This window comes from Lissotriton vulgaris, chromosome 12 (genome assembly GCF_964263255.1).
Source record: "Lissotriton vulgaris chromosome 12, aLisVul1.2, whole genome shotgun sequence".
Taxonomy (NCBI): Eukaryota; Metazoa; Chordata; class Amphibia; order Caudata; family Salamandridae; genus Lissotriton; species Lissotriton vulgaris.
In genome coordinates this window covers 307,574,901-307,646,989 of record NC_141700.1, presented here as the reverse complement: position 1 = coordinate 307,646,989, position 72,089 = coordinate 307,574,901, and positions in this window count along the sequence as shown.

The following is a 72,089-nucleotide window of genomic DNA, read 5'->3' as shown; positions in this document are numbered from 1 at the left end:
ACCGTAAGATCGGTTCCTGGATCTGCAGGATGTTGTACTCGTATCCAAGCAGTTGTATATCTCTTTGTATCCATTGGACGCATTGGATGGCAACCATGCCAGTGGGCGGACCAACAGGGGTTGAGAAGTCTTGAGGCCTTAGGACACTTTGTCTACAACTCGTGTCGGCTAGGGCGAAGACGGGTTGGCCATCAATGTTCACTGGACAACAAAACGGGGGAGGTGTGGCCCCGGAAGTGACGCATACATAGTTCTGGACGAGGCCAACCGCCATAGGTTCTTCCTTCTGTGGGCACGCACGGGCAATGTGGCCAAAACCCCCGCAATTGTAGCACTGAGGTCCTAGGTTGGGTGGTCGGTATAGTATAGGTGCAGGTAGGAGGGGAGGTGGGTCTGGTCTCCTTGGTAGGGGTGGTCGATGGGGTCGGACACCAACCGGGTTATGCTGTCGGCTTGGGTGTTCCTGCTTGGTTCTCTGGAGCGTTTGTGCTCGACTGTAGCAACTTGCTATTTCGACGGCCGTATCTAGCGTGAGGCGAGTGTGTTGCCTTACCCACCTCTGGGTGGCTAGATGTAGGGAAGCCAGGAACTGTTCCAGGTAGATCTTTCCGAGAATATTCTGTTTCGTGGAGGTATCCGGTCGAAGCCACCGATTGGTTAAGTCCTTAATCCGGAATGACAGGGCTCGGGCGTTTCTTGGGACCCTTCTTTGGCTTGCCGTAGTTTGACCCTGTAGGTTTCGTCATCGATACCCAAGCGTTCCAGGATACACTTCTTAATGTCCTCATAGGGTGTGTTACCCTGGATATTGGCTTGTTGATAAGCCGCCTGTAGATCCACGGTCAATAGAGGTCCCAGATATTGGTGCAAGCGATCCACTGGCCATGTGGCGGCCTGGGTTAGTCTCTAAAAATTCGTGAAGAAGTAGTCTGGGTCCTCCCCCGGTACATACTTCTGTAGGGCAACCGAAGGAAGGGAGGTCAGCGGTCTTGGTTGTCCCAAGGTGTCTCTTAGTTTACCCATCGCCTGGTCATGCGCGTCTCCCTGACCCTTGAGGACGTCAGGTAGTTGTCCCCTGTCGTCCTCCGCAGTCTTCAGGAATCGTTCTATCATCTTTCCTAATTGTTCTTAGGTTTCGGCCATTTTCTTAACTGCGGCCTCCACGCTTCCAGCGGAGCCCACTTCTGACACCACCTGTCCTCGTGGGTTGATAGCAGGCCAGAAAATCAGGCAAGGAGGCCGAATATAGTGGGCAATGACCGATACTTTATTCCAATACCAGTAGTTGCCAAATCAAATGTCACTGGGGAAACACCAAAATAACAAGGCTCCAGAGGGTGGCGGCTCGGCTTCTTCCTGGGTCGCTCTGAGGTTGCTGGGTCTTCAGGGAGGTCCGGAGCTGGGGCGGTCCTCGGAGGTATAGGGGCGAGAGAAAACAAGGGAGCCGTTAGTCCGACCGGACTACAATATACGCGAACTGCAACCGATACCCGGGTCAGGTGAGGGGATTAAGAGCGACCGTGAGGGAGGGGAAGGTAGCGCAGGAGGTAGGGAAGGAAGGGACAGGGTATAGAGAGAGAAAGGGTGTCTTGTGACGGGTCCGTGAGGGAATGGGCTATCGCTAAGGTGCTATACAAGTGGAGAAGTGCTATACAGAATGAATACAGTTTTGGGCCAGGCCTGGTGATACTAAAGAGTTCTATATATATATACAGAGCACCTAGTGTGCTATGGAGGTTGTTCTGGGGTACTCACACGCTCCGCCGCACCTCTCTGCAAAGTTGCGGCCGCTCTCCAGCTTCCTCCTGTGGACTCCACCAGTCCTCACTCCACACGTCTAAGGCTTCTTTGGTCTCCTGTTCCGCTTCCAATCCGTTCTGAGTCTCCTGCCACGAGATCGCTGCTCCGATGCTGCTTCGGTCTGTGCTTCCGATTTTTCCAGTGTCCGGGGCTGGAGTGGAGGAGGGACTTCCGGGGTCACGAGGGTGTGTTTCCTGAGGGAGGTTGTTCCTGATTGGATCCGGTAAGAAAGAACAGAGGGGTGGGGTGTAGGTTGTCATGTCCGTATCTAGAAACGCCTCGGGCCGGATTTATGATAAGGAGAACATCCGAGCGGAGGAGGCTCGGTCGGGGCATGTGACGATGCCGCATCACATCTTGCCATTAGCGGAACGACTGCCTTTGATGCTCTTGTTGATTGTTGCACCTATTATAATGTGGAACGTTACATGATTTCTGTTGCATATGGCTTGGTGATGACTCCCTGGGTGCGACCAGGGTAGGTTGATGTTAAATAAGCACATGATTGCCTTTTCATTCTGCACATGATGGAATGTTTTTGTTTTGGAAACAATAAAATATATATTTTTTTAAATGAGCGGCATGTTTACAAAAACATGTTATATTATGATGAATAAACACACACAGCACGTTCATCATTCTTAATACGTGTCTGCTTGGCGACGTGTCACACCACATCTCAATAGATTTTAACCGATATTGCAAGGCATAGCTTGTTAGACGTGGATAAACTCAGATTAAGGATCAGCAAACAAAGTCAAGTTTTCCTCTTCTTCTTTCAATGGGACATTCTACTTTTACACCATTGCCTTGGTTTCTTACTCTCCACGAGCTACCTTCCCACGGCCCAAGAGCATACAAAAAGTACAATATTTATTTGAAGTGGCACTACCATTAAAACAACATTAGGTTGGTTATCAGGAATCTGTCTGCTGCAAACAGAGGTCTCGGGTCCATTTTGTAAAAATAGAAGAATGTGCATGTATGTGTAACACAACACTGGCATATGCGCTGGGTGCTACACAATGTGATGTGAAGTGTCTTGTACCTTTGTCTCATGTGAACGTTTGGGTCTCACACATCATAAATATGCAAGGGGTCATTGACCCTGCACTTCACTACGGGAAGAGGTGTGGCGCTGTGGCCAGGGCGACTGACACTGGTCGCTGGGGCCCCCGGCACCGGTGGCAGGTCATGAGCATGGGAGGGGTTAATCTTCTCAAGAGCCCCCAGCGCCAGGATGCCTCTGGGTAGCTGTGCGCATTACAAATACTGTATTTATTTATGCGGTCATGAAAATTAAACTTAGCAGAGACAATGTATTCAAATACTTCTCTACCTTGTGAAAAAAAATTAAGAGTCCAAATAATTCCACTTTATACCTCTATAGCAGATTGTCCAGCCGTTTCTATAGTGAGAGCGACTTATGATAACTGGAAATAGTCTTGCGCTACTAATGACTTTGATCATTGTTACAGTAGTGACCATATCGGATACAGCCAAAATAGTGACCACACATTTCAGGTTCTTAGTAGCAACCAGTCAGATGTATATCACAAATTAAACCATACTTACATATATATACTTTCCTTCATAATGTTGTGTTGTCAGTATTCTGGATACTATTTTTGACACTCTAGGTTATGATAGAATATTGACCACCCAACGAATAAAACAAGATTACCAACTTCAATTTTAGGAAAAACGTTATCAATATTAAAAGCCTTCAGATGACTAATGAAATAACAACCACAGCAACAAGGGCCCACTGGCACGACGGAAAAACTAACAACTATAAATCTTCCTTACACACATGAATTTTCATTCAAAGAGCAGCTTTAAGTATGTTTTGGATTATATTCTAAGTTCCACAGGTTGTCACAGTGTGCAGCCTGGAGATGAATACTGCTGCCTTCCTTAATGTGGCTCAACCTTCTGAATGACATACTGTTCTGGGATGAACATCCGGGAGCTACTTATAGGATACTGGCGAGTTACCAGTAGCTCCTGAGCTACCGGTTGGAGACCCCCTGCTCTATACCACCCTTCCATAAGCCCCAAAATGACATATCTCAATCCTGCTCTCTCCATAACTCAACACACCTCTAACCATTATGCTCTGTTACTTTCAATTTTGGTCCTCTAGATCCTGCCGTTGAGGCCCTGACAAAGTCTGACAGGCAAATGGATCACCAGCTTCCCTGTAGCGTCGCTGCTTGGACTTATTTTGAAGGGCTGATGGGCTGTACAGCAGAACATACCTGGTCCCATATTACTGATAGAGTGCACTGCCCTGGCCTGCACAACGGCCCACCTTTAACTGGCTGCACCAGTCTCAGGCTGTATAACTTTGAATGTGGAGCGGCTCTTTAAAGCAGCCTGATCACCTTTCAATGTGCAGGCAGCAACCGCCTTGCCCTTCAAAGAGGCCCAGAGATTCCCCTGCATGCGGGTGTAGTGAGTGTCTGGATGTTCCATCCAACCATACCCCACATATCTGTTTCTGGTTGTGCTAGAGTATGACATGACCCTAAATCTCACAGATACTGCTCTTAATGATTGATAAAAGCTCTTGTTTACACATCAGCCTCGCCTACCTCCAGGTCCTGTATTATCTCATCACAAAGGATGAAGTTCCTTTCAGAGTTGGGAAATGGGAGAATTTCAGATTCATCCAAAGCTTGCAAGTTACACAGTGCCTCAGGAGTTAGTAGATGTCCTTCCTGGGTTATGGCTTCTTTTAACACAAGTGAAGATATACATTGTTTTTTCAGTCAAGTAGTTAATTAATTTTCGCTGACTTCCATGTGTAAGTTAACACAGCAGCCATTTCACTTTATTAGTTCTTCCTTCGTGATTGCAAATTCAGTATCATTAATTATGTAATCGGAAATAATCCACTGTCCGTATGTGGAGGTCAGAAATTATTGATTACCATGTTGATCGAAAAGTACAATGATCTGATTAATACACTAATATGTATTTTGTGCTGTTCACCATTTGTTGAAAGTAGGTGGAGCAATGGAAAAAAACGACTATGCGTTTGTGCACAGCAGATCACAACGATGGCTCAGCATCAACACATTTGCATATTCTCCTTTGCTAGTCTAATGACCTTTATTTCCTTTCTATGGGCTACAGAAGTATTCCAACGCTGAGTTTGATGGAGATATTCGTCATCGAAACTCTGAGTGCACCAACTTTATGTTCTGGAAAAGCACCGGAAGACACCTTAACATTTATAATGTTAACAATCTACAGCATATAGAAAATGCCTTTATTCTTTGCAATGAGCGGCTCTTTGTCTGTGTGGCACTGCTGTGAGCTCATATAATCAAGGAGAAACAAATGTGTGGCTGGCACAGGCCACAGCAGCTCCCTGGGATGAAAGTTTTTGTCATTATGTCTTTGTATGAGAGAGTGTACATAATACATTGTTAGCCAATCACCTACGTGAAATAACCTATGTTAAATGAAACTTTGACAGATCCAAGAAAGTATGGCTGACAAGGCTCAACAAAACAACTCTACGCCTCTGTCAAAATCCCTTCATGTGTATTGCTTATTTGACTTTAGTCTGTTGATGACATAAGCTTGAACCTAAAAAGCAACTCATCAAGCCTGAAATGGCATGTCAATTAAGTGATCTAGGAAGTGGTGCATCTTTTGATAAGAGTTTATGATACAATGAGTAGTGACTTTGGGTCTGATTTATATCTTGGCGAATGCTGACAGACTGTCGAATATCCATGGTCCACCCGTCTGCTGCCGGGATCTATATGTTGCTAGTTTGACAGACCAAAGTTCGTCAGGGCCCTGCCATCTATGTCACATGCAGACTCCTCAACTGATGGAGTAAAGTCCCAAAAAGTGACAGAAAGTGGCATAACAGTCACAACTCTGCCCTTACAATCAAGATATTGCTTTCCGTCTGTATTACCATGGCGGACAATTCTCCACACCTCAGCTGACGGTGTCCCTCCAATAAAAGGGGATAAGCAGCCCCTACAAACCTTTTACATTGTTCAAAGCACAATGAACCTTCTATTGGGAGGTGCAGCATGCCGATGACTACCCACAATCATAGGAGGCATCTACACATAAATGTATGTATTAAGACCAGTCCACATTACTGTGGTCATGAAGATACGTGTTTTTTCAGTTACTATTCACCAGAACATGCAAAAAAAGCTCTCTATTGTTCTGTGCATGTCCTGAAAAATCGGTAAACTCCAAAGAACTTTCAATCGAAATGTAGTGTGGGTATTTGCCTATACACTCTGGCACATCAAGTTCAATTGAAGCAATGTTTTTGTGTCATTATTGGTTATCAGGAAATTACTGCATGGTGGGATGCTAGTGTAGCTGGCAACATTACCTTCCCATAATAATAGGAACAAATCTTGAGTGAAACCTAAATATGATAGACTCCCACAATTGCAAATGTATGTCATATACACCTGACCTTACATTTGTTCTAGCAATAGCTCCCATGAAATAAAAAAGTTAAATACCTCTCAACACTTATATATGGATGCAGTTCAGTGTAAGATAGATATTGTCTATATTCCAAATTCATATCCTCTTCTGAAGGCTAAGCAAAATAAATGCTCGTCATCACCTCTCCTGGCATCTCAACATGCCTGTCATTTGTCAGAAGTATTGATCCTTTACCAATGTAATTCTAGGACAAAAATGTATGTTACAGTATTTGTGCTAACACCTATCACAAATATCAGAATTACACTTAAATGTCCTTTATATAATTGGAAAATAGCCCTCTTTGAAGTGTCACCCCAAACTTTTTGTCTTCCTCCTCCTCTTTTTCTGACCTAGAGTTTTATATAGCGCAGACTTGATCCAAATCGAATATCAGATCACTTTACATAGCACCATTGCATTACATGAGGACACATACATTTTTGTTAGGCATGGGGAGTTTAAGGACTTCATTTATGAGAAATGACGCATCGCTGCATGAAAGCAGCAATGCGTCACTTCTCAGTGTGCACTCCTTGCGACATACCGGATGTGTCATATTTACTGTATGACACATCATGTCGCAAGGAGTTACAGATACGTCAGTATTTCTGACGTATCTGTATGGGGCAAAAGTGACGCATTGCTGGAGTGTGTCAAAAAAGTGACGCAACTCCAGCAATGCGTCCTTTCACATGGGGCAAGCCCCATGTGAGAGGGCCTGTGTCAGTCTTACGCCTGCTGTGAGGCGGGCGTAAGATTTTGACGCAACAGCGTCCTAGAAGTGACGCAGTGAAATCTCATCGATTTCACTGCATCACTTCTACGAGGCTTTTTGCGGGGGGAACGCCCCCCTGCATACATTCTACCTGACGCAGGTATAATGTAGCGCAGGGGTTTACAAAGTGACGCATCTGCTTAGATGCGTCACTTTGTAAATAGTGCGCAACCGGAGGCATGTTTTATGCCGCCGATGCCTCACAAAAAGTGATGCATCGGAAAGTGCAAAACTGAAGCAAGGCCTCATAAATGAGGCCCTAAGGGATTTTCCCAGAATCGCAAGATGTTCAGCGTCATTGCAGAGACTCGAACCCAATTCCCCAGAGTCAAGACCAACCGCCCTAGCTGTTAGGCCAACTCCTCTCCCCAGTTTATGTTGGCTTTAGGACTCTGAGCACTCTTCCACTACTAACCAGTGCTAAAGCGCATGTGCTCTCTTCTCTAAACATAGTATAATTGGCTTACACCTGTTTGGCATATTTAATTTACTTGTACATTCCTTGTAAAGTGGTATACCATGTACCCAGGGCCTGTAAATAAATGCTACTAGTGGGCCTGCAGAACTGATTTTGCCACCCACCCAAGTAGCCTTTTAAACCTGTCTCAGGCCTGCCATTGCAAGGTCTGTGGGTTCGACGTAGCATTTAGAACCACTATCCAGGCCTTAAACTCTTCTTTTATTACTGATAAGTCGCCCCTAAGGTAGACCCTATGTATCCCCAAGGACAGGGTGCTGTGAAGGTAAAAAGTAGGACATTCTATTTTATGTTTTGCATGATCCTAGTGGTGACAAAAATCCGAATTTATTTTCACTACTCCGAGGCCTACCTCTCAATTTGGATAGCATTGGGAATTCCTTAATACCCTTTAAACTGAAATTCCTGAATAGAAAGGAGTAGATGCAGTCCTTGCCAGCTTAAGAACCCTTTTGTAGATCTTGGTCACATGTTGGTTTATATTACTTTATTGTTTGATTAATTAAATAATTACAATCCATGTGAAAGAGAAAAGGTTAAAACATTATTCAAACAGTTTTCATTGTACTGAACCCAGGTGCTCTGAAAAATAAGCAATAATCAAAAATAGAATGGACACTGGTATCTACAAAACCTTTGGTTTGTATTCGAAAACCCTCATAGACATCCTGGTTTGATCGTTGCGGTGTATCTTTTTTCTGCCCCCTCAGGAGTCATGGCATATTCATAGGGTAGTCGATTAATGTGCTGAATGCCTGCCTCACCCAAGGCTACCTCCGGTACAGGTAGAAGTGTCCAGGAATAATGGAAAAGGATAAAAAGTGGGATACAAACAGTGTCTCACCTAAGAGTTTATTTATTTAAAAAAGGGGTGTAGGCACTATTAATAAAAAGAATTGCGATATGATGGTAATCGTGTTACTGGATTACCGCATGTCTTGAAAAATGTGTCCTCTTCCCTCCACTTTGATATAAAGCTCTGAAAAATAAGACAGTACAATTATTAGGTAAAAGCTCTAATCAAGAGCAGGATGACCTTCGCTTGGGTGCAAGCACGAGGTGGCATTATGTTAATGAGTATATTCAATAAAAGTAAGGATCCCTTAAAAAAAAACAATTAAACCACAGAACTGGAAAAAGCGTGACCTAGCACAGCGGGGAGAACATTTTTGTGGACCAGTGAGAAGTCAAGGGGACTAGAACAGCTTGCGGACTCAGTACTGTTCCGTCCAACAGGACAACCATTGTATGCTAAATGTGTTCCCTACGTCGAGTTTGACTTGATCTTTATTAAGCCACCCCAAGTTTAATGTGGAATCTAAAAGTGCAAGGAACAATAGCAGGGCGTTGGGGTTACATCTTTTACTCGGCTACACAGCTTATAGTTTCGTAGTCCCTATGGCAAGGCTCTGCTATTATCAGTGGGTGCAAACTTCTAATGTAAAAGATGCATTCAAGTTCAATTTTTTAAAGCTGATCCAGTGGGCACCGATTTATGTGTAAAGTTCTGAGTTATGGTGAACAGTCAAAAAACATTGGTGGTGCACAGCTAAGGCTCGAGTTTGGCCTACAGAAGCAGCAAATCGCACGCAAAGGTGCATATGTAAAATGCTGGCACAAAGTAAAGAATGTGGAAACAGACTCTCTGAATGCCCACCTTTGGAAAGAACTGGAAACAAATAAAGACTCCCTTGCAATGGACTACCTCCAAGCTGCCATAAATTCCCTTGTGCTAAGAGATCTTTGGAACGCGAGTTGTACACACAACTGTTTTAAGCGTCTTGTTAATAAATCTGTGAAAATAATTTCCTTGGAAGAGGATAAAACAGCGCTAACCAAGAGGTCTCACGGGTGGTTTGTGATTCAAGGCTACATCAGCCCCTCACCACAGCCATACCTTAGCACCGGCTTCTCAAGGAAGGCGAAGGAAGACTTTTTGAGGTTGAGGATGGGGGTAATACCATCTCAACCACATCTCCCCCCCTGGATGCGCCTGGGCTGCAATCCCAAGTGTAGGCTTTGTGAAAACGATAAGGACGAAGCTCTAGATAGTATCCGAAAGAGCTTACTAATAAAGTTTTGGAATCAGAGACGTGTGCGAACTCGCAGACAAGCTCTGTTGATGTGCTTTAAGGGAGAAGACATCCAACTAGCTTGCAGGCTAGTGCGCTTTATGAAATTAGTCAACACGGCCCTGCGGTTAATAATTAAATTTGATTTACTGCGAATGGCTTTTGCACTTCAAGTCTATTCTCCTCTGATAACCAAAGTCACAATTGATCGTAAAATACCTTCTTTTCTAAATGCATAGTACTGTACCACCCGCACGGTTCTTCTTTTACCTTTTTAAATTTTGCCAAATGTTTAATATGTTTTTCTAAAGGTTTATTCATGTACTTTTCTCCTTCTTCTTTTTATTGCCTAATTGTAAAGATTTTAATTCATCATGCAATAAAGATTATTATTATTATTATCCATTGGTGGTGCATCTTTTTCTCAGCCACACAACTTAAAATGCCATGGTCCCTTTGGCAAGGTCAAACTGTTTTCACAGGAGCACAGACTTCTAATTTAAAAGATGAGTTCAAATTCTATTTTGAGAAGCTGAGCCAGGGGATACCAAATTACTGGTAAGTTGCTTCAAGGGTCTGCTGTTGACATGTCCACCAGTGATCATTTCCTCGTTTTGACACAGGACCTGAGATTTCAGGTTGAACTTGCGGTATGCAAGATATAGAAAGGTTATGAAACTGATGTTTAGGGCCATATTTTCCAGATTCTGATCCACAATAGTGCCCTGCCTACAACACCGGACTCCCAATCTGTTCCACTCGTGCCTCAGTTTTGATCTGATCAGGGTCATCAGTGCTGGGCAAAGGCATACAACATGACATACAACATGCTCCAGGGACTCGACTGATTCCCCACAGCCTGTGCACACAAGCTCCTATCCCAGTCTAAGTGCCAGGAATCTATGTTTTAAGGAAAAAGGGTATGTACAGGCTTTTATGATGGAAGAGAGGCCACCTGGTAGGAGTTGATTGCTGCCCATGCATGCTTACGTTAGGCAAGGAATACCTTGTAGGAACTGTGTGCCTTAAATTGTGAAACAATTTTTAGAAAGCACCTGCGCTTAACGGTTCGCAGTTTAAGAGGCCTAGCTATAATTGGATCTGTGCTGCAGATGCAGTTCTTGCCAGCTGAAGAACCTTTTTGTAGATCTTGGTCACATATTGGTTTAGTGTGGAGTTGAGCTTACCTAGGAAGATTTCAAGACCATACAACAAGGTGGGGCCAATTTTAGGTTGCACAACTATTGAAGCTAAATTGAAGAGCCAGGGCTTTCATAGCGGACATTACGATGCTTGACAAAAGTGCCCCTAGAATTAATGGTAATCCCCAGGTATTTATATGATTTTCCTCCTTTGAGTTCAGAGTTGCTGTATGACCAGCCGCCACCTCTGTAGCATTTCCTGCCAAATATGACTGCTTGGATTTTCTTTCAATTTACCTCCAGGTTGTTCATGGTGGTGTAACAGTGTAATTTATTTAGCAGTCGTTGCAACCTGACTCGTGAGGCTGAAGAGGGCAAGGTCATCGGCATACAAGAGGTTGCTGAAGTGGACGCCACCAATCTTGTGGGAGTGGCTATTTATTGCATCACATTCTGCTGAGAGGTCACCATGAACCGGTTGAAAAGCAGTGGGGCTAGCACACATCTCTGTTTGACTCCCCTCGACGTCGGTATTTTTCCAAATAGTTGTGAGCCGATGCCGAGTTTAACTTGGATCCAGGTGTCAGTGTGTAGTTGAACTATTGCATCTAGAAGTGCAGCTGTGATTCCCCATTTCGCTAGCTTGACCCAAAGGGCTCCCTGGAACCCGGTCGAAAGCTTCTTTGAAATCTACGAAACAGCAGGAAAGCTCATTGGAGGAGACAATTGCATTGTCAATGAGTGTTGATAGAGCTAGTAAATTCGACGTAGTACCTGAATTTGCTGCAAACCCTGTTTATTTTTTTGGAATCCACCCTTACGAGTCAGCTCTTCAAGTAAAAGGCTCGCAAAGTGCTTCCCCTCATTATCCAATAAGCTTATCAGCCTGTGGTTGTTTGGGGATGAAAGGGAGCAAGACTTATAGATTAGATGGATGATTGCCCCATGTCAAGAGTCAGGTATGATTGAGCTCTGAATGGTCTGTTTTGACCAAAAGGGGTATTTAATTTAAACAGGGACTGTGGCAGGCCGTTTGGGCCTGGTGCTCCATATGATCTTGCTTTGTTTAGTATTTTGTCCAGACTTGTTTGAGTGATAGATATTTTGTCCCTTTGCTTATGGTGCATTTCTTGCAGGTAATCCAGGCACTCCTTGGGGGCGGCTTTAGTTTGTGTGAAGTTGTTGATCAATGTGTGTTCATCTCTGGCGTCAGCCTGAAAATAGCCAAACAAGAATGTTGCACATTTGTGCTCTGCGATGTTAGTGCCCCCCTGGTAGGAATTTCTGTTGATTTGCCTTTTTACTAGCGCCCTTTAGGCCCGATTCACAGAACTAACTTAAGACAAAATCCAAAACTTACTTACTACCATTTTGGTATTTACAGAACGCACTTACTCATTTTGATATTCACGGAAGGGACTTACTCATTTTGGTATTCACAGAAGGCAATTTCTCATCAATGAGTAAGTGCCTTCTATGAATACCAAAATGAGTAAGTGCCTTCGGTGAATACTAAAATAAGTAAGTGTCTTCTGTGAATACCAAAATGGTAGTAGGCTCCGGATTTTGTCTTAACTTAGTTCTGTGAATCTGGCCCAGAATTTTCTTGAGTTCTGGCTTATGCTTCTCAGGTAGAAATCACCCCTACTTCAAATGCACCCCTGGCTAAAAGTACTGGGTCTCTGATCCTACCAAGACAATATACTACTAGACCGTTGTGCTATAAGGATTGCCACATTGCCTGTCTGCTGCCGTGATGGAACTGCTTTCTGCTTTGCTGAGCTGCCCTGCTGAGGACAAGGTCTCGACCCATCTCACTTGAACCCAGAGTAAGGCAAGGGCTGGCTGGCTTGCCCCCTGTTCTGAAGTCTCAAGGCCATCACAGGCTTCCTTCAACTCTTCAGCAGCGCTGGGACTATGCCAACTGTGAGTCCTGGCCTGCCAAGTGGTGCCAGTCCACACCTTGGCCCTTGAAAGTTGATTTTGGTGGTCAAGAACCATTAAAATCGACCCAGTGATGGTTTTGCATCAATCAGAACTAACACATTGACTTTCGACGCCAACTCATAAGTCGATAGACAACTTTGTCTTGATGGACTGCGAGGCTCACAATGAGGGACAGCATGGTTCGATGATGATGCAGCACTTGCATCGTACAGAGTTTCAATGCGAAGCCTTAATCGACTGCCCAGATCAGTGCTAATGCTTTGTCTCCATCCACAGGATCGATGATGACGTGGCACCTCCTTGACTCCTTCTATTGAGACTTTAACGTTGACGCTTGCTCCATCCAAGGTGCTTTGTCAGCGTCATCCAAGGTGCTTTGTCAGCGTCAGCTGCCTGAGACCTGTAGTCATTATGCCCTCCACCTTGGCCGGCCTAACTTTGGATTTACCCCGGTCTAGCAAAACCTCAAGTAACCTTATAAAGTTCTAAGCACTATTTTTGGTTTCTTCTTTAAAAATTCATAACCCCAGCTCTACTTATTAGATGTTTGTTGCATTGGTCTTGATTTTCTCATAAGAATCTTCTCAATGTTTCTAAACCTGTGTGGAGTATTTTTGTGGCGTTTTCATTGTGTTAATGTGAGTGCATGTTGCACAAATACTTTACACATTGCCTCTAAAGATAAGCCTGGCTGCTCTGTAACAAGCGCCCAGAGGGGTGAGAACAGATTATCTTTTAGTTTTCTATCTAGTTTACCCTGACTTAGATTGTGGTCCCTACTTGGATTGCCACTTCTGTTAGCAGGACTTAACGAAAATGAGATGCAAGGTAAGTGTTCCCGTGCAAAAACTGCTGCTAACCCCAGTTTGCGATATTTACAAGGAATTTCTTGTATGGTACAAAACCAAAAGAACTGCCTCTAACTCCAGTTAGAGGCAGTTTTTTAAGACCAGAAAATATCTGGTCTTCAAAATGGTGCAAACACTTGGGGCTTCATCGCAGAAGGTTTTGGTGCTGGACAGCGCTGCAAGAAATGTTGCTGTGCTGCTCTACGACAAAACTACAGGGCAGGAATGTGCACCACCAATAAGATAGGGCACATTCATGGGCCTCATTCATGAAAAGTGTTGCATTGCTGTGACAAAACAGCGTTACAACAATTTTCACTACGCCCTACTTGCAACACCATGGATGGCTGTATTCACTGTACAGCGCTCCATGTTGCAATTAATGACAGATTTGTATGGAATCCTGACTAATCTGTCAGCGCTAAAGTCACACATTGCTGCAGTTGTGTCACAAGCATGTCCAACTCCAGCAATGCATGAGGCCAGCCTATCCCTGTGGCACTGCGTCACCCTTACGCCTGCCCCAAGGCAGGTTTAAGGTACTGATGCAGTGGCGTCCTACAATTGTTGCTATGAAATCTGATGGATTTCAATGTGCCACTCCTATGATGCCTTGTTGTGTGGGAGTGCCCACCCTGCATACATCATACCTGATGCAGGTATAATGTGGCACAGGGCTTCACAAGCTCACTCATAAGCCAAAAAGAGTCACTCTGCAAATATGGCACAACAAGGTGCAAGAATCATGCTATAAGAATGTCAAGAAAATGACGCACTGGCGGGGTAAAACTGTCAGAAGGGGCTCATGAACAAGCCTCCTTGTCTTTTTCCCCCACGTTGGCGAACAATTGCTGCTTGAGTCCGATGTTGGCGAGGTTTCCCAGGGGGGGACTGGTGTTCTGGTCACTGGAGTTGTCCAGGTGGAACTTGATGTCTCTGAGTAGGATGTAGTTGGTGGATGAGAGAACCTGGGGTGCAATGAGGTCTACAATGGCATCAGTGAGGGAGGTTCATGGCCTGGTGGGCCTGTAGTTGAGGGTGCCGCGGAGGGTGGCATTGGTCCGGATCTGGAAGTGGAGGTGTTCCATGGTCACCGTTAGACCGTTGGAGTGCATGGTAAGTCAGAGTGTCCTTTTGTATATGATGGCAATGCCTCCTCCTGGACGGTCAGGTGGTCCTTGCGGTTGATTGTGTAGCTGTCATGGATGGCGATGGGGATGTCTGGTCTGGAGAAGAGGTTGGTTCAGTTTTCCGTGAAGAAGACGATGTCTGAAGAGGTGGCGTTGAGGAGGTCCCAGTTGTTTGTGGCATATTTGTGGAGAGACCGCTTGTTAAGGAGCATGCAGTTGAGCCGGTGGGGTGCGCTGTTAGTTGGCTAGGTGGCAGGAGACGCTGCTGTGCTAATGTGGCTGGAGGAAAACATCCATTACAATGCAGTCATTACAATGCACTACCATTACAAAGCAGTCATTACAATGCAACTGCATTAACATTGCATGCCATTACAACGCATGTCACAACGCTTGTCACTACAACAAATGTCATTACAACGCATACCATTACAATGCATGCCATTACAATGAATTATAAGGTAAGTAATGGAGAATGTTTTAGTTTTAGGGTGGGTATGGGTTTTGGGGTACATGACAATAGTAATTTTTACCCCTAACCTATCCAACACTTACCCTACTGTTGCAATCACTGGAGCGGGAATAGTATTTTTTACCCCTACACTATCCAACACTTATCCTACTTTTTTCCTAAAAGTATTATGCGTTGTAATGGTATGTGTTGTAATGGTATGCATTATAATGGAATGCGTTGTAATGGTAGTTTTATAAAATGCTTTGTAATGGCATGTGTTGTGAAATCATGCGATGTAATGGTAGTGTGATGTAAAAACGTGTTGTAAAAGCATGCGTTGTAATTGTTTGCGTTGTAACCTCATATATTCGTGGCAGGAGGTGCATTTGCACTTTTGACAGGCACAGGGTACAAGTGTATTCTTTGCTAATGCTAGATGGCAGGTGGTGTCCAGGCTTGAGGGTGCTGGCATTGTAGCAGTGGAGTGTCCAATAGGCAGGGTCCCTGTTGCTTGGCAGAGTCCAGGGGCAGACGGATGCAGACATGCTTGCCTGTGGCTTCCCTTTGGCACACCAGTAGCACGCCTGCTGAGCACGGCCACACAGCGTCTGCCATTAAGTAGTGCTGCAGGGGGGCTGGACAGCTCAGAGGCGGGAAAGATGGGAAAGGACACTGGAGGGGCAGGAACGCGAGGGATTGCCGTGGCAATGAGGGAGAGGATAGGGAGAAAGGAACTGCAGAAAAGCACAGGAAAAACAAAGCCAAACAAAGCAAAGATAAAAACAAAATAGAAAAAGGTAGGGAAGCAACGGAGAAGAGAACTAAGATGAACAGGAACAGCAGAAAAGAGGAACAAGAGGGCAGTCATGCTGCAGAGCAGTGACACTCTACCACTAGACCACCAGAGATGAGGAGCAGGCAGGAGCCTGTGGGTGGAGGAGGAACTCACAAACAAGATCTCTGGGTCAGAGGAACCAGCACTCCTCACAGTCTGGCTTCCGAGCAAAACACAGCACTGAGACCGCCCTCATCGCAGCAACAGACGACATTCGAACTCTACTGGACAATGGAGACACTGTCGCCCTCATCCTCCTCGACCTCTCCGCAGCCTTTGACACAGTCTGCCATAGCACCCTTCTACAGCGCCTCAGAAACATCGGAATCCAAGGAAAAGCACTGGAATGGATCACCTCGTTCCTCACCGGAAGAACCCAGAAAGTCCGCCTCCCAACATTCAAGTCAGAGGCCACTGAAGTCATCTGCGGCGTACCACAAGGATCTTCACTCAGCCCCACCCTTTTCAACGTATACATGAGCCCCCTCGCGGCCATCGCCCGCCAACACAACCTCAACATCATCTCCTACGCGGATGACACTCAACTGATCCTATCACTCACCAATGACCCTAGCACCGCCAAAACTAACCTACACGAAGGAATGAAAGAAGTAGCCGAATGGATGAAACACAGCCGTCTGAAACTGAACTCTGATAAAACAGAAGTCCTCATCTTAGGTACCTCCCCCTCCGCATGGGACGACTCTTGGTGGCCAGAAGCCCTTGGAAAAGCACCCATCCCGACAGACCACGCACAGAACCTGGGCGTCATCCTGGATTCCTCACTTTCAATGAACAGACAAGTCAACGCCGTCTCCTCATCCTGCTTCAACATTCTTCGCATGCTCAAAAAAACATTCCGTTGGATCCCCACCGAAACTAGGAAAACGGTCACCCACGCTCTGGTCACGAGCCGACTGGACTATGGAAACACCCTCTACGCCGGGACTACCGCTAAACTCCAGAAAAAACTCCAACGAATCCAAAACGCCTCAGCCAGGCTCATATTAGACATCCCGCGTAAAGAACATATCTCTGGTCACCTGAAAAACCTCCACTGGCTTCCCGTCAATAAGAGGATCACTTTCCGGCTCCTAACCCACGCACACAAAGCACTCCACGAAATCGGACCAGAATGCCTAAACACACGACTGTCCTTCTATACCCCCTCCCGCCAGCTTCGCTCTTCCAACCAAGCCCTTGCCACTGTACCTCGCATCAACAAGACCACCATGGGAGGTCGATCCTTCTCCTACCTGGCAGCTAAAACCTGGAACTCACTTCCCACCTACCTTCGCCTTACCCAGAACCACCTAGCATTCAGAAAGCAACTTAAAACGTGGATATTTGACAAGTAATTCCCCACCCCTCCTTAAGCGCCTTGAGACCCTCTGGGTATGTAGAGCGCTATATAAATCCTTTGACTTGACTTGACTTGACTTGACCTCCCTACGTTGGTGCGCAGGAGCACCTCTACTGTTCACAGCTCCAAAGCACACCAGGTGGACTTCTCACACAGGTCAGGAACGTGTCCCCATGCGACCTGCCAGACTTCACCACCAGGTAAGGACGATTGCCCACACCTCAATGTCGACCACCAGGGCCCACCAACTCAACAGCACCTCTGCCTCCCACTGCGGGTCCCAGAAGCCGGCCGAGCGAGGCCTCCGGGCCCCAGGGACTGTCCACGCTTTCAAGGTTTTGGATACCATGGTTTTGCAAGGAGTGTGCAATGAAAAATTATGCATCACTGGTTTTGCCAGAGATGCGCCTGTTTTCATAAATGTAGTCCTGAATTACATCTTTCCCTGGGACTCTGGCTTGTCATCCTGACTATTGGGAGGTTTGGGGGGTTGTTTACCTGTCCGTGACTTTGCCTTGGCTGCTCCATTCTGCATTCCATTGGTTTTATTTCCTTTTTTTCATAGGAGGTAGATTTCTAGGCTTTTTTGGCTATGGAGGAAAAAAAAGTCATGTTGTGCTGACTAACTTGAGTTGTTTGCCTGCAAATTGGCCTTTCCTCAGTTTTCGCCTGTTAATGCCAGAATTGGTATCGCCTTCATGCTAGTGTTAGGGGCAGTTTTCACCGCCGCTACCTGAAACTATCACCATGTAGCGACGTATTTTGAACAAATCGCTGACAGGGCAATAGTGTTGGTGATAGGCCTTATTTGGAAAACTGCCTCTAACTAACTCTAACGCTAGTTATCAGCAGTTGTTGTACATATGCCCCCCGATTTCTAACATTGGTGATCAACTTCGAGGATAGGACTTGTGTTTGGGCAATACCATATAGTAATTCAGTGTTGACTACTACTCTATACTAAAGACCTTTACACATTTTAAATTCTCTTTTTTCTCTCAATTGGTCAATTTTCTAAATTGAACTCCTACTTATCTTCAACAACTTGGGACTCCTTTTTTTGTCACACCTACCTTGTCTGGACGGAAATAGATCCTATACTATGGAAGAATTGAGGGGGTTCTGCAAGAAGAGGGGGCTGCCTGTGAAGAGAGGATCCACTAGTTTGGACCTAAAGCAGGCCATACATGCATTTGAGCTCATAAGCAGGGGTGGAGCATTAACAGAGAACTCTGGGGGGAACTCTGAGAAGGAAGGCCACTTTGGAATTCCAAAGAATTCAAAGCTCAGGTACTACCTGAGGGATGATAACCAAAGAATGTACAAAGTTCCCCAGAAGTATTGTCCTCAATCTGTCCCTCCTTGTTGTTAAACTACCTGAAGGATCCCAAACCATAGTACAAAGAGGGCAGTGGAACTAAGAAAGAGGAGAGGAAACATGACTGGGCAAAGGCTCCAGTAGAGAGAGGGGATCCCACAGAGATGGAGTCCCCTGCTGGATCCATTGTAGGAAGAAGTGTCTTCCTACAATGGTCTAGAGTCTAGCTGAGATGATGGCACGAAAACTACTGTGTACAGTGTGAAAGACGGAGTCCACATACTCAGAGCTTTGTGCCTGACTTCAAGGTGGGGGAAGACACAGACAGGTGGGATTGCAGAGCTGGTATATAGAGCCATATTCCTGGTGATGTGAGGGATGCCCTACTGGCCATAGAGAAGATGGACAGGCTGAGGTATTTCTTCATGAATGAGACCCTTGTAAAAGTTATGGTTTCACCCCAGAAGAGTGTAGGTTGAGATTCAGGGCCAGTTGGAAACTGTCTTACCGGTCATTGAATGATTTTGTGGGGAATTTCGCAAGGCACTGGATGGTTGGGTAGAGGGTAGCATGGTCAACACTTTTGAGGGGCTGTACAATTTGATTGCCAGAGAGCACTTGTTCAGTCATTGTTTTCCAGAGCTACCCCAACACCTGGTTGCTAGTACATTCTCTGATCCCAGGGAATTTGCAAAGGAGGCAGACATCTGGGTGAGTACCAGAGTGTTTGAGAAGGTATTTGAGAGTAATCCTAAAAAAGGTGGTTCAGGTTTCCTTCAACAGAGTGAGAGGGAGATACGCAGTGACCCAGACAGGTCCCAGTATAGTGGGGGGGTAGAAAGGATCCCATGTCCCTTCTAAGAGTAGGAGGAGAGGTGGAGATGGGCAGACGCCCTATTTCCCGTCCCAGAGCTTGGAATGTTCCCAGTCAGAGCACTAGCAGGGGGGGCTGGTCTGTACCAAGAGACCATCCAATGACAGAAAGCTGGGGGGTGGCTGCCACACGCGCCCTACCAGTTCTGTTCTTTTGGGGGGTACAACTCCACAGTGGAGGGTACAGAAACCCATCAATCAATCAGTGACACTTATAAAGCGCGCTACATACCCGTAGGGTCTCAAGGCGCTGGGGGGGGGGGGGGCGCTACTGCTTGAACAGCCAGGTCTTCAGCTTCTTCCTGAAGGAGAGGTGGTCTTGGGTCAGGCGCAGGTCGGGAGGGAGGGAGTTCCAGGTCTTGGCGGCCAGGTAGGAGAAGGACCTTCCTCCTGTGGTCGCTCTTCGGATGCGGGGGACGGCGGCGAGGGCGTGGTTGGCTGATCGGAGGTGGCGTTTGGGAGCGTAGAAGTTGACTCGGCTGTTGAGGTAGCTCGGGCCTTGGTCGTGTAGGGCTTTGTGTGCGTGGGTGAGGAGGCGGAAGGTGATTCTTTTGTTGACGGGGAGCCAGTGAAGGTCTCTCAGATGTCCGGAGATGTGGCTGGTTCGTGGGATGTCGAGGATGAGTCTGGCTGAGGCGTTCTGGATCCGCTGGAGTCTCTTCTGGAACTTGGCGGTGGTACCGGCGTAGAGGGCGTTGCCGTAGTCCAGTCGGCTGGTGACGAGGGCCTGGGTGACGGTCTTCCTGGTCTCGGTGGGGCTCCACCAGAAGATCTTCCGTAGCATGCGTAGGATGTTGAAGCACGCCGAGGAGACGTTGTTGACTTGCCTGGTCATGGAGAGGGAGGAGTCCAGGATGACGCCCAGGTTTCGTGCATGGTCTGTCGGTTTGGGTGCGGTGCCCAGGGCGGGAGGCCACCAGGAGTCGTCCCAGGCGGAGGGTGAGGAGCCCAGGATGAGGACCTCCGTCTTGTCCGAGTTCAGTTTCAGGCGGCTGGTCGTCATCCACTCGGCTACCTCTTTCATCCCTTCGTGCAGGTTGGCTCTGGCGGCGGCGGGGTCGTTGGTCAGGGAGAGGATCAGCTGGGTGTCGTCGGCGTAGGAGATTATGCTGAGGTTGTGTTTGCGTACGATGGCCGCGAGGGGGCTCATGTAGACGTTGAAGAGGGTGGGGCTCAGAGATGATCCTTGGGGGACGCCGCAGATGACTTCGGAGGCCTCTGACTTGTATGGTGGTAGGCGGACTCTCTGTGTTCTCCCGTCGAGGAAGGAGATGATCCATTCCAGCGCCTTGTCCTGGATGCCGATGTTGCTGAGGCGCCGTACTAAGGTGCGGTGGCAGACCGTGTCGAATGCCGCGGAGAGGTCTAGGAGGATGAGGGCCGCTGTTTCTCCATTGTCCATCAGGGCTCGGATGTCATCGGTGGCGGCGATGAGGGCGGTCTCGGTGCTGTGGTTGGCTCGGAAGCCGGACTGTGAGGGGTCGAGGGATCCGTTCGTCTCGAGGAAGGCGGCCATCTGCTTGTTGACGGTCTTCTCGATGACTTTGGCTGGAAACGGGAGGAGCGAGATGGGGCGGTAATTCTTGAGTTCGGTGGGGTCCGCTGTGGGTTTCTTGAGTAGAGCGCTGAGTTCGGCGTGCTTCCAGGTCTCGGGGAAGGTGGCGGTGTCGAAGGATGTGTTGATGATGTCTCGCAGGTGGGGTGCGATGACAGCGTCGGCCTTGTTGAAGACGTGGTGAGGGCAGGGGTCGGTCGGTGATCCGGAGTGGATGGAGTTCATCGTGCGGATGGTGTCTTCGGTGCTGATCGGGGTCCAGGCGTGGAGGGTGGTGGTGGGGGGTGGTTGTTCGGTCATGGTGTGCGTTGGTTGGTTGTTGAAGCTGTTGTGTATGTCCGCGATCTTGTTGTGGAAGTATGAAGCGAGGGAGTTGCAGAGGTCTTGCGATGGGGTGATGTCGTTGTTTCCTGCGCTGGGGTTGGAAAGCTCTTTCACGATGTTGAAGAGTTCCTTGTAGTTGTGTGCGTTGTTGTCCAACCGGTCCTTGAAAGCTGTTTTCTTGGCGGCGCGGATCAGCTGATGGTGTTTCCGGGTGGCAAGTTTGAAGGAGGTCCTGTTGTCCGGTGTCGGTTCCCTTCTCCAGACTTTCTCGAGGGCTCGGCAGTTCTTCTTGGAGCTCTTGAGTTCGTCGGTGAACCATGGGGCCTTCTTGCTGCCGGGTCTGCTAGGCTCATATGTTGGGTTAGTAGGTGGAAACAGTCCACAGAGAGGGGGGGGTCAAGTGGGTATGGGGTTGCCAGCTCTGAAATCAAAGCCTCCATGACTGACCCTGGTGAGGCCTCTAAGGCATGGGGACACCATGTACTGTCACAGGCATAGAGGGCTGGAGACCTGCACCTGGTAGACTCTTGCACAACACATCCAGAGTGTGGTTCCCTTGTGGGGATAATTGTACTCCCCTGGATGTCCTGACTTGCCAGGCACATGTTCAGCCTAAGAGTGCAGACCCTGAATTGAAGGACCAGGTTTAGGATATTACCTCTGAACTGGTGGGAGGGAGAGTGGAAAAAGGAGGTAAGACACATGGGGTTACTGCCCCACACTCTGATTAAACACAGAGGGCAGAGAGCCCTAAATGGCATCTGGTCTGTCTCCTACCCCTGACAGCTGTCAGTAGTCTCTGTTGGTTGCTGTCTCTGGGGACATAGTTTTCCATGATTTGGGGACAGAAGTCAGACCCAAAGGGTGGAATGGGCCACATCACTTTGCCTGCTATGGTTGTATTATCTCCGTACTGGGATGCATGTGTGTGCAAGATAAAGTTAGGTGCAGCACAGATGGGGTCCACAGGTAAGGACAATTATCCATGGATTAGCACAGAAGAGGAGGCCCACGGGTGCATAGACAGAGAGATCCTCAGGGTTCGGAGAGGCATAGAACTGGCAAGTGCCCCTGCTGTGGTGGCCCATGGCCCATGTTCTACCACCGTAAGCAGGGGGGTCTATCATGGTATTGATTAGTCTACCCTGGTTTTAGGCTGGATGTTGGTCCTGTTGGAAAAAAGGCCCTCTATGAAGGGTCACCTCAAACCTTTTGCCTTCCTCTTTTACTGACCTTGTTTTTGTGAGCACTCTACCACTGCTAAGCAGTGCTAAAGCGCATGCGCCCTCCTCTCTAAACATAGTATAATTGTTTTACACTTGTTTGCCATATAATTTACTTGTAAGTCCCTTGCAAAGTGGTATACTATATACCCAGGGCCTGAAAAAGTAATGCTACTTGTGGCCCGTCAGCACAGATTGTGCCACCTACCCAAGTTCCCTTTCAACCCTGTCTCAGGCCTGCCATTACAAGGCCTGCGTTTGTAGTTTGCGGCCACTTCTTCTTGGCAATTAAAACCACTTGCAAAGTCTCCAACATTACTTTTACTAAACATAAGTCACCCCTCAAGTAGGCCCTAGGTAGCTCTAAGGGCAGGGTGCTGTGTAAGTAAGAGGTAGGATATGTATTTTTAAGTTTTGCATGTCCCAGTAGTGACAAATACCCAAATTAGTGTGTCACTGCTGTAAAGCCTACTCCTCTCATAGGCTAGCATTGTGAATTCCTTAGGACACTTTTAAGCTGGAATCATTGATTAGAACTGATTAGCTGTATCATGTTGTATATCTTTGGAATGGTAATAATAAATCCTCTTTAATGGTAAAGGTGGATTTAGCATTGCTGTTTTGGAAGTGCCACTTTCAGAAAGAGGACATTTCACTGCACTTACTGCTCTGTGTGCCTTGCAACATGTCTCCAACATACATCTGGGATGGGTAACAGCTACACTTTGTGCTTTCTTTTTAGACAGCCATAAACGAAGGAATGGTGGGTGTGACAGAGAACTCATCTCCATTCATCTATATTCTGATAGCTCTTCCTGGGTAGGAAAAGGGAGGGGAGAGCTGACACACCTGAATTGGTGGTCCTGTGTCCCACACAAAGAGCTGATTACTCCCCATAGATATCCTGGTAGACAGGGCTGAAAGGGGCCCTCAGGACTTCAAATGACTGCTTTAAAGTAATTTCCACTTCAAAGGCACAGCTGGGTATAATGTAAGTGCTTACGTATGTTTTGAATGTAGTGATTCTGATTCAACAAGAATCAACTTTGAGCTTTGGACTTTTTTGGAAAATAAAAATCTTGCTACCACATCAAATGCGATATTATTCATCAACAATTTGGATGTTCCAGAGTACTACAATTACACTAACCTGTCCTGGTTTACTTACATAGTTGCAGAATTAATAACTGAGGGGTTCCCCATTTCCAAGGACAAGTCCCAAAACGCATATATCCTCATTAACACAGGACAGGCAAACAACCAGAATCCATACCCCCTTAAAACTTTGAACCATAACTGGGTATAAGTAATGGGGCTCTGATACTACCAAAAAAGTACACCACTGGACCTGTGAAGAGCTCTGTCAGGAGTAAAGACTGCTGTGCTACAAGGATTGCCGCTTTGTCTGACTGCTGCCCTGAAGGAACTGCTTTCAGCTTTGCTGAGCTGCCCTGCTTCCTGGTGATCGCTGCCCTACGGAGGACAAGGACTGGACCCAACTCACTTGAACTCATAGTGACTCCAAGGGCTTGATTGCTTTCCCCTTGTTCTGAAGTCTCAGGGTCATGAAAGACTTCCTTCAACTATCCAGCAGAACTGGGACTCTACCATATGGGAGTTCTGTCCTGCCAAGTGGTGAAAATCCAGTCTTGGGCCATTGAAAGGTGATTTCTGCTATCCAGAACCATCAAATTCGATGCAGTGATGGCTTTGCACCTATTGAAACCAACGCATTGCCCTTTGATGCTGGAGTAGGAGCCTATTGATAACATCACCTCGAAACACTGTGCGGTTCAACGAGGATGGACAGCGTGACTCGATGATGATGCATTGTAGGAGGGTGGACACCTGACTATGATTACCCCAGATTTCTTGCCTTGTGTTCAGCTGGTTTTCGACTTAGTTGGCCTGGTTCCCTGCTAATCAGGGCCCTAGGATATCTGCTCTCTCTGTAAAATGGACTCCATGCACCCTAGGTGCATAAACAATCTGGGACTGGACACCTTATCAGCCCCTGTACAGTGCACTATATGTGCCCAGGGCATAGGTGCATCCAAGGCCTACCAGGGGCTGCAGCATATCTTTTGCCACCCCTGGCTGGACCTTAAATTGACACAACTGGCTGTAATCACCCCTTGCTTAGATATAGTATACCTATATCTAAACCTATATCTGGACACATATATACCTATAAGTCACTCCTATGGCAGGCCTTAACAATCCTGGAGTTAGAGTGCTTGGTTTTATGTGAGATAGTGCTCTAGCATGAGCTGAGCCTGTCTGCAGCTGTCGGGATCAACTCCCTTAGCTGTTCCGGGATATTGCCATACCATATACTCTTAAGTGCATTATAATCCATCGCGGTTATGTGCTATCTTTGGTTTGGCTTTATCAAAACATGTCATGTAAGGTGTCATACGATTTGGAATACTAACCCCTCACCAGTCCTGGCGACGGGGGTAGCATTCCACCCTTCTAGAGGGAGAAGACATGTTACTTTGCTAAAACACGGTGAATTCTAACCAGAGCTTCAGCATCACAAAATGGATGCTGCTGCCACCGACACAAGTCTGACCTCCTGCTGCTGACCAAAACTTGGCAGAGGAGGCCTGGACAAAGGGTTTCCTGTCACAGGGAGGTGCTACACCTCCCCAGACAGGAGATAGTGTATTGGGGCAGGGTGGGTTGAATGAAACTAGACACTGCCTGGGGCGGACAAGGTTTCCCTTGCATAATCCGGTCAAACCGGTTCTGGGGCACTCCAGCCCCAGTCCCAGCGCAACCCTGGACAAAGGGAAAGGGGTGTAAGCATCCCCTTCCTGGGTCCCACCCATAGGAGGGACCTTACAGGTAATTAAGCCCACTAGATTGGTATAAGAGTGGGAGCAGTGCTAGTGCACACAGATTATCCTGACTGAAATGCCCCAGAGTCCACGTGGTAGCGGAGACAAGCTTCTCGACAATCACCTGATTGCGCCCAACATTGCCTGGTTTCATCCTGGTTCCACCCTGGTCACTGCTGAGTGACCCAGACTCTGTCCCCTCTGCTTTCAGGTTCCCTTCAGCTTCGATGCACCCTTGGATCGCACCGGACACTTCTCTTCTGGCCGCCTGCAGCATCTTCATCTACAGCCTCCATAGATCTACACGACGAAAGCCGACACGACTTTGCACCTGTGCACCCGCTTCCTGTGGGTGAGGTAACTCTTGAACGCCGGTGCTCCTGTATAGGTATACACCTCTAGTGTCTAAGTCTAAAGTTTTGTCCTTCTAGGTCAGTCGGAAGACTCTTAAAACAGTAACTTGATAACTTTTATGCACCATTGACTTTGCATTGGTGCATGTGTGTGCTTTCAGCGCTGCACCCGACTCCCGCAGGCTTTTCCTGACTTCAGCATTGCTAGTCCCGATTGCTGCCAGCGATTCCCCAGGCCCTAGGCCTGACCACTGTTCGATTAGTGATACTTACACCACTTTTTTAATATATGATTTGAGTGGCCCCTGGGCCTCATCCATAATAGTGCAACTTTTATGTTTAGCTGTGCTTTTGTTTAAACGCTTGTGCCTCTGCACTCATAAAGAGTACAGAGGATTATTCTAGTAATAAATACATATATTTTTATAATATATAACTTGTGTGGTGTCCTTTCATTTGATATTACAGGATTGTGATTGGTAAAACAGCTTGCTTAACACGACCTCTTGAGTTAAGCCTTTAAGGCTGCTTAGTCCATGATACCCTTAGGATAGCTTGTCTATAAGGTTGACTTACAACCATCACCATAAGGGATGGTTTGGACTGATACAAGGTGCCCCCAGAATTGGAGACATCATTTATCAGGCCAACTTCTCATATGCATCACCTGCAGCGTAAAGGAGTTCGACGCTGGAGCCATCGACTGCATGGATCGGCGCTGCCACTTGGCCTCCATCAACAGGATCGACAAATATGAGGCGCCTCCTCGACTCCTTGCATCGAGACTTCGATGTCAATGCTTGCTCCATCCAAGGTACTTTTTTAGCTGGACCTGTCTGAGTCCTGTAGCCAGTCTGCCTTAAAGCGCAGTTGCCTGAACTTTGGATTTACCCCGGTCTAGCAGGACCACAAGTAACCTTTTAGCGCTATTGATTTCTAAGCGCTATTCTTTGCTTATTCTTTCAACATTCAAAACTTAGTTTCTACCTATTGAATTTTTGTTGCTTTGGTCTTGATTTTTACATGAAAATCTTCTCTATGTTTCTAAAACTGTGTGAAGTATTTTTGTGTTGTTTTCATTGTGTTACTGGGAATGTGTGTTGCACAAATGCTTTACACGTTGCCTCTTTAGATAAGCCTAACTGTTCTGTGCCAAGCTACCAGAGGGTGAGCACAGGTTATGTTTTAGTTCGTATCTAGCTTACCCTGACTAGGAGAGTGCTCCCTACTTGGACAGGGTACATACATCTGAGAACTAGAGACCCAAATTTTAACAACAATATTACAATTAATATAGGTATGGCATATGCATCTGATCTTACACGTGTCACTGCAGTGGGAATATGGAACAGTGGATATTATGCCTGCTAGTACACAATATTATACCTCAAGGGTATACATAAATAAGAATGTTAGTGTCATCACATAATGGGGCCTAAATCACATAGCACAAAGTTTAAAGTCCTAAATCTCCTAGTGCACTTTACACATTGATTAATATGATTATCTAACCCTAATTTGTAATGTCTATAAAGCATATATGTTTGAACATTGAGATGTTTGTACATCATAAGAAAATACAAATTAAACGTATTACAAAATGAGATTAATCTCTCATAGAATAACAAAAGAAAGACAAACAAATCCAAAGGATAAATGAGAAGAAAATATAACATACGCTGAGACCAATTCTGGCCACATGTTTTCATATGGGAACTTTGCCTCCAGACTCACTTGTACACTAAAGACCTCCTGCGAAAGGGACATTTGTTCCTCCATGAACAGGTTGAAATCTTAGCACCTCTGGTAACCATTCGGGAGGATGGGTGGGTCTTTTTGTTCAAGGACCTGGGAGTAGTAGGGGTGGTTGGGGAACGAGTGGGAACGTTGGTTGAGGTGGGTGAAGGAATTGTGTGGTAATTAGCAGGTATAGGATCAGTTGCCTTGGTGATGGGTGGGTTGGTTTTGCAGGCAAGTGTGTGTTTGAGGTGCTTTGGCAAGGTGTGGTTGTGCATTTGGGTGTGTACAGTGTTATTTCCTGCAGTGTAGGTGTACTTTGTGATTGTGATTAATGTCTTGATGCTGTGGAAGGTGTTGCTTCGGGTCTGTACCTTGGTGGTGTGTGTTTGGCTGATGCAATTTGCTTTTCTGTGGGTTTGTCCTTTTATGGTGTATGTGTTGCTGATTGTGGGTGCTAGTCTGTGGGTTTGTGTTTGGGTAGAATTAATGTTCCTAATGTTGTTTGCTTTCCTGTGGGTTTGTCTTTTTGTGATGTATGCGTTGCAGATGTTGGGTGCTTATGTATTGATTTGTGTTTCCTTGGTGTTGATGATTTATGTGATGTTTTGTATTGTGACAAATGTGTCCTTTGGGATGATGCTGTAGTGGGTGTGGTGCTTTCCATGGGGGGTGAAGTGGTAGTGCGTGTATTGTTTACTGTTGTGGTGCTGGCTGTGGGTTTGGTGGTGGTAATCAATCAGTGACACTTATAAAGTGCGCTACATACCCGTAGGGTCTCAAGGCGCTGGGGGGGGGGGTGGGGGGGGGGGGTGCCGCTACTGCTCGAACAGCCAGGTCTTCAGCTTCTTCCTGAAGGAGAGGTGGTCTTGGGTCAGGCGCAGGTCGGTCGGGAGGGAGTTCCAGGTCTTGGCGGCCAGGTAGGAGAAGGACCTTCCTCCTGTAGTCGCTCTTCGGATGCGGGGGACGGCGGCGAGGGCGTGGTTGGCTGATCGGAGGTGGCGTTTGGGAGCGTAGAAGTTGACTCGGCTGTTGAGGTAGCTCGGGCCTTGGTCGTGTAGGGCTTTGTGTGCGTGGGTGAGGAGGCGGAAGGTGATTCTTTTGTTGACGGGGAGCCAGTGAAGGTCTCTCAGATGTCCGGAGATGTGGCTGGTTCGTGGGATGTCGAGGATGAGTCTGGCTGAGGCGTTCTGGATCCGCTGGAGTCTCTTCTGGAGCTTGGCGGTGGTACCGGCGTAGAGGGCGTTGCCGTAGTCCAGTCGGCTGGTGACGAGGGCCTGGGTGACGGTCTTCCTGGTCTCGGTGGGGATCCACCAGAAGATCTTCCGTAGCATGCGTAGGATGTTGAAGCACGCCGAGGAGACGTTGTTGACTTGCCTGGTCATGGAGAGGGAGGAGTCCAGGATGAAGCCCAGGTTGCGTGCATGGTCTGTCGGTTTGGGTGCGGTGCCCAGGGCGGGAGGCCACCAGGAGTCGTCCCAGGCGGAGGGTGAGGAGCCCAGGATGAGGACCTCCGTCTTGTCCGAGTTCAGTTTCAGGCGGCTGGTCGTCATCCACTCGGCTACCTCTTTCATCCCTTCGTGCAGGTTGGCTCTGGCGGCGGCGGGGTCGTTGGTCAGGGAGAGGATCAGCTGGGTGTCGTCGGCATAGGAGATTATGCTGAGGTTGTGTTTGCGTACGATGGCCGCGAGGGGGCTCATGTAGACGTTGAAGAGGGTGGGGCTCAGAGATGATCCTTGGGGGACGCCGCAGATGACTTCAGAGGCCTCTGACTTGTACGGTGGTAGGCGGACTCTCTGTGTTCTTCCGTCGAGGAAGGAGATGATCCATTCCAGCGCCTTGTCCTGGATTCCGATGTTGCTGAGGCGCCGTACTAGGGTGCGGTGGCAGACCGTGTCGAATGCCGCGGAGAGGTCTAGGAGGATGAGGGCCGCTGTTTCTCCAATGTCCATCAGGGCTCGGATGTCATCGGTGGCGGTGATGAGGGCGGTCTCGGTGCTGTGGTTGGCTCGGAAGCCGGACTGTGAGGGGTCGAGGGATCCGTTCGTCTCGAGGAAGGCGGCCATCTGCTTGTTGACGGTCTTCTCGATGACTTTGGCTGGAAACGGGAGGAGCGAGATGGGGCGGTAATTCTTGAGGTCGGTGGGGTCCGCTGTTGGTTTCTTGAGTAGAGCGCTGAGTTCGGCGTGTTTCCAGCTCTCAGGGAAGATGGTGGTGTCGAAGGATGTGTTGATGATGTCTCGCAGGTGGGGTGCGATGACAGCGTCGGCCTTGTTGAAGACGTGGTGAGGGCAGGGGTCGGTCGGTGATCCGGAGTGGATGGAGTTCATCGTGCGGATGGTGTCTTCGGTGCTGATCGGGGTCCAGGCGTGGAGGGTGGTGGTGGGGGGTGGTTGTTCGGTCATGGTGTTCGTTGGTTGGTTGTTGAAGCTGTTGTGTATGTCCGCGATCTTGTTGTGGAAGTATGAAGCGAGGGAGTTGCAGAGGTCTTGCGATGGGGTGATGTCGTTGTTTCCTGCGCTGGGGTTGGAAAGCTCTTTCACGATGTTGAAGAGTTCCTTGCAGTTGTGTGCGTTGTTGTCCAACCGGTCCTTGAATGCTGTTTTCTTGGCAGCGCGGATCAGCTGGTGGTGTTTCCGGGTGGCAAGTTTGAAGGAGGTCCTGTTGTCCGGTGTCGGTTCCCTTCTCCAGACTTTCTCGAGGGCTCGGCAGTTCTTCTTGGAGCTCTTGAGTTCGTCGGTGAACCATGGGGCCTTCTTGCTGCCGGGTCTGCTGGGCGGGGTCCTCAGTGGGGCGAGTTCGTCCGCGCAGTTGCTGACCCACTTCGTGAGGTTGTCGGCGGCCTGGCTGGGGTTCGCTGAGCTGGCAGGAGGGTGCTGGCTCAGGGAGGTGGCGAGCTGGTCTGCTGTGATCTTGTTCCAGCTTCTGCGGGCGGCCTGTTGCTGGTGTTGGTGGGTCGTCGTTCTCTTGAAGGTGAAGTGGACGCAGCTGTGGTCCGTCCATTGAAGCTCTGTGGCGTGGCTGAAGTCGATGTCTGTGCTGGAAGAGAAGACTGCGTCGAGTGTGTGTCCGGCGAGGTGGGTGGGGGTGGACACCAGTTGCTTGAGTCCCAGGTTGGCGAGGTTGTCGAGCAGGGTGCTTGTGTTGCGGTCGTTGTTGTTCTCCAGATGGAAGTTGAGGTCTCCCAGGAGGATGTAGTCAGCGGAGGGGAGGGCATGCGGGCTGACGAAGTCGGCGATGTCCTCGCTGAATTGCGTGCGTGGTCCAGGGGGTCGGTAGATCAGGGTGCCTCTGAGGGTGGTGTTCGGGTTGGTGTGGATCTGGAAATGCAGGTGTTCGGCGCTGGTCAGGGTATTGTCGGTGCTGGTCGTGAGACGGATGGTGCTCCTGTGGATGATGGCGATGCCTCCTCCCATCTGGTTGGCGTTTCGGTCCCTCCGGACGATCTTGTAGCCCTCTGGGATAGCGATGGCGATGTCGGGAGCTGAAGAGGCGTTCATCCAGGTCTCCGTGAGGAAGGCAACGTCAGGGGCTGTGGCGTCTAGAAGGTTCCAGAGTTCGATGGCGTGTCTGTGGACGGAGCGGGTGTTGAGCAGGATGCACTTGAGGTGGGTGCTGCTGGTGTTCGACTTGGCGGGTGCTGGTGCGAGGCTGGTCCGGATGCAGGTGAACTTGCAGGCGTGGCAGCTGAAAGGTCCGTGGGTACGTCGTGGAGTGGCTTGATGGCATTCTGGGAGTCGGCCGGTGTTGAGAGCGGTGAGGGTGGCGGCGGAGTACATCAGGCGGGTCGGTCGGGGTCCTCGTGGGCCAGGGGTCCTGGCACTGGGCGCGGTCCAGGCGCGGACGGGCGTAGACGGGCTTACCTTTGGCGCGCCTTCGGCGCACAATCGGCGCGCCCGCTGCGCGTGACCGCTGCACGTTCGCACGGTCGCCATTTAAGGCGAAGTGCGCGGGTGGGCGGAGCAGCTGGGAGGCGGGAGCGGGGAGGGTACAGAATAGAAAAAGGGGCGGGGAAAAGCGGCGGTGGCGGGAATGGAGGGCGGAGGGCGGCGAGGTAGGCGGACAACAAGGAAGGAAACCAAAACACAGGCAAAATGAAATAAAAAAATACAGGCACAAATTACAGACAAAATAAGGCAAAAACAACCGCAGCGGAGGCAGCCGGCAATCGGCAAACGAGGCAGCAGCGAGGCAGAGGGCAGGCAAGGGGCACACGCAGCAGCTGGTGGCCGTGCGGCGCGGGGGTGTCCCACAAGTGGGTCACACTCACCTGCGTCGCACGGTCGCCATTTAAGGCCAAGTGCGCGGGTGGGCGGAGCAGCTGGGAGGCGGGAGCGGGGAGGGTACAGAATAGAAAAAGGGGCGGGGAAAAGCGGCGGTGGCGGGAAGGGAGGGCGGAGGGCGGCGAGGTAGGCGGACAACAAGGAAGGAAACCAAAACACAGGCAAAATGAAATAAAAAAATACAGGCACAAATTACAGACAAAATAAGGCAAAAACAACCGCAGCGGAGGCAGCCGGCAACCGGCAAACGAGGCAGCAGCGAGGCAGAGGGCAGGCAAGGGGCACACGCAGCAGCTGGTGGCCGTGCGGCACGGGGGTGTCCCACAAGTGGGTCACACTCACCTGCGTCGCACGGTCGCCATTTAAGGCCAAGTGCGCGGGTGGGCGGAGCAGCTGGGAGGCGGGAGCGGGGAGGGTACAGAATAGAAAAAGGGGCGGGGAAAAGCGGCGGTGGCGGGAAGGGAGGGCGGAGGGCGGCGAGGTAGGCGGACAACAAGGAAGGAAACCAAAACACAGGCAAAATGAAATAAAAAAATACAGGCACAAATTACAGACAAAATAAGGCAAAAACAACCGCAGCGGAGGCAGCCGGCAACCGGCAAACGAGTAGGCATGGTGTTGGAAGTTGTGGTGGTTGGGAGGAGTGGCTGTGGTGGTTGTGGTGATGTGGTAGTGGTCCTCAGCTAGGCCTACCAGTGCTAGGGGTTCGCCCTTCTCTGCACAAAGTCCCCAGGCCAATAGGATAGAAGTTGGCACAGAAACTGGAATATAAAACAAAGAGTTTATTAACCTCATGAGGTGGAACTAGATTCACACAACACCCTTCGGTAGTGTATGAAGTAGCACACTGAACAGAAGGAGCATGGTTCTTTTAAACCCACACAGGGCCTCAAAAGAAGGTGGTACAAGTACAGAAGAGAAGGGTTACATACGAAAAAGGTCTTACAGAAATGCACAGTTAACAGTAGGGTGGAGCTAGCAGCTTGCTGACTCCGGTAAGAATAGCCTGACATTTACAGACTAGAACAGGTGTATGGATAGTCACCGTCTCCTCTGCGTATGTGCAGAGGAGCAGAGCCTAATTATAGTCTGTCTATAAGCAGAGTGCAAGAGTAAACGACAGCAAGGTAGGACAGAGCACATGGTGAGCACAAGGCAGACAAGATGACTTCCGAATACAAGATGGCTTCAGTTAAATGCTAACCCCGATCGCTGCCAAATTACAACAGACGACCTTTTAGCATTATCTGAAGACATTCGTTCATTTCGAGTAATCTAGGTTCATATCCTGTACATTGATGTTCATCATTTCAGTGACTTCTTTATTTAATAAACGTTGGGCTCTAATTTCTGCAACATTTCGCTTGGCAGGTGTACAGGCAGAAACACAGTCGGAGCAGAGCATTGGACCACATTGTATACATACACAACATGTAAATAGTATCATGAGTATTACACAAAGAATGGTCGGTAGCTTACAGCCCCAAGTGGTAAAAAAGTGTCCAAATCCAGCTAGTAAAAGTCCAGTTGCCTGCCTCTGGGTGAATCTCTGCAGCACATTTATGCAGTTTTGATATTGCATCATATTCTGAAGGTGAGTGATCCGGAATGTAAACACAACAACTGCTGCCGATGATGCGACATGCACCATCTCGATCAGCTAGAACCACCTCACGAACCATACAATTTTGGAGTGCTACAATCCTTGCAATTTGCAGTTCTTCTGTAATGTTCCTAAGTGCCATAATTGTCTGATTAGTAACAGCTTCCACAACACAAGTCAATCGCCTTATCTTTCTACTGTTCAATGCAGCACCCACAAAGAAAAACAAGCCCAAATTAAAGTCGACATATTGTTGCAGAGTGGTGTCAGTCTGATCAACTTCATCTGTACTTATTGTTCTTTTGTATTTGTTCTTAGATATATCATTATATAGTTTGAAATCACGGTGATACGATGGAGGGGCCAGGAACACAGGGGGTAACAGAAAGGATATATAACATACCCCGGACCATCCAATTGAGAGTTGATAATATCCCTTATTACCACATACAAAATATGTATTATGTGATGATGTGAAACTACTATTATTGGCACCTTCAATAAATAATGTCACAGTACACTCACTCCTTCCCACGTGAATTTTCCCAATAATTTCTATACATAAATCTGCTTTAGCTCTGGCCACAGAAATTACAAATGGTCCATTGTTCTTAATAGGTCTCATATTTGGGAAAACATATGGCGTAGAAATATTCTCAGGTCAATACTCCTCCTATTCCCATTTAGTTCCATCAGCTCGCGTATTACCATCTTCATCTGGATAACACATTTAATTCCAATTGTCGCTTTCTTCGAAGCAATCAACAGCACTAACCATGCTTGACAAGAACCATTGAGCGAGAAAGGAAGAGGAGTAAAAGGTGTTCCCCCTTTCTTCTGGTGAACAGGTATCATCCCACACACCCAACAGTCATGGTATTTGTGGCATTATGCGTATGATATAACATCTGAATAAATGTGATATTTAGGTAGGATTGCAGATGCTTCTGCTCATGGTAGGGAAGGGTAAAGTAATGATGCTCAACTGGTACAGGAGTAGTGGCAATCAGCAATTGTCGAGCAGGAGCCACTTTCTCTATGAACCAAGTTATTGCTGCTATAGCCACCATAGCAACAACAAATCCTACAGCACAAAAGGTCTTCTTATTACAGATCTTAGCAACACTTGATCTCTCTGTCGACATGATCACTTCGTTGTTGAAACAATCATTGGAGCTCCTTGCCCTGGGCAGCCGTTGATTTCTTCACCGAGGGTCAAGACAGGTGTCACTACGCAGGTCTGATCCCCCCCATTGCCACATCGCCACTCCGTTTAACCAACCCAGGACGGTTGCTCAACCAGTCTTTTTCAACACTGCAGATTCTTTCCTTGGTCTCAGTTGGTATCGGGATACTCCAGGGATCGTGTGGTCCGGGAAGACTTCCTCAGATTTGTCATGCGAGATAGCGTGGCCTTTCTGCGTTTCCAGAATCTCTCGATGGTCGGTCAACACAGCAGGTTCCACCAAGGTAGGCAACACTCATTTGCAGTGAGTGCTATGGACCCAGTTCTTCCTGTTCGTCACTCGAACCACTGTTCTCGTTGCTAGGAGCACTTGCTCTGGTCCTCGCCACCTCGGCTCCAAGCTGTTCGACTTCTCGAAGACCATGACCATCATGTGATCAACGGGCCGGAGTTTGTGCGCCTCACCTGTAGATCTGTCAGGAAGAGCTTCTCGAAACTGTTGCTGGATAGAGATCAAACTGTCAGTTAACCGTGCCAAGTAATCATTCATCAGAACACAAGGTACATCATGTATGGGGCGTGGTTTAGGAACTCCCCAAATGTTCAACGGTCTCCCAAATGCCACTTCATATGGTGTAAGCCCAGATCGTGAACGTGGCACCGATCTTATGGACAACAATGACAAGGGTAGTGCATCAGGCCATTTCAAAGACGTGGAAGCCAGTATTTTCGCTAGTTTCAATTTCAAAGTAGCGTTATACCTCTCCACTAATCCTGCTGATTGTGGGTGGAGGACTGCATGGAACTTCTGTTTGATTCCTAATCCTTTCAGGACATGCTCAACAACTTCCCAATAAAATGAGGTCCGTTGTCACTCCACAAAAGTTTACAAACACAATATCTAGGGAAAAACTCCTTTAAAAGCACCTTTGCTGTGGTGAGAGCAGTATTATCCTTTGTAGGGTATGCCTCTATCCATTTACTGAAGGCACATACCACCACTAAAACATCCTTCAAGTTATTGCAACATTCAAGTTGGATATAATCCATTTGCAAAACTTCAAAAAGTGCAGTTGGTGTAGCAAACCCTCCTGTAGGAGTTTGTATCCCTTTCCAAGATTATACTGCCAACAGATCAAACAGGATTGCACTATCCTTTTAGCTGTACCGGCAATCTCTGGATGCTCTCAAACTTGCGTAAGCAATTTCGTTATCGCTAGAGCTAAAACATGCGCCGGTCCGTGTGCCATTTGAACCATAGGCTGTAAATAGGCAGCAGGCAATGTCCGCTTATTCATCTCTTTGTTGCGCCAACAGCCCTCATCGTCTAGCATTCCTTCTTTGAACCATTGCTCAAGTTCTTCCAGAGAGGCAGATCTCTGCATATCTAATACTTCTCTAGCATCATGCCAACACTCAGCTTGTGATTTCACTATGTACATGGATGTAGTGCTTCATTGTATTGCAGTTTCACGAGCTACGCGATCTGCAAAGGCATTGCCTTGTCCTGTCTTATCAATCACTTTCTTGTGTGTGCTATACTTAAAAATACCTATTTTCTTCGGATATGTCAGTACAATCAAAAGATTATGCACTAATTCTCCGTGCATTATCTGCATCCCATGCGATGTAAGAAAGCCTCAAACCTTCCAAAGTAGGCCGAAATCATGGGCCACTCCAAAAGCATAGCGGCTGTCTGTATAGATTCACTCGCTCATGTCAGAGTTATTAGCTCAGCTGCTTGGGCCGACTTCTATGGTATATGAGCTGTTTTCGTGTAATCTGGAGTGCCTAACACTGGTGCAGAACAAAGAGCTTGCCGTAACTGACTAAAAGCATCCTGGCATTCATTTGTCCATGGAAGGGGCATTGGAGTGTCTTTAGTCAAAAGCGCTAGCAGGGGTTAAACAATGTGTGAAAACCCTAATATCCATTGCCTACAAAACAAAGTCAGACCAATGAATGCACGGACATTTTTCTGAGTAGAAGGCACTGGTGTATCTAAAATTACTTGTATGCGATCTGGTGTAAGTGCACGCCCCTCCTTAGACAGAAGGTGACCTAAGTAGGTATCCTTCGGTCTACAATATTGCAATTTCTTCCGTGAAACTTTATGGTGATGTGTAGCAAGAAAAGAAAGTAGAGACAAAGTAAATTTTTCACACTGCTCAGGTGCATCGGCTGCCAACAAGATGTCATCGACATATTGTATGAGAGCCACTCCTTCAGGCAAAGTTGAAGAATCAAGTTGTCGTTTCAGTGCTTGACTGTAAATTCTCGGACTCTCAGTGTACCCTGGAGGAATTCTACAAAATCTGTACGATCTATTATTAAAAGTGAAACCGAATAAATATCGGCTATCAGGATGAATAGGAATCAAGAAGGAAGCATTCTTCAGATCGATCACAGAAAATGTAGTTGCTGTTGGAGGAACTAAGGTAAGCAGTGTTGTTATGTCAAAAACCACAGGATATTGCGGTACTACAATCTTGTTAACTTCTCGCAAATCAATGATGAATCTGTAAATCCTAGTGTCAGTGTCTTTTTACAAAATGGGAAGAATAGGACTGTTGCGAACATTATAAGGAACTTCTTCCACAAACCCCACCTTAATCAAATCCTGGACAATGCATATAAGTGCTTCTTCACCTTCTTGAGAAATTTTGTATTGAGGCAATCGTGGCAATGAAGCACCCTCCTTGACACTAATCTGTACTGGCGGAATAACCATTTGCCCTACATCAGTATCTGAAGTAGCCCACAAAGTACAAGGGAGTGAAGCTAATGCAATATCCTCTTTAACAATACATGATCTCTCAATCACAGGGTAGTTGTCATTTAATATGATGTGGTCTGGGGTGTTTTGAGAAAGCAAAAATGGACATGGAGCAGTAAACCTATCAACATGAAATGCAAGAGGTTGTGATATTGGGCTAAGGGAAGGTGTTCCTTCGAAACTTATCGATGTAATGGTTAAGCCAGACAGGGTAGCCCTTGGAACCAATTGTTTAGACAAGGTGCTACGAGTAGCTCCTGTATCAACCAGAATCTGATCAGTAGAACCCAAAACATGTGCTGTAACATAGGGACCCTTCTGATCTACTGGGACTTCAACTGATTCCTTACCCCATCCTAGGCAATCCTGTGCATAAAGAGAATCTTTCAAATCAGACGGCACATAATCGGACATTTGATATTGGTTCCATCTATCAAAAGTGGTAAACCCATCCTGTCCATGTGCATTAGCATCAAACCTAGCACGATCATCCGTGCTTCCTCTAGGTCCTGAATATCCTGAGTGATTTCTCATTTGTCCCCATCCACGTGTATACTGCTGAGCACGCATCGCTGGACACTCAGAAGCCCAATGTCCAAATTTCCTGCAGTACGCACACTGGTCAACAGACAAATTCGAACGAGTATAAGAAGGAAAAGACGAACCATAAAATCCACGTCCATCTCTATCCCTACCTCTAGAAGGCGGACCATACGCCTGAGCCAACATAACCTTTGTTTTTAACTCCTTAGTCTTCTTATCCTCACTGCCCTTCGCTTCTAACTCCTGGCCTTCATAATACTGAGCCATAGTCAAAAGAGAAACCGGAGAAGAGGTAGTCCATGAACTATCACTGGCCTTTAGGTGACTAGCTATTACTGGCAACAGGTTTGCCACATATTTATCCACAAACAGATGCCTACCGGTGTCATCTGTCAATGTAAAGGAGTCAGAAACAGATTCATGTGCTTTTTGCTTGCAAGACGCTAATACAGTCCAATCTATCTTTTTAGGGGGAATAATCGTCTTTAACTTAACTAAAATAGCTGCGGAAAGATCAAAAATTAACCAACACAATTTCAGTGCGGGTTCCATTTCTACATCCATTTGTTCTAAATCTTTCAATAATGCCCCAAAGGTCGCACGATCATCAACTTTACGAACAGTTATCCACATAGCAGGGGGTATTATCAATCCGAAAAACAAGTCAATATCATGCAAAGTCATAGTACAAGAGCTAATAGCACCCTCTACTTCCTTATAAAAAGCTGCTGGATTTTTCCGCGGACCTGGTAGTGCAGTTTTAAGAGCCATGACATCCGCTCTATTCCAAAGAGTGTAAACCCAATTATAAACAAAATAACCCTTTGCATCAATGGAATCCTTATTATCATCTGTTCCCTCGCCTCTAGTAGGAACATACAAAGGTGCGGCTTCCCGCATAGGTCTCACATGAACTACTACATTCTTATCTGTTTCAGAAGTAGAAGCCTGTGTCACGCTGATCTGAGATGTTTGTGCAGCTGCCTCTGCTGCCATTTTCTCTTCTTGCAAACGAACTGCATCAGCATGCAATTTAATCAAACGTCTGATTGCATCAGCCACCTGAGAGAAAACAAAAAGACCATCACACATTTGCTTACAGTCATTTGCTACATCAACGGGCTCTAATTCCTCAGAATATTTCCTAAACCGCTCAAGGACCTCTGCGGCAAATACCTCGGTAAAATATATTTGCTCCCTTTCAAGCCAATCTTTCATTCCATCTAAAAGGTCAGAAGCAGGGGCAACACTACGAACAGCTTTACGAGCAGCAGATCTAAGCTCAGACGAACGTTCAGCGGACAACATAGAACAAGTTTCCCCTGCTTGCTCGTGGTCTGCAGAAGAGTCTTCATCTGACTCATGAGGAGCAGAAGGAAAAATATACGGAGACGAAGAACGATCTAATAACAAGAAATTATCTTGCTGTTTATTGAGGATTGGATCGAGGGGCCGCCGAACAGCATATTCGCCAGTTACCTGTAAATGGCGCTCCCTATCCTCTCTCTCTTTTAGTTCTTTCATTTCCTTATTTTTCATTTCTAACACTTTTGCATGAATGTTCTTTCGCTGTTCATTTTCAATCAAGGCTTGTTCACGCTTCATTCAATCACGCACTTCTTTCTCCCACATTCGTACACAGGCAAACATATCTTGCCTAGTCTTTCGCTTAAACATACATTGTTCCACATACTGAATGTTTCGTAAACCAAATGACCCATGCATAGGCCAACGCAACTCAGGATCCTTACTAGTATATTTATTTTGTAACGTGCTGTACATTATAGAAGAAATACCATACTTAATATAGATGTCCCTATTAGGCGTCCCCTCCGGGGGGGGGCGGTTGTGCTTCATCAAGTCTAGAACTGGTACCACTACAAAAGCAACACATCCTACGAAGTGTGCTAGAAACAGGCATGTCAAAAATAGTGCACTTACAAATCCCAAATTGGCCAATACAAATTTCAAAGCGACCTTACCAATCCCAGGCATCAAACCAACAGCAAGTGTTGCATCAAAACAACGCTTACCAATCCCTTGGTGTCCAGATTCCAACTGTCAAGTTCTTAAATCGACCAAACGGTCACTGCACGGTGAATCAAAAGAAGAGATCTCAGTCGAGGACCGGCACCACCTGGATAGTCAGATCTGAAAGAGAGGAAAAACGTTGTGGTTTGCCAAGACGCGGGTCTCCTCGAGCAATGATCGTCCGTAGCGACATTCCAATCCTTCGTTTCGACCACTCCTTTGGGCATCTGAGTAGCCAATGAGCCCCACGAGGGCACCAATTTGTGGTAGCGGTCCTCAGCTAGGCCTACCAGTGCTAGGGGTTCTTCCTTCTCTGCACAAAGTCCTCAGACCGATAGGATAGAAGTTGGCAGAGAAACTGGAATATAAAACAAAGACTTTATTAACCTCATGAGGTGGAACTACATTCACACAACACCCTTCGGTAGTGTATGAAGTAGCACACTGAACAGAAGGAGCATGCTCCTTTTATACCCACACAGGAGCTCAAAAGAAGGGGGTACAAGTACAGAAGAGTAGGGTTACATACAAAAAAGGTCATACAGAAATGCACAGTCAACAGTAGGGTGGAGCTAGCAGCTTGCTGACTCCGGTAAGAATAACCTGACATTTACAGACTAGAACGAGTGTATGGACAGTCGCAATCTCCTCTCCGCATGTGCAGAGTAGCAGAGCCTAAATATAGTCTGTCTATAAGCAGAGTGCAAGAGTAAACGACAGCAAGGTAGGACAGAGCACATGGTGAGCACATGGCAGACAAGATGGCTGCCGAATACAAGATGGCTTCAGCTAAATGCTAACTCGGATTGCTGCCAAATTACAACAGTGATGGGTGTAGGGGTGGGGTGATAGTTGTGGTAGAAGTCTTGGTTTCTGAATGTGAAGATTTGTAAGTATATTTATTATGTATTTTATGCCTGCCTCTGTGGATGTCTGTGTGTTTTTGTTTGGCAGAGTGTGTGGATGTTAGTGTGGATGTACTAGGTGAAGGGCAAATGGAGGTGTATGGTGGTAGTATAGAGGGGTAGAAGGGGTTATGGAATAGGCAGGATCGATAACAGAATGAGCAGTGGTTTATTGGGTGGGAGAGAGTGAGGTCTGAGGCAGGTCTTAAATGTTCCATGCCCCCTTGTATGGTACTATGGATGCCATCCTTGTAAGCCAGTAATAGAGCCAACCATTGACTGATACTCTGGATGGCAACCAACAGTGCAGTCTTTCCAACTGAAATACTGTATACCACATCAAGAACCTCCTCAGACATCACTGCAGGATGGACTGAGGTAGGTGCAGAGGTTCCTGGGGAAAAGGAGCCTCCAGACCTTTTATGGGCTAGGCAGTGGCCAACAAATGAGGAAACAGTAGGGAGGGTGCAGATCTTCCTGGTGATGATGGTGCTGTAGGTGCAGGAGATGATGTTGGGTACTCCACCACTTGGAGCTGGTTCGAGGTTGAGGCCTAGAGTCCGAGGAGGATGAGTTCCCCTCTCCAGCCCCATCACCCTCCACGCCACTGGGTCCAGAAGCTTTGGTTGTACCAACTTGAACTCCCAGCAGGCATCTGCTACCCTACTTTTCTAGCCAACGTCTTCCCTGCTGGTCATGGAGCATAGTTCTATGTGAATAAAACTCATGATTATACTACTCGTAGTGGTTGTTACTTAGGTCACAGCATCAATCCAATCTAAATACCATTTGTTACATGTAACTGCTGTGCATAGGAACTCTTTGCCATGATGCCATGTGTCAGTAGACTGCCTAACCACTAACCATTGAAAATGACCTATGATAATATGTCAAGCCTGAAAGAATTCCGAAACATACTTCATCACACTATGAAGAGTGTTTTTCATCTGTCCAAGTATGGAACAATCCCATACGACATGTTGCAAAAATACCTCCGAAACTTCAGATCCACTGTGCATCAGATGAGGTGCTATACATATCTTTGAACAATCATGTTCCCAGCTCTGTTAAAAAAAATTATGTATATACATATAACAGCTGTCAGAAGGGCACAAACCCTTAAGCAAATAGAATACTTATCATTCACCTCACGTAGTCAATAAAAATAGAATCCCATAGTGAACATTAATGCATGTTGCTTCTCAATCACATTTCTGAATGACTCTAAGGTATAGTTGGATCAAACACTCATGAAATAGTCATGTGTATTACAACTATAACCACATGTGAGACATACAAATGTGTTAGCTACAGTCCTTGTCCTTTAGCATCTGAGTCACAACATTAGGACATCTCAAATATCTTAATTGTATACATGATGTAGAGGTTCATGTTTCTTGGATATGCTCAAAAGCCAACCCTAGATGGGTATGCAGTTAAACTGTTAATTTAACTAAAGGTGTCTTCCAGAGTGCACAGCAGGTCACAGAATCAAGCAGTCCTCTAAGAGTCCTTTTGCAGTTCCATGTATGAAATGATGAGTGGGTCTGAAGGTCCTATATTTATACCCTGATATCTTTCCTGTGGAAGGTGGGAGAAGCTTCTAGAAAGGTATTTTAAAGTGCATGGAATTTCCTGACTCCCCTGCCATGGCTCCAAGCTGGCTGCAGTAACAATGTGGGGTTGTTAGGCCCTTCATGTGAAGGCAGAGCACGCCTTATTCAGTCGCAAGTGGGGCTGTGCTAAGCTAGGGTGCCCCCATCCTGGTATCAGATGGCCTGTAGAAAAACAGGGCTTTTTGCAAATGTCCCATCACTTTTTGCCTCCATTTGGACTACTAGATGCTAGTTTTCAATGCTAACAGTGCACTAGAGCATGCTAACCAAGCCCAGTCCCAGTGCTCTTTCCCCAAAATTGTTATATGTGAATTGTTAACCCCAATTGGCTCCCGTCTAAGACCCTAGTATATGGTACCAGTGGTACCCTGGGCATAGGTGGTTAAAGGGTCCCCTGGGCTACAGTACAGTTTTTGTGCAACCCGGGGTGACCCAAGCAAACTACTGACAGCAGGCTTGCCATTGGAGACTGCAAGAGCTGTGCAAACTGCTCAAAAATGACTGTGCCCTCACCATGTGTGGTGTAGTCCGATGGACTACCTTTATTATATGTCAGACACCACTAAGGAAGGCCTGCTCATCCCAGGAGGCAGGATGCAGTATATTAAAGGTGGGGACATATCAGTGCATGCCTATTTCCCCATTGCAAACTACTATAATTGTTAGCGGTCCATGGTATAACATGAGCTGGAAACCTTGCCTTCTCGGGATCGGCAGCTCCATTAGGGTACCACTAAAATATGTCATGTTTGGTATCACACAATGTGCCTTCTCACCCCTGACATGATTCTCGTGCACTGGGTATGCACCCAGGTGTCACCTTGGAGGATGCCCACATGGTTGCCCCAACTTCATTGTGTTCTGGCAGACCAGCCCATGCTTTCCCGTGCATGCTGCCCCCAAGAAGGATTCTGACCTTCGGCCAGGCAGTGTGATTACTCTGAAGAGTCAAGAACAAAGGCTTGGGCAGGAAGGAGGTCACAACTCCCTCCTCCCAAGCAGGCTAGTAAACTGGCAGATGAAGGAGGATAGCATCAAAGGCTGCGCTGCCTCTGATATGCATCTGGGCTGTCCCGCTGAAGAGGACACAGCTCGACTGTTGTCCAAGTCATGCTTGCACCCAGGCAATATGGGAAATTAAATATGCCGGAGTTGTGCACCCCCAGGAAGGCTGGTTACACCACTAGAGTCGGCTGCCTTGGTCTGTACACCTAAAATTGAATTTCCCATCTTTAGGAGTGCAGAAATAGTGGGTTGTGGGTAGAAAAGGTGACCTACACCACCAGATTTTGTCACCTCAGGGGCAGATTAACTGCAGGGCCTAGCTGCCCATTGGCTATTAGCTCCCACACTCCTAACTCCCCTATATATATCATTTAATGGACCCCCCTGACACCAGAGCCCCAGATTTGAACAGCTTACTTCAAGGAAGGACCAAGAAGAGACCTGTGTTGCCAACAACAGGACTTTGCCCACAGCACAAGGCAAATGAGCTATACTTTCTCCCTGAGGCCACAGACTTGGACCTGACCGAATGACCTTCATCCTTGGCTAAAACTCAACACTCTTGAAAAGAAGGCCCCTTGTGGAAGCCAGACACACCCTTAGTCTCCCCTTGGAATATTGGCACTAGCCCCTGCAAACTAGGTAAAAACACTCACCAGATCCAAAGAATCGCTGGCCATCGGGGTCTCCAGGGGATCGCCCAAATCCAGGTGGTCCAGTGCATCGTAAATGTTGTCGTCTCGCCTGCCCTGAGGTTTCACGCTGCTACATTACTCCCCCGGACTCCTTGAAGTTCCAGAAGCTTTTCCCTTTGCTTACTGCTGCCAAGGCTTGTTGGTCACCAATCCAGAGGCCAACCCCCACACTTGATGCTGCAGCTACAGAGCATCTATTCTCCGATACCAGTAGCTGTGTACCTGTTGTGTTTTTGCATTTTGAATCTTGCAGAACAGTGCAAGCGGTAAAATCAGCACGTCCCACAGCTCCCTTTCAGCACCAAGTGCAGCCAGAACAACACTGCACCCAGACTTGAAGGGCTAGGTAAAATTGATCTGACTGTTGTGGCCAGGTCCTAGTGTCTGTATGACCTTAACCTATAGTGACTGATTGTCACTGTTGCTTTTTGCCATTGACCACAATGTTTTTTTGTTCATGTGTTTTACTGCACTGATTTAATATAGCTTCAGAAATCTATAACGCTGGTTATGTGTATGCTATTTCGTTTAGTTTGGTGCCTAAATTATCATAAAATACACTCTATTATTATAAACTGGTGTCAGATTTCTCTCAAGTCATGCCAATTACTTATCATTCATGTTGGTATGTTGCCTAAAAATACACTAGTCTGATGCACTGACACTGACAGCAGGAGTAGGAGTGAACCATTGTGCAGCAGAGAGCTGAGAAGCCATGGAGAGGAGGGCCATGGGAGCCACCACAGCAGCTGTTTGCTGATGCTATCTGCCGCTGCCAATGTTGTGTGCAATGTTTGGACCTCACGCAGTGATTGAGGGTTCAAGGCAGGTCCCCTGGGGAAGAAGGCGAGGTGAGGTATGGTGGCCTGTGGCCAGCAGTAGGTGAAGAGAGACTGGAGCGTGTGGCAATGAGTCTGGGTGGACTTTCACATTGCTCTGCACAATGCGCACAAGCTCCTCCATTTCCATGACCCCCACTGAGCCAGTCCACGCCCCTCCTGGTCATGGTTTGCTCACTGAATACCGCGCTGGGAGGACAGACCTTCATCAGTGAACCTCTGTCTCCTGCTTACAGTGCCTCTACAGTGCCCTCACAACACTGCGAAAAAAATACTCTGATTGAGTGCCCGGAGGCCGCACAAGTCTCGGGTCGGATCAGGACAAGAAAAATAAACAAAACTAAGGAACAAAGAAACTGTGTGAAATTAAAATAAAGAAATGATTTAATCAACACCGGAATGATCAGCCCAAAAACAACAATTTTGGAACTTCCCTGAAATTTTAACCAGGTAGCCATTAGCAGAAAGAGTGGTCTAGGTCCACGGCGGTGGTTTAGACCTAAGCTCCATGGAAGCAAGCAGCCCCCCTTAGGGCAGGTGCAGATTGTGGCCAAGGTAAGCTCCCCGTGCCAAAACTCTTTTTAGTTGCAGAACTGCAAGCAGTGCACAGCGCAAAATAGCCCAGGAAGCAGATCCAGCAAAGACCTCTAGCTGTATGCACGTGCCCCTCCTTTGTCACATAACCCTCAGGAGTTGTGGCAGTGTAGCCGGGCAATTAGGTCAACTTATGGCAATATTGTTATTGGCGGCCGTCAATGGAAAAAACTCAGAAACTGTACCAAAAGTGCGCAAAGCCTAATTATATTAAAAATGCAGAGGCTGAGGCATCCAATTCATGCAAGGGGGCTGGTGGATGACCGGACACTGCTGTTCCCGCATTTTGTTCCTCTCACATCCCCCAGCACTGAGGCTGCAGGCCAGGTGGAGTCAAGTTGGGCCTCCAGTCCCCCTGCTTGAGGAGCTGCTTCCTGCAAAGTACACAATTAGGTGATTCCCTCATAAAGCAACCCAGTGGACCCAGGTGCAGCTCAAAAGGTAACTCAAGATGGCGCTGTACAGCGCAACGCCCAATAAAGCTTGGGGCTTCCACACAGTTGAACCAGCAGCCTACCTAGCAACCCCCAGAATGCCACTCAAATTTCAAGTTACAAAGCTTCGATTGTGGGGGAATCAAGAATACATAGGTCCCAATCATGCCCTAGCTTAAGAGCAAGTGACCCAGTAACAGAGCCAGCATTTGCCAAAGAAAGCTCTTGTTAATTGGCATGACTGCAAGTAAGAGAGAGCTTGCAGCCACTGGCTCCATGCCTTCCATCATAGTACCTACTATCACTGACTCATCAGGAACTGCAACTGAACCCAAACAGATTAACATTCGCAGCCCAAATTTATTGAGTGCTAGAGTGGACTCTACAGTTGATGAGTCCAGCAACCATAACACAGCAAAAACGTGAAACACCAACAAACATTAATAATACTCTCACTTTGCCCAGAAGGGAGAGCGTCACTGAACTGGGGTACCTCTCACATCATTTTCTGTCCAATATAGAGGCACAGATAAATGAAACACTCGGGAAAACCCCACTAGAGGGGTGGGGATCTGTAGGAAAAGACACCAGGTCCTGGATACACTGTCCACACCCAACACACAAACTGGTGTCAATAAGAGACTCACAGGACACCATAGCCAGATCCCTTCTCTGACAGTCAAATGAAATTAAATTACAATTAGACCTGAGACAGTCACTGGCAACCCACCTGGTAAATATTGGATCTAAGCTAAACTGCCTAGAGCCCCAAATGAAAGCTTTTGAGAAGGACAAACCCTGTCCATGCTCTCTAATCATCAAAAAGTTATTCTCTCTAACAGAGGCACTAGGAGCATTAGGGGACACGATTAAGGTGAACATAATAAGACCAGATCCACAGTGTAAGATATTAAGTTCCTATATAGCTGAGGTTCCTAGTCCAATCAACCCTGCCTCTTACAGTAGCCGGACATGGGGTCCTACCCACAAAACACAGAGTAGAAATAACTGGATCAGCATGGCACACGGGAAGACAAAGAGAAGGTTCAGATCAAGGCACACTATCAGAAATGGTGTTAGAATATAACTTAGCGCGTTCGTTCAGCTGCCCTCCAAAGCCAGGAATGCAATTGAGCCCTTGTGGGTGGGTAGCAAGATACCACCACCACACTCAGAGCACCTAGGGCTACAACTGGACACTACCAGCCGGGACGTTCTGTTCAGTCGCCCACAGGGGTGTGAGTATAAAGGTCCCATTCTCAACAGTAACCTAGCTCAGTTCAAGCTGACCAGTAGAGAACCCCCACCCCCCCCTTGATGAGTAACAGCCCTTCACCCAGCCCGTAAGAGAGGAGATGGGCATGCCCACCCAGAACTGCTTTTCATCCCTGATACATTCCAAAAGGCTCAATGAATACCCTCAACAGAGGAAATCTGCTGCAGCTATTTACTCATATCCCACATTAAAACACATAACTTCAGAGGATCATGACTGGGTGAGGTTTGACCCACCACTTTCAAACTCAATCGCGGAAGTGACTATGTCAGTATGGAAGAGAAGCCCAAAGAGACGCAGTGTTGGCTGAAAGAGCTATTTTTGCAGAATGGGTCATTGACCTTCTCCGACCTTGTCAAAAAAGAGATTCCCTTTGGGCACATTAATGAGAACAAAATGACATGAGGTACAACAACATTACAGGCAAACTCAGAGCAATATAATGGTAAACCAAATTCTGAAACAACAAATAAATTCAATATGCACAGTTTTATTATATAAATTAAAAATAGAGTTAAAAAACAGATTAAAACATATGTCAATCAAGGGAAAACAGACAATATATGGAAACAAATTATACTCTAAAGTTCATCAAATAAGTTCCTAAAGCTAAATCAAGGGAGATACTCAAAAAGGTATATTCAGCATAGTCAGAATACTCCTTTAGTTGTTATAGAATGGATTCTCTCCCCCAATCCTCAACGCGTTTCGACGGACGAAATATCATACAGCCGTCTTCATCAGGAAAAATATTAACTGTCTTCCCCAGATAACTGCAATTTAAAGTAAAAAATATCTCAGCAACAATATTGTAACAGATTAAAAAACTGAACATAAAGCAACAATCCATCTGCCAACCAGAATTGTTTTTTTTTTCCATTGCTCAACACATTACAACACCTTACATCATACATATATAGATTTGATATATCTCACAAAAATAAAAACAGACATTTTATCGTCAACATTGGATGTTTCCTCAATGTCATTCACATTGCAAACCATACAAAGTATGCTCTATATACAGCGTGGTCACTCAATTACATTTCACATGATTATGTTTATCAATTTGAGCATTTCGCCTACATCACAGGGTGGTGATTGTGGTTTCAAGGTGGTTTAAATTGTTAATATTCAGGAGCTTCATGCTCCTAGGCCATCCCAGATAATACTTGCTATACAACATCTAACTCATTTGTCACATACTGACCTTAAAATGAGGCGTGTTAAAAAAGTGTATCGGGGATAGATATCTCCCTTCTTTCTGATAGGACGTGCTTCCTGTTGTTGGCAGTCTTTTTTAGGTCGTATTGCCAACTGAAATGTAAAAAGAAACACACAAACGACGTATACGTTTTTAGCGGACTAAGGACTCTCCGATAAAGCCAACACTTCACCTGATGTTCGCTTTCTAAAAAAAAGTTCTCTTATAATACCATGTCGTCTATGGGGTAACTATGATGGCTGTCTATATTAGCAATAGTTAACTTAAACACAGAAATATACTCACATCTTATTTGTGCAGTCCTATTGATAGATGTTAGACATATTCACTGCAGCGAGTAGGTATATCACACTCCTGCAATGTGGGGATATAGTTACCACTCTATGGTTACCACTCTATGCTTTCAGCTTAGCTGACAGATATCTAGCAGATGTATAATGCTTAATACTTACTGACAAGGGCAGATTGTCCCGTTTACACGCGGTAAATAGGTTCCGATTTGTTACAATTCGAAACCGGGGTATCACTGGTGAAAGATAAACAAATGGGATATGTTAAAATCCCATGTTGTATTTTATATTATCATAAGCGTTGATTATGCAGGGTTCAGGCAATACTCACATTATAAAGATTTCTTTATCAAGCCTTCAAAAGGATGCCTTCGTCTTCCCGATCGCTAACAAATGCTGCTTCTGAAACATATTGACAGCGTTTTTTTTTAAATTGTTAATGGGGTGTACTAGGCAAGTATATGGCTCTGGAGACTATCTACATATAGCGCATTCACATACCTTAAGGGACCAATACAACCGCCTCCCGTGTGTAGTCTCCGTAGTGTTCAGTAGACAACACGGCTGGAAACCGCGCACCGGTTATATACTTTTCCGCTGGCGTGTAAATGCGGAAGTAATCTAGCGCCCTTCGGTTTTTTACATGGAGCTAGAAAGCGAACTCCGACATAATGGTACACGGGCCGCTCGGTTGGCGCCAGGCTATGGGCACTTAATGTTACAAGCTGCACTAAATTAAAATATGTCGCATATGCTGACCATCCAGCATTTATATATTGCATTTATTTTATAATTTTGAGCGCGCTTGATCCAAAATTTTTTAGGTGTTTTCCTTACAATTTTATCGAGACTATTCTTTTTTATAAAACGAGATTCCCTAATCTTATAAGATATGATTGAGACAACATCTATATATATTTGTTTGGTTAACTCTTTATAAGGAAACAGGATCAAAACAAGTGATGGACTCTTGCAAATATCCTCCTATTGTGTATAATTTTTTCTTCCAACCTATATCCAAAGGGAAGTACTTCAGAGGTACTGTGCTAGTCTTATAGTTCGCCGACCTATTTGACAGGTTTTTCAGTAGTCTCATATAAATGGTAGTCCCTATACTTTCGGTGGGGGTATCTCACTACTAACATTCAGCCTATAAGCCTCTCCCATTCTTCACGGGAGTTGAGACCATTTCTTACAGTGTTTAAATAAGAAATGTACCATTGCTCTCTTTGTTTTTGTTTACTCACAATGTTTCCACCTCTCTTTCCTATTTTGACTCTTTCCAAAATAAACCACTTGAATTCACATTCACCATGTTTCTTTTCCAGAAAATGTGATACAATTGGGGCAGTTGTTTTTTTGGTCCTGATCGCTGATCTATGCTCCTGTAGTCTAGTTCTGGCTTCTCTCCCTGTCTCTCCAACATAGTAAAGCCCACAGGGACATTCCAGTATGTAAATCACATTTTTGCTTTTGCAGTTATTATGGGTTTTACACCTAATAGTTTTGTTGTTACAAGAGATTTCAGAGGCTACAATACATTGATCGCAGATGTTACAGCTTCCACACCTAGTGGTACCCACTACTGTGGTATTATCCAGAGTTCTCTGGTTCTCTCTTCCTTCATCCTTATAGGTGTGTACTAGTAAGTCTCGTAGATTTTTGTTTTTTTTAAAGCAAAAAGTGGCTTATCTAGTGCTGTTTCTTCGTCATGATTAAGAATGTGCCAATGTTTATTGACTACATTCTTAATCTGGTTACTAATATGGGAACATTTTGTTACAAACACTACTCTGTTTAAAGGGCTTTTTTGAGTGTTGGGTTTATTGATCAGGGCATCACAGTCATAAAATCTGGCCCTTTTCAAAGAGTTAGACAGGAGTTTTTTAGGATAGCCTCGATCCCGAAACTTGTTCTTGAGAACTGCAGCATGCTTGTAGTAATCTTTTTTATCTGAACAATTCCTCCTGAGCCGGAGGAATTGACTGAAGGGAATACTTTCCCTTTGGGATTTGGGGTGGAAGCTGGAAAAATGAAGGAGCGTATTCTTGGCCATTGGTTTAGTGAATAGCTCAACCGCCAGCACACCCTCTGAGCTTTTTATGGAGATATCTAAAAAGTCAACCTTAGTTGTACTGTACGTTGAGGTGAACTTAAGGTTGGGGTCGCCAAGATTAATCCAAAGTAAAAATTCTTCCAAAAGGTTGGTGGTCCCTTCCCAAATGAAAAAAATATCGTCGATGTAGCGGTACCAGCCCGCTACATTCTCGAAGAAAGGGGCCATTTCGTTGTAAATGTGCTTGCTCTCAAAATTGCCCACATATAAACAGGCCAGACTGGGGGCACATGTGGCCCCCATACTGGTCCCCTTCAATTGCTTAAAATACTCGTTTTTAAAGAGGAAGACATTGTTGGTCAGAATTAGTCGGACACAATCTACAATAAAGTCCTTATTGGCCCCTTCAAGATCCTGGCTTGATAGAAGTTCGTCAATAACTTCGATGGTATTCTGTTGAGGGATATTCGTATAAAGAGACTCAATGTCTAGGGTGACCAGACACTGAGTCTCTTCACAGAAAGGCATTCCCTCAACCAGAGAAATAATATGTGCAGAGTCCCTCACATATGATTTTAACCTGCAAACTAATGGCCTCAAAAAGTGATCAACATATTTGCTGATAGGCTCAAGCAGGGAGTCAATGCTGCTCACGATGGGCCGCATGGAGGGGTCTGATTTGTGTTTATGGACCTTTGGTAGGCCATAGATAGCTGGGGTTTTGGGCTCAGTGTTATTTAAAAACTTAAATTCCTCCTCACAGATGTAGCCATCATCCCTAGCATTGGTAAGTAAGTTTAAACATTCCCGGGAAATCCCCAGAAGGCAATTTGCAATTGCCAACAACAGGAAGCACGTCCTATCAGAAAGAAGGGAGATATCTATCCCCTATACACTTTTTTAACACGCCTCATTTTAAGGTCAGTATGTGACAAATGAGTTAGATGTTGTATAGCAAGTATTATCTGGGATGGCCTAGGAGCATGAAGCTCCTGAATATTAACAATTTAAACCACCTTGAAACCACAATCACCACCCTGTGATGTAGGCGAAATGCTCAAATTGATAAACATAATCATGTGAAATGTAATTGAGTGACCACGCTGTATATAGAGCATACTTTGTATGGTTTGCAATATGAATGACATTGAGGAAACATCCAATGTTGACGATAAAATGTCTGTTTTTATTTTTGTGAGATATATCAAATCTATATATGTATGATGTAAGGTGTTGTAATGTGTTGAGCAATGGAAAAAAAACAATTCTGGTTAGCAGATGGATTGTTGCTTTATGTTCAGTTTTTTAATCTGTTACAATATTGTTGCTGAGATATTTTTTACTTTAAATTGCAGGTATCTGGGGAAGACAGTTAATATTTTTCCTGATGAAGACGTCTGTATGATATTTGGTCAGTCGTAGCGCGTTGAGGATTCGGGGAGAGAATCCATTCTATAACAACTAAAGGAGTATTCTGACTATGCTGAATATACCTTTTTGAGTATCTCCCTTGATTTAGCTTTAGGAACTTATTTGATGAACTTTAGAGTATAATTTGTTTCCATATATTGTCTGTTTTCCCTTGATTAACATATGTTTTAATCTGTTTTTTAACTCTATTTTTAATTTATATAATAAAACTGTGCATATTGAATTTATTTGTTGTTTCAGAATTTGGTTTACCATTATATTGCTCTGAGTTTGCCTGTAATGTTGTTGTACGTCATGTCATTTTGTTCTCATTAATGTGCCCAAAGGGAATCTCTTTTTTGACGAAGTCATTAGTTGGTACCCCATTCCTTTGGTAGAGGGTCCCTCTCTCTTTTATTAGAGACTTCTCAGACCTTGGCCAGTGAAATACCAGAAGGTACTCTTAAATCCATTCCCAAAGCAAAGTTCAATGAGTGTGCTGAAGGATACAACTGGAGGAAAACAGAAAACAAAATCAGAGGGCTCAGTGGTCTTAACAATCATCTGCACACATATTCAGAGGAATGTACTCTCTGACTCTCTAAGAAATGCACACAGGATGTCAGGGGCACAAGTGTCGCTGCACCTAAAAGACAGATACATAGTCCCTAGCCCAGTGAGATGACACAGACATCTGACTCCTGGAGCAAACACTTTGTTATCCGTAGTCTCATGGAATGTGGTCAGCCTCAAGAGTATGAGATCACTCAGGGAAGCAATGACCTACCTGGAAACAAGTTACATCATATGCCTCCAGAAGACTTGGGAGCTTGTCCCTACAATTCTGCCAGGCTTTCAGAATATCTACACCTGTAATACGAACAAGCCTGTTAGGGCACCTGTCAGGGGGACTATCAATCTTTATCAAGCACTCAAAGTAACTTAGGGACTGATACAATGGACCACACCTGCATTGCGACCCCAGCAGGCTCAATCAGAGGCCTGAAATTGAATCGGAAAGCCACCAACCTGATACTGGTCAACTGTTATTTCAATGCTGCAAATAATAACAAGCTGACAATGATCCAAGAACTGCTTGAGAGACTTGAGTTGCTTATTTTGGATCATCCTGGCCATGAAATTATGATCAAGGGAGCTTTAAACACCCGTAGCCTGGGGGGCTCCAATTGACAGTGCCACCCGGGAGAGAGTGGGGCATATCACACAGACATTTCTGTCAACCTACAAATTTTGCATCAGCTCAATGGGAGATGGCAGTTAAAGAGATGGAACTGTCTTTCTCCCCAACTTGCAAAGGCCGATCAACTATTTATTATGTCTTTCTTCTTGAGTGCCTGGTCACGCAGCTGACAAACTTTGAAACTGCAGAAAGGCCAGAATGTGATCATAACCCAGTAAAGTGTACCTTGAATCTTCTAGTACAACCAAATGTGGAGAGCAGGCATGCAGGCATGTCAACAGGTGTACAGAAAGTAAATTTAGTGAAAAGAATAAAGTGGAGATCAGACAACATAGCAACAGTTATCACCTGGATAATCAGAAAAGAGTTTTTAGTAAATTAGAGGGAGCAGGACTCATTCCCTCCAGTGGTTTGAGAAGCCTGTGGATGTCCTTAGATCTCTCCTGTTGGGAGATCGGACCAGGCCTAATGAACCTCACCCTGGTGGAGGCATGAGACTCTCACCCCAGTATGATGAAGCCAGCCTTGCCTCAAGAAGAGTCCTCCACAAACCCCAGCAGTTTCACAAACAAAAACCTTCAATAGCAACAGCAGCGGAGATCAAACATACAAGACTAACCCATAAAAAAACTGTCTGGGAACATAAGGAGGCAGGTAACCAAAAGGAATGGGCTACCATATGTTAGCTGCTAAAAGATCCAAAGTATGTGCACTTCTTGGAGTATGTTAACAAACTAAATAATAGCAAGGAAACAAGTTAGAATGGTGTCTCAGAAGCAGCTTGGGTTAGGCATTTAACAGAGTTATACTTCGACAATCAGGCAGCCTTGCTGGCAACCAGCCAGCCCGTGGCAACAGACTAATAGCAAATCTCGTCTATTGAAGTTCCTGTTGGGGAGCCAGTCACCCGTCCGCTGAACAGAGCCAGTTCAGGGAATGAACTATCATCTCAATCAAACTAGGGCCAGCACGTAGTCAAACAAACAAGCAACAAGAAGGTTGACAGCATCATCAAGCATATGAGAAAGGATGGGGTTCCCGGTTCTAATGGTCTACCTGTGAGCTTGTTCAAATATTCCCCTGATAACTGGGCAAGGCGGCTGACTCCACTTATTAACTGTGTTTTCCATACTGTGACAGTCCCTGAAGCCTGGAGAGAGTCGATATGTAAAACGGGGACCGGTCAGTGTCCTCAAATTATGTTCAAATTTTGGTCTAATTGTGCTTCTTGACGTGGAGGCCAAAGCGTATACCCGTATTCTGTTGGAGCACCTAGAGGTCCAAGTGAAAACTCCAGACCTGTATTGTGAATCACCTTATAGTAAATAATTCAATATGCGGATGACATAGTGATCATGGGTAGCACCAAAACTGGTTTACAGCAGCATTGAATGCTCTGAACACATTCAACCTGGCCGACAATCTCCAGGTAAATCAGGATAAAACAAAATCCCTGATATTCGGAAGCTACAGGAACAAAAAGAATATCTCCTGGGCTGCAATATAATCAGCACAGCAAGGCATGTGGTTCTGCGAAAACAGTACATCAGGGGCACAGGAAATGCTATTTTTTTTAAAACTGTGCCACAATTACGTATAGGATCAGGCCAACAAAATCAAATTTCATCACCAAAAATGGAGGTAAGTAGGCAAAATGTTTGGGGGAAGAACACCCTAAGGCTAACAGGTTTAACATTTCTCATATATGAAAGAAAAACATTTTGGGCCACCATTTCAATCAATCAAGCTTTATTTGATTAAAAGAATAATCATAACATCACATTTAAAAGAACACATTAGAGAGAAGAAATAAATAACACAGTACAAATTCTTACATGAGAATAGTCTTTCTACAATTAAAAACAGTCTTTAAAAACAATGTAACAGATAAAGTCACAAGTTCTTCCCCCAAGGATTGTGTAACTATAAAAGCTGGGGGACATTGTCTCAAATCAAGTGTTCTGAGGACCGGGAGTAACCACCTTTTCCTCTGGGATGAATACAATTTACAGAAGAACAAGTCATGTATGGTGGATTGTGTTGACCACCATGTCAACAGTAAACTCACACTAACGTGCTGGAAAACAGTTATTGTGATAGGTAAACAAATTGTAAAGAAATCTTTGTTTGTGGAAGGTGTCTTGTACAAAATATATTTCTAAATATCCGGACATATGAAGATGATAGGGATGAAATACGCTGCATTTCTGCCTCTATTCAAAATCAACTCTGATAACTCCAAAGCCGATATCATGACATCTTTAATCATTTTGCTAACAGTATGAGAAATCATACCTGTATGAAAATAGTGGAATACTGTAGCTGTTAAAGATCCCCTCATGTAAGATAAGTAGTAACATTAATGCCATTCATACCAAATTAAATGGCTACGAGGATATTCATCTACTTCTTAGGAGTCCCTATTTTATATTTACAAATATGTCAAAGTACAGCTTTGTTTGCAAGTATAAAACTAATTAGCAACACATTATTTTCAATATCTCAATAAAACGATTTACTAGGAGACACACAATTTGGAGCTGAGATCCGTTGCACTGATCTGTAGATCAACGGTTGCATGCCAAACAGGCAATTCCTGCACCTTTTAAAATACTAAAATGATAAATAGCAAAATAGGGAAATTAACTACATACATATGTTGATAGAATTTCTATGTTGTTTGACCTGCACCCTATTCTCTATTTTGGTATATTTTTGGTCCCTGTAACCAAGCAACTCCTGACGGAGGTTCATCTTTTGCATATGAGTTAATTGAGAAAAAAATGGCTATTTATACTTAATATACTCATATGAGATGCTATTACTGCTGTATAAATAACTGTTAGCTTTATGCTGCTAATCCAGAACATATATGCCTAAGTATGTATTTCCCCTACTTGAGGAAATGTCAAGTCAAACAAGAGATAATACACTGATCAGCATTCGTACCCCCTTGCTGCTGCTCTTTGTCATTCAGCTCCCCATCATGCAGTTGATAGGCCACTGGCAGTATCCGGGCCATCAGGGGGTGTCAGTGTACACCATACTCAGTTCTTCTAACTGGAGGACTTGCCCAGCTGAACCTCAGCCACCAACTTGGTCCAATGGCAAAGGTCCTCTCAACGCTTATGGCAGTGCAGGCTCATGTTTTAATTGCCACTAAAAGTGCTTTACACATACTCTGCAACATGATGGTAAGTACACATTTGTTGTGCTACACACCTATTTATATACAACTTATTTTTTTAAGCATGGTCAACATTCTTTTTAAACTAATGGCATCATTCATGATCCATGTCCCAAGATGTTTTATGTCTATACAGACATCCTATTAATGTGCAGAATGTGCAAGGAAACATAGTTGACCCAGTATGTCTGAAGGACTTATATACATGTAACTATCCTCTATGAAAACACATTACCATATAGGTGAAAATGTGAAAAGTTGCACCCTCTAGAATAAACGTTTTATCATTATTAAACCAATAAAATAAAATCTCGCTGTAAGTAAATAGCACATTCAACTGAGGCAGTAAAATGTTTGTCTGAATCTCTTGGTTGACAACACATGTCATACTCTCTAATGGAAGGAAGTACCACGGTCCAAGTGTAGGAAACAGACAAAAGGAGGTAAGAAAAACACACAAACCAACTTATTCCAACATCTATCACACATATCTACATTATATGTATAATCGAATATAGGCAGTTCTGTCAAATTAAAGAGGAGTTAGGATACTCATTACATTAGACTTATAATTTGCCTACCTGTGGCTGTGGAGCCCCATATAGCTGTGTATTCTGGGACAGGACCTCCTCCGATTAGAATGTCCAACTCCTCAGGAGTCAAGTTATGGGCCCTGTCACCAATTCGTTCCACCATGGTCGCCAACAGTTCAGGTGGAGCAGCTAACTCTCAGGAGGTCTGACCTGTATCTAAGTTAAGAGGCAAGTGAGAATCCATTGGAAAACATGAACTTCATTGATACGTGTACCAGCACCAGCTGACGAATTCCAAAGCCATTGGATATTTTTAAAACAATTGCCCCATGGTAATCAGTAGGCAAGGTTGTCGGAGGTTAGATGTATGTGATTTACTATTTCTGTTTGTCCTGACACAGAGGTCAGAAGCTATATTTTAAATGTTATAATAGTGGAAAAATAATTTGGTAACATGTAGTACCAGCTAATATGCTTAAAATAATATTTGAAACACTGTGGAATGATGAGTGATGAAAATTATGTTTTAAAATAATATTTTATATGTGCAATAGTGGCAGTGAATTCTAAACATACACCATGTATGGTATAAATTACACTTTCATTGATAGGATCTTAAAATGTAAATAACAAAAGAAAATTGCACTCCAACTATTAGACCTAATGGCACTATCTAATTTGTCTATAGGCTTCAATATACATATCCATTTGAGTGAGTGTTCGTTGATACACTCATGGAACATAGAATTTATGTCAATAACCCATTAAATGGACTGTTTGTTGTACGTTTAACACATATGTAGATGACTAATTGGTTAATGTATGTGTTTGTTTTTATCTTCAATAACACAGCTTAATATTAAGCTTTCATCCTCAAAACCTTAAAAACAATTTACCTGTATCTCAATACATGCGAATTAAGAGAATTTGCTCACATGAGGATGAGTTCAAAAAGAATCTAGACTTGCAACATCAACAATACAAAGATAGAGGATACCCTGATGATGTTTTAAAGAAAGCAAGAGATAGAATAGAAGCATACAGTAGGGATAACCTCTTGATTCAAAAACCCCAAAAATCTCATGGCAGACAAGTGTTTGTATCAAAATTCTCCACAGCATCACAGAAGCTCAAAACCATTATATACAAACACTGGGATCTTCTAAAGAATGAAGTTGACTTTAATGGGATATTCAACAGTAAGCCCATCTTTGCCTACAAAAGATCAAAAAACTTAAAAGAGTTACTGATGACTCCGACAAGAGACACAGAGGAAACCCACAGAGGTATGAAGAAATGCCAAAACTGCGTTCACTGTTCCAATGTGATAGAAGGCAAACTGTTACACCATCCACAAACAGGCAAAGAAATAATTCTACACTACAATGGAGATTGCAACTCCAAACATTTGATCTATTACATAAAATGTCCCTGCGGAAAAATATACACAGGAAAAACAGAAAGAAAACTCAAAACAAGGATCTCTGAACATAAAAGTACGATAAGAAATAAGAACACAAAGAGCAATTTAGCCAAACATTGGAATGAGAATAATCATAGTATAGCCCAAATCAGATTTTCCATTCTGGAGGTAGTCAAAACATACGAGGGGGTTGATCTAACCAGATCCCTCCTCCAGAGAGAAATTCACTGGATTAAATATCTTTTCACACAAGAACCAAAGGGTCTTAATGAGAAAATCGATTTATCGTGTTTTTTATGATTCCCCTTCACCTGGATACTGTTTCGAGATTGATGTCTGCACTTACATGCATTTTCTTGTTATCTGTTGCATGATTCGATGGATTGGTAACTTATACTGTAATATAATCTGCTATGTTTTTCACTTTTATTTTCACTTTTATTTTCTATCACGAGTATTGCATGTTTTGTTTGGAATACGTCGGTTTCCAGAATTTTACCTTTCCAATATGGCGCTTAGTAGTTAGAAGTGTAACGATCCGGTTTAGAGTCCGTCTTCTCTGTTGATTATCGGCATGGTGTATAGACTCGGGAGAGCTTGCTCCTCGTAACTAGCTGTCCACATAGCGAAAGCTTTCGAAAGTGAGAGAGAGACGGTTTTTGTCATTCAGGAGTGAATAGCGAGGTGAGTTTTTCGTGCATGGCGGCTTGGTTTGGAGTTCAGTTACAGGGTTATTAATCCTGGTGCAGAGCTGATGGTTTCTTTGATATTTTTAGGAGGAGAGTAACTACTGGGTGCGTGAGATATTTGGTATGAGCCCCGTGTTTACAGTGTTCAAGGTAAGAGAATTTTTAGACTTTTATAGTTGTGGTAGGATTCCGACTTTACACAGACAGTTTAGATAGATCATTTTTGCTTCTGTGTCCGGTTTTTTCGCAGAAGAGAAGGACTTGGTTCAGCGCGACTTTTGTAAGTCTGTTGCAGTGTTATTATTTTTCACACACATTGAGGTGTTGGTGAAGGTTCTTTTTTGCAGAAATGTTACCTTTCTTTTTTTAAAGAAAACAACTGGGTTGCTTTATTGTCATGAATGTAATGCTAAGAAGAGTTTTTTGAATTCAGTAATTGAATACCATATTTCGTTTCACAGGCCCCCGACGAAGAGCTCCATTGAGCTCGAAATGCATTGGGCATAAATAGAAAAAGTCGCCAAGAATTTAAAGAATCGACATTTATTTGTGTTTATGTTGATAATGTACACATTTGTGTTGGAATATGAAAACAGTTCATGTTTATTAATGTAAAACGATGTGACATAAGAGTTGTGAAAACATGTACTAATACAATTATTTTGAAAAACATTTTTGAGAAGTGTTCAAGTGTTCATATTTTCAGCGGTTTTCCGCCAATAGCAACAGTGCTCCAAGGTTAAGTGTTGCATACACTTAAGATAAGGTTGTTTTAGTTAGGCACGTTATAGGACAGACGTGCTACCTTAGCTGCACGCTTGGGTTAAAATTGGAGAATTTACACTAAACAAAAAGATTTTTATACGTAAAAGACAGAGTGCTCCTCTCATCTAAAATTCATTAGGAGATTCTGCCTACCTAGTAGATCATGGTTGTTACTCCCACTGAAAAATCCAACAATGCCAGGGAAAGCCCCCTTCAATGAGACAAATGTAAGGACTTGTCAACCTGTGTAGCGGGTTTTTGGGCTCCTGAAGGCAAGACTCCAGTGTTTGGGCAAGTCCAGTGGAGCACTCCTCTACCCACCTGAGAAGGTGTGCAAGATGACATTGCTCTGTTGTATGCTGTCCTGCGGAAGAAAATTCCTTTCATCCAGGATGTTGACTACAATGAGGAGGCCCAGGGTGAGGTTGGAATATTGGTAAATAAAAATGACAGTGGTGAAGAAAAAGGACATGATTTTCTTCAATATGTCATTGACAACTTCTTCACATACTCGTAAATAACACTTAACCAACATGTGTGCACATATTACTATCTTGATCTACAGATGGTAGACTCCTACAGTTTTTGAGATTTATACAGCTTAGGCTGGTGTTCATAGGATCAGGGTTATAATGGTAATGTTTATGATTGTGATTAGTACATGGGTGAATTGTTCTCCTAGAAACTGATCTTGACAATGCTTGATTAAGCACAGAAATGGATAGAGTAACTGCCAAAATGTCATTTTGTGCGTGCTTACTGTTTTGAATTATATTAACATATTGTTATTTACATTATTGTGTTTCCCGATAGATAAACATACACTGTCCATTTTCTGTAGTACAAAAGAATTACTGGTGACCAAGGAAATGAGTAAGGTGGCATACTTTGTTCACACAGCTGTTGTATGCATCTAATTATTTTTTTCCCAGTGCGGTATTTAGTTTTGTGTTTAGAAGCACTGTCTCAGTTGCAACAGGTGATATTATAACACTGCTTGTTAGTTGGAATGACTAAAGAAATGGGTGAATTTCTATACAAAATAACAGATTTTTTATTTGCTTGGTAAAGCTTTGAATCCATGGGCCTAATTATTTCCTTCGGGCTGTTAGACCTGGTATCAATGGCGTAAGCCTCCCTTCCATTTGTTACTGATTGTCTCCTCTATTTTGCTGGTTAGATGTTTTGGGCACTGTGCCACTGATATTCAGTGGCACAGTGCAAGTGCTCCCTATGTTAAATTGATGTACTGATTAGTGACTCCATGATTGGGTTGTTTGATTTACTTGTCAGACCCTAGTACAGTGCACCATGTGTGCCCAGGGATTGTAAACCAAATGCTGCTGGTGGGCTTGCAGCACTGGTTATGCCACTCAGGGAAGCAGCTTGAAAAAATGTGTCTCAGGCCTGCCATTGCAGGGCCCTCGTGCAGTCTGTCACTGCCATGTCGACTTAGCAAGTGCACCCACTTGCCAGTCCCTGAACCTTCCCTTTTTTCCATATCAGACACCCCTAAGGTAGGCCCAAGGGCAGGGTGCATTGTAAGTACAAAGTAGGACATGCCCTGGTGTGTGTAACATGTCCTAATAGTGAAGTACAACCATTTTCGTTTTTCTCTATTGCAAGGCTACCTGCTCCCCATAGGCCAGAATGGGCAGTTTGATTGTTGCATCTTATAATCCTAACTCACTCAGGGAACATGGTAGAAATTCGAATATAGTATGCCTCCGCTCAGAATGATATATTACATCTTTTAGTGAAGTTGGTTTTAACATTCTGTGTTTGAAAATACCACTTTTAGAAAGTAGGTCTTTTTTTGCCTAACTATCTAGCCTGCCTCTGCTAGGTTGTGTATTCCTTGTATGGAGTTTGAGTGACAGGGGCTGGGGATTCCAGGAGACAGGGTGAGTCAGCGCAAGGCTAAATAGAGAGATCTGCATGCAAATGGGAGGGAGGACTTGCACCTGGGACCTGAATAGGGCTGTACCTTCCCTCCACAACACTGGCTCCACCTCCTGTGGTGTGTCTGATGTCCCTGGCCTACACTGTGAAAGGAAAGAAGGAGTCTTGTAAACAAAGTGTTCCAAGATTAACCAGAACTGGTTTGGACTAGGCAAAGGACCCTCTGCCTTCAGAGGAAAAAGGATTTTGAGTATAAATATGAGGACCCAGACCCCAAGAATTTAGATCACTTCTGGGAACAAGACAAGCCTTTTGCCAAGGAGAAGAACCACGGAAACTGAAGGAGTTTGGACTGCCCCTCTGCCAGTGTGCTGTTTGCTGGGTTGGCCTGCAGCGGTTTCTTTATTGCCAAGGAAAAGAGAAGGAACTTTGACAGAACTTTCCTCATCTTGCAGAATATTTCTACAAGGGCTTGAACTTGTGCTTGCCTCCTGCTGAAGTCTCAGGGACAAAAGACTTCACTACCAGCTCCACTCTGATTTTCATTGCTGGGAATTCTGTCTGCAGAAGCCTGCGTGTTGGTGGGAGCTAGAAGCTTGATGCATGGAGAAGAAGCATGTCGCAGACGCAGCTGTTGCCATTGCATCGCCGGAGAAGCGTGTCGCTGGCGCAGAGGTTGCCGCCTCATCACCAGAGAAACGTGCCTTCGTCAAAGCTGTTACCCGTCGCATCACCAGTGAAGCGTGTCACAGGGCCTGTTGTGGCTCCAAAGCTACAGAGTTGGCTGCACAGCCGCCGTGCGTGCACGCATCATCCTCACATTGTCGCATCGAAGGTGCCATCTTATTGCATCGCACTGGATCGTTGTATCGCATCGAGGTGCCATCTAGTTGCATCGCAACCGGAACGCATCATGAGAATCTACGCATCCCCTCCTCTCTGGTAAGGAACAAAATGCATCCCCTACTCTGTGCAAGCATTGAGGTGCGACGCATCGTCTCCCCCGAAGCAAGGAACCAATACATCTCCATCCCTGCAAACCGTTTGTTTGTTTTGCATTACGCATCCTGGTACTTTTGTGAGAACTTTGTTGCATTCAACACCAACTTGAATTAGGTAACTTTTACCATCTTTAAGCCAATTTTAAGTACAGTATTATGGATTTTTGTCGTTTGTGGTCTTGTGTTAGGTCTATATAAAGAATACTTCTTTTTAAAAACCTGTGTGGTGTCCATCTGTAGTGTTTTCACTGTATTACTGTGTGTATTCACAAATGCTTAACACACTGCGTCAAAGATAAGCCTGTCTGCTCGTGCCAAGCTACCAAGGGGTTGAACAGGGGATATCCAGTAGTGTAATCCCCTTTCCCTGACTTAGAAGCAAGGGTCCCTATTTGGTCAAAGGTGTATACCATTGGCAACTAGAGGCCCCCAGTTCTAACATTGGTGATCAGCTGTAAGGATTTGGACCTGCAATTGTGACTCATATACAGTAATTGGTGTACACTAGTAGTGAGTGCAGACCACACACGACCACATTCTTTGTTTGGTCAATTTTTTTTTCCTTGGCCTGTTATTTTTCAGAAAACTCCCAATTCTTACTACCATGAGTAGACCAGCATATGTTGCATCTATGGATCTAGATTTTGAAGAAGAGAGGTTGGAAACCTACACTTTGAAACAGCTCAAGCATCCCTGCGAGAAATTGAAAGTTGCTACACCAGGAATTTCTAAAAATGATCACTACCAAAAGGCACTGAGGGCCTGTGTAGAAGCAAGAAATGCCCCTGAGTTGGTGGTGGAGCCAGCTGGGGATGCAGATGGGCAACTGGATAGGCCAGTGTTTCCAGCCAGGGGAGGGGTACCATCCCCCCTGGCAGTAGTATCTCTTCCAAAGACCTGTCCCCCAGAGAGCTGGAAGACAGGGAGAGAAATAGGTCACAAGTTGGAGATGTCTACACTTAAGATGGAGTGTCCGAGGGAAATAGCGAACAACAAGCTGTTCTTGGAGAGAGAGAGAGAATGAGTATAGAACGTGAGAGGATGTTGAGGGAGTTAGAGATCAAGGCAAAGGGCTTACAGATCAATCCCTCTTGTGGCAGCGCACCATCTGTGCCTTCAGAAGGGGAAGAACGCGGCAGAGGCGCTGACAGATTTCCAAGCAGAACATATCCAGTTCCCAAGCGAGGAAAAACCCATATATGCCCGTTCATGAGAACGTTTTAATTGATATAAAGATATTTGCAAAATTTGATAAGGAATCCGATATAAAGAGGGGATCCAAGCACACCTGATCACTGAACAGGAAAAGGACTTTCTTATTCTGAGAAGTTTTATCATCCCCAAGGTACATCAAAAACCTACAGTGATCGTCTGGAGAAGGTTCCCTGACGGCTGTTTTTCCTGGGGGATTCCTACAAGACTTACGGGAGATTTTTAAATATAAGCCTAGAAGCCGGTGACCCCAAAGAGACGGCATGTTCTGATGAAGGTGTTACAACATCAAGTAATATAACACCGAAACGCGCCGACGCAATTGTTACTAGAATCCAAACAAGGTCAAGGAAATAGCAGATATTCATGTATTTTTTATACTGTCTACTGTACCACCAATATCAAAGAAAAGACCAGTGGATCTATACTAGTAGTGGCAGGAGAATATTAAAGCCACAGTGGTAGGGGGTTTGTGAAAAGGATTCAACTGCTTTTGTGTACTGTATTAGTGTTGATTATTTTTCTCCTTTGTTGCATAATTTTTATTATTGTGATATTGTCTTTATATGTGTAATGAATTGGTATTAATTGTTCATTGAAATTTTATTGAACTTGTTCAAAGAGTATTCTTTGGATTTTTAATTGATTTCTGTGTAATAAGAGGTTTTACTTTTATAAAAATATTAAAGAGATTGTGAACGTTCACTTTTTAGTGTGGAACTCCTTATCTAAAGTTTCATTCCCATATGAATTTTGCCCTTTATGTACCCAGAAGGAAAGTTTGTATGAATGGTTAGAACCCATACAGCAATATAACATGCACCTGCTATAGTGTACACCCAGGGATTTCCCTTTGACTAAGCGCACCATCTGTGCCTTCAGAAGGCAGGGTATATATCCCCAAAGATGTCATCAAAAATTTCTATAGGCATGAAGATATTGGGCAGTGATTTGCAGCCTATGAGCTTGCAATGTCGGCCCACCGGGTCCCTGAAAAGGATTAGGGAGCTGGGTTGTGGGGCTGCTTTGTGAGTGAGGGGAGGGATACTTTGTTAGACCTACCCAGTGAAAATAGGATGTCTTATGCCCACATGAAGAAAGCCCTGATAACAAGGTATGGTTTGACCCCAGAGCCCATAGACAGAATTTCAGAAATTATAAAAAGCTGGAGGCAAACACTTGGGTAGAATATGTATCTTTCTTTTGCAGACCTATGGATGGTTGGGTGAAGGGTAGCAAGGTGGATACTTTTGAAGCGCTCTATGATTTGATTGCATGGGAGCACTTGTCTGCTAACTGTTTTCCAGAGCTACACCAGCACCTTATTGATAGCAAGTTGACTAACCCTAGGAAGCTTGCTGAGGAGGCGGACCACTGGGTCAGTACCAGGGCCCACAAGGGTCATGTGGGAGACTCAGCCAAAGGTGGGCAGGGTCCCCAGCAGAAGAGTGGGGGGACAAGGGTAAACAGAGGGAGTTCCAGAAAGGGCCCCAAAGTAATTCCCAAGGGAACCAAGGGAAGGGTTCCCAGCCTCTCACTGAGAAAAAGTAAGAGCCCCCAACAGGTAAACCTGTACACAGGAGGCCAGCTACCTGCTTTCAGTGTAAGCAGGTGGGACACCATTGGTATGATCCCCAGTGGCCCCAAAAGGGTCAGTATGTGCCATCCCGTGCACCACCCCATCAGATAGCCAGTGTAGCCCTGGGTGGGGATGAGATGGGTGCCCAAGGTGGGTGGGGTCCCACAGAAATGTCCCTTGTCTCATTAGGAGACTTTGAGATGGTCCCTAAGACTCAGCTGCCTGATAACACTAAAAAGTACAGGCAGTGGGTGACCATCAATGGCCATAGAGTGGAGACTCTGAGGGAGACCGGGGCTAGTGTGACAGCTGTCAATTGCTGGTTGGTGTCCAAAGAGCAGGTTATCCCACATGCATTCTTCCCTGTAGTTGCAGCGGACAACTCACAGAGCCAGTCAATCAATCAATCAATCAAAGTACTTGTAGCGTGCTACTTACCTGTGAGGGTCTCAAGGCGCTATGGGGATGGGGGGTGCTGCTACTGCTCGAAGACCCAGGTCTTGAGGAGTCTTCTGAAGGCGAGTAGGTCTTGGGTCTGCTTATGTGGGTAGGGAGGGTGTTCCAGGTCTTGGCGGCGAGGTAGGAGAAGGATCTGCCGCCGGAAGTCGTTCGTTGGATGCGAGGGACAGCGGCGAGGGTGAGGCTGGAGGAGCGGAGCTGTCGGGTGGGGGTGTAGAAGCTGAGTCTGCTGTTCAGGTAGGCTGGTCCGGCGTTGTGCAGTGCTTTGTGTGCGTGGGTGAGGAGCTTGAAGGTGATCCTCTTGTTGACGGGGAGCAAGTGTAGGTCTCTCAGGTGGGGGGTGATGTGGCTGCGGCGGGCACGTTGACGATCAGTCGGACGGAGGCGTTTTGGATGCGTTGTAATCATCGTAGGTGTTTGGCTGGGATTCCTGCGTAGAGTACGTTGCCGTAGTCCAGTCTTGTGCTGACGAGGGCCTGTGTTACCGTTCTTCTTGTTTTGGTCGGGATCCACTTGTAGATCCTGCGGAGCAGGCGGAGGGTGTTGTAGCAGGAGGAGGAGATGGCGTTGACCTGCTTATACAAGGAGAGGGAGGAGTCGAGGATGAATCGTAGGTTGTGTGCATGGTCAGTGGGTGTTGGTGCTGTTCCCGGTGAGGTCGGCCACCAGGAGTCATCCCAGGCTGAGGAGGTGGGTCTGAGGATGAGGACCTCCGTCTTGTCCGAGTTCAGCTTCGGACGGCTGCTCCTCATCCAGTCGGCGACAGCCTTCATTCCCTCGTGGAGGTTGGTTTTGGCGGTGTGTGGGTCCTTGGTGAGAGAAAGGATGAGCTGGGTGTCGTCGGCATAGGAGATGATGTTGAGGTTGTGATGGCGGGCCACTTGTGCGAGGGGGGCCATGTAGACGTTGAACAGCATCGGGCTGAGAGATGAGCCCTGGGGGACGCCGCAGATGATGTCGGTGGCTTCGGATCGGAAGGGTGGGAGGTGGATGCTCTGGGTTCTGCCTGAGAGGAAGGACGTGGTCCAGTCAAGGGCCTTCTCTTGAATTCCGGCTTCTAGGAGCCGTGTCTTTAGAGTGCGATGGCAGACCGTGTCGAAGGCGGCTGACAGGTCCAGAAGGATGAGGGCTGATGTTTCGCCGTTGTCTAGTTGGCGCCTGATGTCGTCTGTGGCGGCGATGAGGGCTGTCTTGGTGCTGTGGTTTTGTCTGAATCCGGACTGGGACGGGTCCAAGATGTTGTTGTCTTCCAGGTGGCGGGCCAATTGCATGTTGACGATTTTCTCGATGACCTTTGCCGAGAACAGGAGCAGGGAGATGGGCCGGAAGTTCTTGAGGTCTTTGGGGTCCACCTTGGGCTTCTTGAGGAGGGTGTGGATTTTGGCGTGCTTCCAGCTTTCCGGGAATGTTGCTGTTTTAAAGGAGATGTTGATGACCTTCCGTAGTTGGGGTGCGATGGCTGCGTCTGCTTTGTTGAATATGTGGTGTGGGCACGGGTCTGACAGAGATCCTGAGTGGATGGAGTTCATGTCGTCATTGACGTTGGACCAGGAGATCAGGCGGTTGGCTCTGGTAGTGTTTATAGGGGAGTTGGAGTCTGGCGTAGTCCGGGAGGTTGTGGTGTTGAAGCTGTTGTGGATGTCAGCGACCTTGCAGTGGAAGAAGATGGCTAGTGAGTCGCACAGTTCTCGTGAAGGCGGGATGTTGTTAGCATTGGCACTGGGGTTGGAGAGTTCCTTTATGATGCAGAAGAGAACCTTGCTGTTGTGTGCGTTGTTATCCAAGCGGTCTTTGAAGGAGGATCTCTTGGCTAATCTGATGAGGTGGTGATGTCTGCGGGTGGCGTCCTTGTGTGCTGCGTGGTTGTCCGGTGTGCATTCGTGGAGCCATATCTTCTCCAGTTTCCGGCATGCCGTTTGGAGGTCTGGAGCTAGTTGGTGAATCAGGTGGCTCTCTTGCTGGCGTGGTTGTGGGAGGGTTTCTTGAGCGGGGCAAAGGTGTTGGTGCAGTCGTCGATCCACTGTCTGAGGTTGCAAGCTGCGGCATCTGGGTTGGTGGGGTCAGCGGGTGGGTTCTGGGCGAGGGTGGTGATCAGCTGGTCTTCGGTGACTTTGCTCCAGCAGCAGCGAGGCAGCTGTTGGGTGAGGTGGTGCGTGGTTGGTTTCTTGAAGGTGAAATGGATGCAGCTGTGGTCGGTCCAGTGGAGTTCGGTGGTGTGGTCGAAGGCGGCGTGGGTGCCTGTTGAGAAGACGGGGTCCAGCGTGTGGCCGGCGGCGTGGGTGGGTGCGGTGATGAGTTGTCTGAGGCCAAGGTTGGCGAGGTTGTCGATCAGGGTGGCGGAGTTGGCGTTGTTGTTGTTCTCGAGGTGGAAGTTCAGGTCCCTGAGGAGGATGTTATCCGTGGAGGCGAGTTTGTGGGTTGCTGGCAAGGTCGGCGATGGAGTCGCTGAACTGAGCCCAGGGTCCGGGGGGTCTGTAGATGAGTGTTCCTCTGAGGGTGGTGTTGGGATCAGTGTGGATCCAGAAGTGGAGGTGTTCGGTGGTGTTCAGGGTGTCGTCTGGTTGGGTGGTGACCTTGAGGGTGGACTTGTGGATGATGGCTATTCCTCCTCCGATTCCGTTGGTGTGATTCCTGCGGGTGATCTTGTAGCCGTCCAGGATGGCTATGGCGATGTAGGGCGCCAAGGAGTCGTTCCACCAGGTCTCAGTCAGGAAGGCTACGTCTGGGGCAGAGGTGTTGAGCAGATACCAGACCTTGACGGTGTGTTTGTGTGCGGAGCGGGTGTTGAGGAGTATGCAGCGGAGGTGGTTGGGTCCAGTCCTTGGAGGTTTGGTGGCTCTGTCGCAGGTGAAACTGCAGGTGCTGCAGGAGAAGGGTCAGTTTTGGGGCGGCCTGGAAGCAGGTGTGGTTTTTTGCTGGCGTTGAGTGTGTGGAGGGTGCTAGTGTCGTAGTGGAATCTAGTGTCGTGACATTATCGGGGTCCAGGGGTTCTGGCGCTGGGCGCGGTCCAGGCACGGATGGGCGCAGACTGGCTTGCCTTAGGTGCGCCTTCGGCGTGCCACCGGCACGCCTGCTGCGTGCGTCCGCTGCTCGGCTGTGCAGCGTCCGGCATATATGGGGAGGTGGTAGGGAGGAGCAGCTGGGAGGCGGGAGCAGCGAGTGGGCAGGGGGCGGGCCACAGGGGGAACAGCAGGGAGGAAACAGTGCTACAGAAAGTAAAATGGGGCACAAGGGGGGGAAACAAGTGGCACAGAGCAGAAAACGAAGCATGAAGAGGGGGAAACAGTGGTACAGAAGGCAAAATTAGGCACAATTGGAGGAAACAAGTGGCACAGAGCAGAAAACAAGGCACAAAGAGGGGTAAAGGTACAGAAAGCAAAATGGGGCACAAGGCGAAAGAAACGAGTGGCACAGAGCAGAAAACGAGGCCTAAGAGGGGGAGACAGTGGCACAGAAGCAAAAAGGACGGAGGACACTTACCAGCGGCAGTGGCAGCGGCAGCAGGAGCACACAGGAGCGTGGAGAGGGATCGACCTACCAGGAGGGTCAGGGGTCGCTCAACTCACCGCGCAGCGTCCGGCATATATGGGGAGGTGGGAGGGAGGAGCAGCTGGGAGGCTGGAGCAGCGATTGGGCAGTGGCCAGTCAGGGGGGCATGGCTGTAGGGGGCACAGTGGAGGGGGAAACAAGTGCAACAGAAGACAAGAGGGGCACAAAAAAAACGAGTGTAACAGAGGGCAGAAGGGCACAAAAAACCAGGTAAAAATTAGTGGCACAGAGGGCAGAAGGGCACAAAAATCGAGGGGAAAAACAGGTGAAACAGAGGGCAGAAAGGCACAAAAAACGAGGGAAAATGGGTGGAACAGAGTGCAGAAAGGCACAAAAAACGAAGGAAAACAGATCGAACAGAGGGCAGAAAACGAGGCCCAAAAGGGGGAGACAATGGCACAGAGCAGAAAACGAGGCACAAGAGGGGGAGACAGTGGCACATAAGCAAAAGGATCAGAGGACACTTACCAGCGGCAGTGGCAGCGGCAGCAGGAGCACACAGTCAGAGCTGCGTGGAGGGGGAGCGACCTACCAGCCAGTGTGAGGTGGCTCAAGTTCCCTTTGAGTGGGGGGGTCTCTGGTACTCTTCAAGTAGCTGTAAGGCCAGCCATGCCTGTGGATTGTCTGTTGGGCAATGATTTAGAGAACTCCCCTTGGGCTTAGGTGGAGAAGAAGGCTAATTTGGAGATGTTGAGTCTGACTGAGTGGGCATATGTGACCAGTCGGTCTATGGCAGGGGTACTGGTACTCGTGTATCTATTTCACTCCTTGAAAAAGACTGTCAGACATTGCCTTACCCAACGGGATTCACTGCCACCCTTGATTTCTTCGAACTGCTCATAGAGGTGCACAGCAGGAGGCAGGGGCACCGTCTCCACCAACCAACTTTTTTCCCTTTAGTACTCCCTCAGAGGCGCACAGCTGAAGCCGACTGCATCACCTCCAACGCGAGGTATCGCAAGATTTTGTTTTGTGGTCTGGGTAAGCATGGGCGGAAAATCCGTTTCGCTCGCGGATTTTGCGGATTTTCGGTAAATTCGCAATCCGCGAGATTCGCGAATCTCCCGCAAAATCCGCAAATCCGCGAGCAGCGGATTTTGCTCGCACTGTTCGCGTGAGTTCGCGGCTTCCCAGTACAACTTCGCGCCCCGCGAATAAGTGTAAAATTGCAGAAATATGATCTTAGCAAAACTGAAACTACTTACCAGGTTCAAAAGTTCAGGCTCATCATTAGTAGCCATTTCCTGTAGTGCTTCCTGAGGGGCCCCTCCAGAATTCAGTTGCCAGTTGCAACTATTATGTGACCCTGCTCTGAACCTCAGAATAGTTACACATATGCCACAAAGGTCCTGAATTACAGCTAAGGGAGACAAGCAGGAGCCAGGCTGGAAGTTCAAATCCATTAATCAGCCCCTAATTCATTATTGTCAGTTGGGGCAGGGCAGGTGTTGTAACTAATTTTGCAACAATGAAAGCACTTAGCAAGTGCAAAAGATCACTAATCAGGAAGCACTAAGGAAGCAGGTGCCAGCTAAAAAAATATTCTGTGACACATTAATCAGCCCCAAATTAATTCAGGTCACTTGAGGCAGGGAAGGTGTGCTTGCGTTGCCACAATAATGTACACTGACTGGACAACCAGAGGGTGCTGTGATGAAACAGAGGGTGGCATGGGTGGGCCAGAGGGTGGCATGAGTAGTCAGAGAGTGGCAGTGGTGACAGAGAGTGGCAGTGATGAAGAAGAGTGTCCCAAACAGGCTGGACACGTAGAAACAACAAGTTCGCGAAACTTGCGACCCGACAGGTAAGTTCGCAATTTGCGAAATTGTACAAAACCCTCGCGAACTGGCAGAATCCCGCGCAAACACAAAAAAAAAATCTGCAAATTTGCGAGAATTTGCGGATTTTGCGGATTGCGAGTTCGCAAATCCGCAAAATTCGCGAACGCGAGATTCGCAAAATTCGCCCATGCTTAGGTCTGGGCCCTACAGGATTCATGGGAACATTCCTCGACTGTGGACTATCTCCTACAAAGAACCCTAAGGCATTATTTTCAGGGTGAGATATTTCTGGTTTTCCTCTAGTCTACTTAGAATAGAAGTATTTAAAGTTCCTAATTATGGGATTCCCACCTTTGTAACATCTCTTTCATTTCTGTTTTCCAGAACCTACTGAAGGTCATCCCGCAGACGGTATCTGCTACCCTTTTCATTTGGTCAGCACCCCCCTGTTGACGTCACACCTGAGGCCATCCCTTCACCCACCAAAAG